The 72,089-nt window shown below is 40.8% G+C and overlaps 1 protein-coding gene and 2 pseudogenes across 2 annotated transcripts; 2 read left to right on the forward strand and 1 right to left on the reverse strand.

Annotated features, from left to right (window-relative positions):
* Positions 1-251: 251 nt before the first annotated feature.
* SPPL2A (signal peptide peptidase like 2A) lies at positions 252-47,722 on the reverse strand. 2 transcript variants are annotated; one of them, XM_075532120.1, is made up of 16 exons: positions 47,436-47,722; positions 35,897-36,007; positions 35,463-35,645; positions 34,739-34,828; positions 34,119-34,252; positions 29,600-29,751; positions 27,121-27,217; positions 25,655-25,756; positions 23,388-23,469; positions 22,582-22,656; positions 19,311-19,367; positions 19,064-19,117; positions 18,598-18,700; positions 16,390-16,464; positions 15,076-15,236; positions 252-4,202 (listed from the first exon to the last, which is right to left on the reverse strand). In XM_075532120.1, exons 1-16 carry the CDS (start codon positions 47,499-47,501, stop codon positions 4,128-4,130), a joined length of 1,617 nt encoding a protein of 538 aa, XP_075388235.1. In that variant the 5' UTR covers positions 47,502-47,722; the 3' UTR covers positions 252-4,127. The 2 variants fall into 2 exon arrangements, with proteins under 2 accessions (XP_075388235.1, XP_075388234.1); XM_075532119.1 differs by lacking the exon at positions 19,064-19,117 and having other exon boundaries at positions 47,436-47,626.
* On the forward strand, positions 32,565-33,705 carry LOC142426008 (hsc70-interacting protein pseudogene; annotated as a pseudogene).
* On the forward strand, positions 43,884-44,334 carry LOC142425763 (U6 snRNA-associated Sm-like protein LSm8 pseudogene; annotated as a pseudogene).
* Positions 47,723-72,089: the final 24,367 nt, after the last annotated feature.

Raw genomic sequence — 72,089 nt, forward strand, 5'->3', positions numbered from 1 at the left:
GCGGCTGCCCAAGGTTTTCATGACAAAAGGAAGGATATTTGCTTATATACAAAGAGTCTAGTACTTAATTTAATTAAACAAATATTAAGTGTTTTTATGTCAGTATGAATTTATTGTTATTGACATAGAATCTAAGTTTACATTTGTCAGATTGAACTACATTGCCATTTTTGCCTCGTGTGAACACAATCAGTACACTTTTTGTTCATTTTCAATTTTTTCCCACCATTCAAAATAAAGCAATTTACAACTTTATTTTAAAATAGAATTTATTGAGTACCAAAATGAATTCAATACATTAAAAAATTATTTTTCTTGTCAGTATTGGCACATAAGACAGTTTAAAGTACTGCTAAATTAACACTTCAAAATGTAAAAATTTTAAATCACACTCCATAGAAAAATAAACCCTATCAGTGTTATAAAAGTATTTAATTTATACTAACTTACTTATCAAAGTGTTAAGAAAAGAATTGCACACTCAAGTCAATCACCTAAGAAGTAAAAATTCACTCATACGTGTTAAAAATGCTTGCAGTTGAACAGAAATCAATAGAAAGCATGAAATATACAAAAACTCTCTCATTTCCATTGAGTTATCTGATTGGGAAGTGCTGCAGGTTAGCCAGGGAAACTCTAGATTAAAAAAACAACACACAAAAAAAACCACATCCAAAGAAATAGAAAAGCTGTTCAGTTTTTCTCTAATCAAAGAACTACGTGACATTACATTTTTAACATTTCCCCCATTAGTGGACCCATCCCTGTCACTAACGAGGGAATGCACTAAACATTTCATGTTAAAAATCATTCTTCCCTCAGCGTACATGCGTCTCAAACCAAGCCTGCGGAAGCGGGGAAATCCTAAGGACACGCACCACTCACGGGCTCCTGGCAGAGCAACGTCTGCATGCACTCTATGAGCCAAGTGGTTTCCTTCGCCAGTTCAGTACTCCACCCAGAACATAGGGCTACGAAACTAGAGGATCCAATTCTAAAAGGTGGATTCTAGACCTCTAGTTTCATAAACTATCTTTTTCTCGGAAGCATAAAATACATTTTCATTACCCTGTCCCAGACCCCTTTAGAAATGGCTCTCTGAAGTTAATGAAAACCCAACCCAACACTACACAAGCCCCAAGCCTGTTGCCATAGAGTAGGCCCCTCCCACAGGGTTTCCAGGGCAAAGGCAGGCTGCCACGCGGCTCTCCCTGACAACGGCTGGAGGGTTTGAACTGCTGATTGTTAGTTAGCAGCGGAATACTTAACCATTAAACCGGCAGGGCTCTTTTCTGAGGTCACAAGGCATTAAAAAAAAATTTTTTTAAACAAAAAATTGTTTAATTGGCATTATCTTGAATAAATCTAAGCAGTTTCTTTGATAATGGGAACACAGAAAGCCTTTAAAGCAGTATATGCCACTGGATTTAGATGTAATTCTGTGTTTTTGAAATCTCAATGGCTGCAATCAGTATGGATTTTGAGGGACCAAGTTTAAATAAACTAGTGCAAGTATTTTTTAGTCAAGTATTAAAATACTTTTTGCAAACATCTGATGCAGAAAGCTCATTTGTATTTACTATAAATCTATGGTTTCATAAGCATTTTTAGGGACATGGAGTCAAAAACTTTCAATTTCAACAGCAGATGGATAGGAAGTTTCTTCCTTCAAACGATAAATCAATGATAGATTTACTAAAAAGGAACAGAATTTGGAGTCTCTGGGAAATGCCCTGGTTACTGTGCTTGGCTGCGAACCGAAGGTGGGACATTTTAGTCTCCCTGGCAATGCCTCAGAAGGCTTGCTGACCATGTCACTGACAGCCCAGTGGTCCTACTCGGAAACACAGAGGGTCACCTGAGTCAGAACTGACTTGAAGGTTATTAAGGAGAAAATATATATTAAAAAAGAAAATACATTAAAATGTCAAGGTCTTTGCCTCCCAGAACTTTACTACTGACCTTTGTTCAATTATGGAGAAGCGAAGATAATAATCAGTGGCTTTCATTTGATAAACTATAGAAATATAGCTAATTTCTAACTAAAGAAAATAAATTTTTCTTGCTGTATTCCATCTAGCTTACTTATTTTTACGCTATGTTTAGAGAAAACAGAACTTCTCTTCCTCTGAAAATTATTGTAGGGGATGGAGAGGAAGAGAAAATTCTGAAGACATATTTCCGTCTTCTTACCCATTCTTCACTTTTGTTCCCCAAATGAAATACTTCTGCAGTTAGTTCTAATTTCTGTACAGAATTATTTTCAGCAATGTTGAAAATTCTTTAAGGACAATATAAAGTCAAAGTTAACATTGAAGAAAAAGAAATTTAGGAATTCCATTTTATTTCTATTTATTCAATTATTTTAGAACACGATTTTAACTCCTTGATACTTAATGGTTGGCTACAAGAGAATTTTATCAGAGAACTTACATTTTCAGATTTCTAGGTATATAATTTTACCAAACAAGCTTTATTTTGGCAAATACTTTATTGATACTATAAATGAAAACATACCTGAAGCTTTAAGATGGCATTTAATCTCTTCTTCCTTCTATCAGAGTCTGCCAAACAAATTAGATTCTTTGGAAAAACTTTAAGCTTGTTAATACGAAGGCAAGATGAACTTTTGTCAGTGAAGTAATAAACTTGTCCTAAACTTACTAGGAATTAGGTAGAAAGAGGTCCTGTCAGAGGGGCAAGTCCATCTGCAATGCAAATAGCAACCGCTAACATGAGACCAAAGCTTCTAACTCTCTCAAAGGCCGAATTTAGTTCCAACATGGAAGATCTGATCCATTTTAAAAGACTAACTTCTAATAAGCCGAACTGGCCTTAGAACGAAAGATCATAAATTTACTTCTCACATTTTGTAGATTATTTAGAGAAATGTAAAATTCATTTGGGAATTTTTAAAGGAAAATGTAAAGATAATTGGGCTTTAACTCCCAAGGTAAGTTAAGGACCACATCTAAGACTTAGCAAACAATGAGATTTTTGAGTTGGAAGATACTGGAAGGAACTTGTCCAACCTATTTACAAATGAGAAAACTTGTCCAACCTATTTACAAATGAGAAAACTGAAATGTGTTGAGAATTGCTCAAACTCTACCACGTTATGATTAAAGTGAAAATAACACCCAGTCTCATTACATCTTTCTGTAATTTTTACTCTGAACACCTTACAATACTTAAAAGTAAGTCATCTGCCATTGAAAAAGTGAAATGTTAAGTGATGATGAGTGAAAATGAGAATAAAAAAATTTAAAACAAGAAGTTGGAGGGATAAACTGTTATGGCACAAACAATGAGTCACATTTATTAATACTTAAATTGATAAGAAAAGTAATTTTAAAATACCAAGCCTTGACAACAGCAAGGTCAAATTTCAAAGTGCAAGAACAATCATAGTAAAATTGAACATTAGTACAGAAATTTAGGATAGTATCTTTAGGGAATTGACATACCCTTGAAAACAGTGGGTCTAAATTTTTCTGTCATCTTATGATTATCCTATGTAGTATATTTCTCTATACCTGAAAAAATATTTTTTAATATAGTACAAGACAATCCAAAGTAATCTAGACCCTCAATTTTAAAAAGAATCAGGGCTTTTATTTAAGCTACAAATATTTATAGTTTCAAATAATTTATTTCTAATCTTTGCAGTGATACAGAGGTCCAAATGTTCAGAATACTGCTGAACTGCCCTCTTGGATGTTCTTAACAGCTATTTTTACAGAGCAGATACACTGGCATAATTCTTTAACAGTTAAATGTGTTTAAAAAAACGTGCTTTAACAGAAATGCTTCCATCTAACATCAGAGCTAAATGCAACAAATTTCATCAGAAAAGTAGAAGGGTGGACCCCCAATATTTTTTAGAAAAATATACTGCATATAATATGCTCATATGTTGAAAATTACTCAGAACATATGCTTTTATTTAATGTGAAGGCACAAGGGTAATGTAGTTAAAAGCAAATGCATTTTAATTATTTATGCTGTAATCTTCCAGGACCAGTTCATAAAAATACATATCTGCAAACATATCACTGAAGATTCTTATAGATTGTCAGTTCAGCGGTGTAGAAGATGAGTGGCACGCACTGCACGTCCTTTCGACATTACTGCTGGATCGTCTGCTCACCAGCAACCACTTGGCTTTCTTCGTTGGTTGCGTAGTCCAGATGGTCCATCACCTAAACATAAATAAAAGATGTTAGGAGATGTACATGTTTAATTTGCCGTCAGTTTCCACTAATTTTCCCAAAGGATTCCTACTTAAAAAAGGTAAAGCAAGCTCTGGGAGATGTCAGAGGAATGTGGAACCCTTCAGGAGACCTAACCATGTGGCCGAGGCCAGCAGATCCCTGCTTGCTCTGGATCTCTCTCTCTGGTTCTCAACACCAATATTGCCCTTGTGGCAGCGGAAGCTCCACCACTAAAGAAGGTACTTCTGATCAACATTCTAGGCATTAAATGCCTAGCTACGAACGCCTACTTACAAAATTGGGAAAACCCTAAAAATTGCTCAACAAGTCACTGTGAGAATAGTCACTCACTCTCTGACCTTAAGGTTATTGATTTAGGAATGATACATGCAATCTTAGAAACATTAAACGAGAAACAATTTTACAAAAACCAACTCAAAACGTGAAGATATTTCTAAGTGTTACTGCAGGTTAAAAAGTATCTGAAAAAAACAAAACCAAGAATTAATTTGTTGAAGGCTTATTTTAGAGGAGAAATGACCAGTTAAACTTTTCTACAAATGGCCACTTTCTGCTTTGACCATATTCCCCACAAAAATTCTTTTCATATATTGGAATAAGGAAGATGGGATTGCTCAACCACTTTTACTGTTTTTACCTGTTTCTCAGATAAAATTATTTTAGAAAATTAACAGCACAGTGTTTATAAATTGTCCAAAATTTTTGGATTAGTGATTGAATTTGAGCCTTGTGATACCATTCTCCCTCACTTTTCTTGGAAATTGGAAGAAAGGGAGACCGGCAAGATTCAATTTCCTACTTTTGTAAACTGGCTCTACAAGTTTGGGGGGGGGGGGTTATTTTAGAGGAAGAGGCATGGTCATTTCCAAAAAGGGATCTCTGGACTGGCCAGATAAAAACATATCATGAGTGGAGGTTCTCAGCTGACAACTATCTCAAGTAATGGGGATAGCTTACAAACCCAAATATTAAATACCTTATGAATCATCCCAAAGCCCCAATCAACCAGTTGTGATGTCATTTAAAAAATTTATTCTTGCCAAGGATGCTCCTAGATTGAGGCAGTGACATGCTGATAGCACTTCGGGGATGGGGGGATTCAAGACGGGTGTCATCATATTTAAATACCTCACTACATGAAGAATAAGATAAAGCTGGTTGAACAGTTAGACATTTGGGTTCCTTTTGCCGAGCAGTTGAGAAGCTCTAGATGAAAGGGGGTAGGCAGGAGAGGGAGAAAATTCAAGCAACCTCACAGAAGGAGTGGGGAGGGGAAACCCTTTTCCTTCCCTGAGACCCACTGACACTGGCAACTGTAACCTATAGAAATAATAGTCTAGGTAACCTTAGATACAACAGCCCTCCTCTTTCCTGATCTCCACCTACCTCACTGACATCATAATCTTTAAAAAAAATTTTTCTCAAATAATATCTTTATTGACATCTTACTCATTCCAATATATCCCTTCCCTTCCCTTATAGTTCTGTTGTTCAATTCCATCGGGTGGGGCTATACAACCACCAGTGCGATCAACTCTCCCCACCCCCACCCATCCAGCTCGCGCGCTCTCTCTCTCTCTCTCTCTCTCTCTCTCAGACAGCCAATGCACAGAGAGGATCAAATATGGCCAGCCCCACTACAAGACATGACATCCCTCACTGACCCAGAGTTCCACAGGGGCAACACTGGAGACACAGTGTGGGAATTGCACCCAATCTGACCCCCCCACACCGAGGCAAAACACTAAGGGTGTGCAACAGAACAATGCCACATTATTAGAGCAAGCTGTTTTTATACCGAGGTAAGATTTAAGTAGAGGCCGAAAGTCCATCTGTTTCCACGTTGCATTTGCCTATATATACACACATATAAATGATTATACACATATTCATATATGTATATATATCTTGGGTTTTGTTTTTCCTCCTACTCCACTATTATGCTGCCTGTTTTTCACCTCTCAGTAATTCTTCACAGATACAAGATACAATTCAATTGATCAAACATTCCCAGAAGTTACACTCTTCTCAGGGACTGACACTCTACTCTTATCCCTCAAAATAAAATAATGAACAAGAGCAAACCGCCCCCCCCCACAAACTTTCAAAGCCAATTTTTTAAGAACATCTCTATAAAACATTTTTCTTTTTCTTTACTCACCTAACAATAGAAACATAGAAAGTGGCCTCAGAATAAGCTTTCTATAATATATGAAAAAACTCAAATGAATAAGGATAATAACATTATTTGGTATAAACTGTTTTTGCATTCCTATATCAGCAAGCTCAATTTGGAGAAGGGTCCCCTGAAATTGAGTTGACCAACCTGGGATTTACTTGTAGGTTTGCTTTTTTGGGAAGTGAACCAATCTCCAGAAACTAATCTAATGGAACACACATTAAGGGCGAGTAACTAGAGTTGTTGATTACTAAAGCAGACAAAGCCATTCTAAGAATCTGTGTATTTTGACTCATCAGTTACAGCTTGTGACTTCTAAAAATAATTAGAAGCACCTAGTGACATTTAACAGAGACAAACCTACTATTTATGGATATCAACAAACTGTGACTTACTTTCCACCTAGAGTAAAACAGCGCTGTGGATTATCACTGCAAAAATCTGATTAACCCCACTGATTTCACGTGAGAAAAGAAATGCCCTCTAGAATTAAGGCTTTTGTTTTAATTATTCTATATGTCAAGGTCATAAGGTCACTGGCTGATTTTTCTCTCTAAAAAAATATACCTTTATTTACTCAACACTAACTAGAACTTGGGTGTTGAGTAAAAGCAAATAAATGGAAACGAGTCCTGTAGGTCTTACAGCATCCCCAAAAAAGTGTCCATAAAGATGCAGTATATTTTAAAAAGATAAAAGTATAACTAGCTATGTAAGGGTTTGGGGGAAAGACACACAAGTGAGATTTCTAAATTAGGGTTATTATAGGAAAATCCTTACTACAGAAACGATAATTTTTTAATTCAAAGAACTTCACAGAAGAGTTAGAAGGTTCCAAATAAAGAAATGGTAAGAGTTAATTCTATGAAATTTCCACATGACAGCAACTGACAAACTATGAGGGGTGCCTCCCCCAAACAAGAATTTTTCAAAGCTATATATTTAAATGGTTTTTTTTTTTCTAAAACAGGCTTATCATCTTCAAAGTACTCTCCATTATACTTAATTTATTTGTCAAATCTGTGATTTCATTCTTGGAAACATTTTTCAAATTCAGCTGTTTGGATGCCTGAGAGTGCCTCCCTCGTTTTTTTCTTCACCTCTTCTACATTGTCAAAGGCTGTCCTTTCATGTCCCTCTTCATTCAGGGGAATAAGAAGAAGCCACACAGAGTGAGGTCCAGTGAGTCAGAGGCATGGGGCAAGAGAACCATGGTTTTTCTTTGGTCAAAAAGTGGTGCACTGAGATGGCTGCCTGAGCAGGTGCATGGTAGTGGTGGCAAAACCAGGCCCCTGTCTGCCACAAATTAGGTCTTTTTGTAGCACACTGTGATGCTATCTTTTCAGAACCTCCAACTGTAAACTTTGATGAACAGTCTGACCTGTTGGAATGAACTCCAAACGCACAAGTCAACATTTTTGTCAGTTTGGGAAGTTGATGGGCGTCCAGAATGAGGTTTGTCATCAATCAACATTTCACCTTTTTGAAATGAGAAAATTACTCATACACTTGAGTTTTTCCCATAGCGCTACCCTTGTAAGCTGTGTTCAACATCACAAGTTTACGCGGCATTTTTTAAAGCAGCAAACAAAATTTCATAGCTGCATGCTGTTCTCTGAAATCAGCATTGTGAAATTATGAAATTGAGGTTTAAATTATGAAAAATGAGGTGTGAGTGAAACTTTTTTCATGAAAAAACTCACTGTGACCAGAGAGAACCTTCCCAGGAGATGCCACTGGGTGCACTAATTCAGAGCAAGTTGATGAATGCTTGCCCAGTGGGAAAAACTCGTGATACAAAAGCTCCACTCTGACCAGTGCAATTCTGGGTTTTTGTGGGTACCCCCTCGTATGTCATTTCTCACTTGTAAACAGCATAAGAGGGCTGTCAGGACTTTAAAACATTTCCAGTGAAAAATCCTGTGTTTTACCCCAGCTATACTTCTTATTCAACTCTCCTATCAGGACCTAGAATCAAATCAAATGATTAACAGCATAAATAAATGTGCCACTACCTCAGTTTTTGAATTTACTTATTTTTGTATTTAATTACTTTTTAAGACCAGCAGAAAAAACGTTTAGTACTTACAAAACAATCATTGCGTATAAGTTTAAAGTTGTAAAAGTGTCTTGCTTTTATAATAGCATATAGGTCCAAACAATTTGGGGGTAATTTCATAAGGTCTTAAATACACACACAAAAGTGACTAAAGATCAGTGGATTAAGGACTGAACACTGGAGTTGCTCTGCATGAAGAATGTTAACAATATTAGCTGAGAATTTATGGTGTGTATAGCATTGCTGTTTAAGAACTGTGGTTGCTTGATGCGTAGGAGTTAATAACTCAGGGAGGCATACTTAAATACCTACACTACCAGGCCGATGTTAATAATTACTTAAAGTACAAAGTGCTACAGAAATAGGGGGAGAGGTGAAGCTGACTTCAATGGGAGGATTGGAGATGCTTAGAGAAGGCAGATTTTGAGTTTAGAACAGATCGGGGAAATGATGGAAAGACAGACTAGCAACGCTATGGTGAAGATGAGGAAGATGAAGAGAAGGGAAAAAATACAGTCAGTCTAAGTGGTGAACCAGAAACTGCCTTCAGGGTGTCCTATGAGTCCATCCCAGGTCTGTCATACCTGGTTTGTTGAGGCTTTGCAGGCTACTCTCCATGTCTGTTACCTGACTGTAACACCCACCTCCTGAGCAAGCCCTGGGTTGACTAACTACTTGGGATTACTTGCCCTCCTACCAGCCCTGAGATCTAACCTGATTTTATGGATGAGGAGAAAGAATATTAAGAGAAATTAATTGGTCACAGTAATCCCAACATCTAAAATATATTGATTCCTCAAATGACAATATTCAAGATAAAGTAATTTTAACTTTGAAAACACATGAGATTGAACTACTGAATTGTTGCTTTGTAAATTATATGCCAATAAAACTGTCTAAAATTATATGAGAAAGTTAAAGACAATAATAAAGTACCGTTTATACTTGAGTATAAGCCGACCCGAATATCAGCCAGGACACCTAATTGTATCACAAAAATTGCATAAAAATGTGCTGAAAAACTCAGCATATACATAAGTATATACAGTAAATACTATTACACACCTAATCATACCATAATAGTAACAGCACCAACCTATGAGTGGATAGGGCTGAATATTGGCAAGAAATTGGGACTATCCTCACGAATACATATAGGCTTGATTGTGAATATTTCTACTTATGTGTTTCTAATATATCCATGGATACCGTGCAGCATAAACCAACCCAAATCAAATCCAGTGCCAGTGGGTCTTAGCAACACTATAGGATAGAGGAAAACTGACCCTCGGGGTTTCTGAGGCTGTAAATCTTTACCAAAGACAATAGTCTCATTTTTATCCCACAGAGAGGCTGGTGGATTTGAATTGCCGACCTTGAGGTTAGCAGGCCAACACATAACCTATATTATGCAGCCAGGTCTCCTTATAGGAGAGAATACAAGGGCAAAGTTATGAAAACATATGACTATAGCAAACACCTTGAGAGAATGAAGCTCTCAGCCTGGGGGAGCTGCTCAAGACCATTGTTCAAGATTAAGTCGAATAACATAGCCCACAAAGGCAATGTTCTCCTTCCTACTTTGGTGAGTAGTGACTGGGGTCTTAAAGGCTTTATACGTGGGCGTGTAAGGAGGTATCTTCCTGTCTGGAGCAAAATAAAGATGTATGAAAACAAATAATCCAAAGGGCTAATGGACTGTGAACCTCAGCCTCCAGGGCATGGCAACTAGAGGAAACAGATGGTGCCCGACTACCACTGCGGACTGACCTGAACAGGTTCAGCATCAGGGGTCCTGGGCAGAGTGGGAGAAAAACAGAGCAAAACACAAAGCAATTTAAAAATCCAGGTTTACTGGTCTGATAGAGTGGTAGAACTCAAGACCTGGGCCTTTGGACACTCAAAACCTGAAACTGAGCTTACTACAAGGCTCAGCTTTAAGTCAAACCATAACTAACTAAACTAACACGGGCAATGAATGAACAAATGTGCTTTACACAATTGATGTATGAATGGATTGTGATAAGAGCTGTATGAGCCCCTAATAAAACGATTAAAAATAAAAGAGAAATAAACTAACACCTTGCCATTGAGTCAGTTCTGACTCATGGAGACCCTGTGGGACAGGTCAGAACAACTGCCCCTGTGGATTCTCCAGGTCATAACTCTTTGTATCGCCCTCCCATAGACAGGCCTAAGCATGATCGATAGCACCTGGGAGCTATGCACGCTCCAGGAGGAGATCAAAAGGATGGTGTTTTCCCAGAAGGCAGAAAGGGCTTGGAAAGGAGGACAGTGGAAATGTCAAGCACAGGGAGGGAATTTTGCTCCGTGCAAGCAATCCCACAAAACAAAATGCTTATGAGTTGTTGAATGGAAACCCAGTTTTCTCTGTAAACTTTCATCCAAATTACAAAAAGTTAAAAAAAAGCTAAGAGAAATTTTTTCCCACGTAAAATTGGAAGAGTTTTGTAAAGGCTGTGTATTCAGTAACGTTCAAAACTGCTAATTTTGGGGTGGGTTGGGTTAAATAGGCTCTCTTCTGGTAGTAATTTAATTTTTAATATTATGCAACTAGCCAGCCTAAACTGTCAGGATATGTCCCCTCTTTGTAGTTTAAATTCAGTGTAAATGGCGTGGGAGAGTCTAACAGAATTTGTTATCTGAGGCTTGTGATGGCTAGCACATTTTTTTACAAGTAAGCTAGAGAATCAGATTTAACAAACACCTGAGGTTTTAAGAGCCAAACCAGGAAAATGAAAACCTAGTTAATAAATTCAAAAATAACATCCAAACTAACCAACAGGCCAAAGCAAACAAACAAACAACTCAGACTCCTACAAAGAGGAATAATAGCAAATGCATGCATAGTGTTTGCGCTCGGCTGCCTACTACCATCCTTTCACTGTCAACACACAGGAATGGGCTTCAACATGTCGGTTAAAAAATTTCAATTCTAGCTTTCCATACACGTTTGGAAGTCCCTCTTAGAATGCACAAAACAATTCTCAGAAGTAGGATGACTACGACATCATTTTATAATTAGGGAACCCCGCTCACGCACTCTCACGGCCATCAAGTCAATGATGGCTTTCCGAAACCACTGTTAACTGTCTGTGCGTGTAGAAAACCCCGTCTTTCTCCCACAGAGCTGCTGGTGGTTTCGAATTGCTGACCTTGTGGATCGCAGGCCACAGCGTAACCACTATACCACCAGGGCTCCTATTTAGGAAAACTACGTGCCAAACAGCTAAGTGGTTGGGCCAGTGTCACTCACTGCCATCAAGTCGGTCCCAGCTCATAGTGACCCTACCGGGCAGTGTAGACCTGCCCTTGTGGGTTTCTGAGCCTGAAACTGTGGAAGCAGAGGTGGAGCTGCTGGTGGTTTTAAACCACTACTGCACCACTGTCGCATGGCTAGCAGTAATGGACCCAAACTGAAGCTTCCTGGGACTAGGTTCCATGGCCCTGATCACTGTTATTTTATAATCCATATGTCCTTCTCTAATAAAATTACAATTATCACGTTGCAAGAGTTAGCAAAGTTGTCCTGTAGCTGAGCACCGTCTGACTTCCCCAACATGCTTTACTACAGCACCTCTATCTTTCAGATCCTTTTTCATGGAGGTTCTTACAGTCAGTTATCATACTTAGGCCTGCATCATGTGGTGAAACTCCTGGACTCTGCTTTCATGGACTGTTACTGGTTTGTGTCCAGTTACAATGACCTTCTCCATTATAGGTAGTTCATATGAAGCAGAATTATATATATATTTTCAAAATCACAATATGTAAAAAAAAGAGAAAAATCACAATATTTAAGAAAAAACATGGACTGTCCAAACCATAGAATTGGCCATAACAATATGAGTATAAATGGATACCTTGGTTGAATTCCTTCCTTACCTACCACCTCCTTTTCTCCCCACTGAACATCATAGACTAAGAAGGGAGGAATTAGACTAACTCAGAGAATATTTTCTAAGAAACCTTGAATTATTCTATTCAAACATATAACACCTCTAATTATTCAACTACTTCAAGCCTAAAGATTGGTGTGAAGCTAGAAAGGCTAGGAAGGTTCTTCCCATTTTTCTTCAGATACTTTTCTATTACTTTAAAAAATGCAAACATGTATTACTTTGTAACTGAAACACAACTAAGAAGAATAATTAAAGTGGAAATAAATGTTAGGGCCTATCTATGAAAAAATGTATTAGCTTCCAATAAGGATATGAGTGCACACATCATTCAAAATAGAGAAAGGAAAACTAGAAATACTTCAATGGACATCTTTTCCATTACACCCAGATTTTCACTAATTTTTGGACAATTCCTTGAAGGAAAAAAATTACTGTGTCAAAAAGAAATGGCAAATACAGTATGGTATAAGAATACGGGCGCATAATGTACAGCAGTTAAAGCTGCTAACTGTGTGGAATTTCAAGTGAAAAACAACCAAAAGAAGCAGAACACAGAACTATTTGAACATGGTGCTCATCTACCTATCTAATTACTTGCCGACAAAAGGCTCCGAGGACATGTCTACAAAAGAATGATGGCAGCATATGCACAAGTGTGCTTGACACAACTGATGTACCGATTGTTATAAGAGCCCCCAATAAAGTGATCTTCTAATTAAACAAAGAAGAAGGCGGCAGAGAGGAGAGCCCTGCACCTTGACAGTGATTATCTCTAGGTGGTGAGAATAATGGACACCCTTTGCTCACAGCTCTGAGTTTACCCCTTTATACCAGTGTCTCCTAAACCTCTGGGGGGGGGGGGCGAGGGTGCTACAAAAGTAGATCTACGTTTTATCCTGGATTGCGAGCTATCGCATTCAAAAAGATTTTTTTAAAAAGATCACTTTATTGGGGGCTCTTACAGCACTCGTAACAATCGATACGTCAATTGTATCAAGCACATTTGTACATATGCTGCCATCCTTATTTTCTAAGCAAGTATAAAAATTTTAATTGCAAACAAATTTTTAATTGCAAGGGGTCCTGAGTTTTTTAAATGAAAAGGGGGTGGTAGGCCAAATAAGTTTGGGCACCTGTATTCTGTTCTCTCACTCATTCATTCACTGAGTTTGCTGGCACTAGCAAGTTTCCATCGCTTTCTTATTTATCAGACGTACTTATTTAATGGCTTATTACTACTCTTTTCCCAGAGGTACTTTGATATATCCAATAGGATTCAATGATGAGCATTTCCTGCCCAAACCAACTGTCCTTTATCTCAAGCTACCTACTCCATCAAAAAAATGCTGGTCACTGCTTCCTCCTCCTATCCCCACACTAAATCTACAGCCTCCCAGTGATGCTTCTAATGACTTGGACCATTTCTCTTCATCTTTCACAAGGCCACAAGAGCACCTCTGTTTGTAATTTGTTCACCTTGTGTTACCAGCACCTTAAATAGCACCCGGCTCATAGAACTGCTAGACAAACATTTGCTACATGAACTATAAAACCATAAAATAAAAACACAGTGATGTGGATCACTTTTGAGGATATGACTTTTAAAGGCTAGTCATAGAGTGTCTGTTGTAGGATACTTTTATTTTTAACAAATCTATATAAAATAAAAAAGAAAACCTTTGTGTAAGACTAACCTTCATAAAAAAGTTAAAAGCTATCACCTTAGTTTAGCCAAGGATGTTGAGGTCAAAAGGAAATCCCATGTATACGGATGTGTAAGTTGAGGCACTAGGATTGTGATAGACAAGGCAGGTATTGTTTTATTTACACCTCAAAGAAATGATGTAATTCTAGATCCATGCTTTTTCCAATTAAAGAAGTATGTTGAACTTTATGTGTTCGGCACCTCTTATAAATAAAAGATAATACCATGGACAAACCACCAGCCAGATATGAACTTTGAGCTGTTTATCTGGGAACGGAATTGCAGTCATCATCTAACGCTGTCTCCCTTTTTGCTCATGTGACCATGGATGCACTCGCCATGAGCGCAGGTGGAGGAGGGTAAGGCCTCACAAAGTCAATACCAAGGCTACGCTCAACAGGCTAGCTTCCCCCAGCCCCTACCAAGCTCATGCAAACAAGCTGTACCAGGAAAAGAAGAGGTTTAACTTCAATGAAAACAACTCAAACGTAACAGACTATAATAACTAGATTGTCTCTGTTCTAGAATTTTAAACAAAGGTTAAGCTTGTCAGATTTAAGTCTACAATGAACACCCGGGATAATTTAGTTAGGCCATTTAGATATTGAAGAGAGTATACTTTTTAAAACTGTATAAACTCTCAGACTCTTATTAAAATTCAGTACTTATTTTATATCTCTCTCATCAAATGCACGTTTGTGTGCATTTTGAAAATTCAAGATGAAATGTCATTTTCCCTGATGCTCTCTCACTTCTTTGTGGTAGCTGTCTCGAGGCGCCAGGTTTGGGCATCAGCTTTCAGTGGGGTGACAACAGATGATGCAGCAGGTGAACAGTGGGGGTAAGGAAAGTGTGGGGGAAACCAGTGATCCGCTGACAGATTTAAAGTAACTCAAACATTCAGTGGCCAACCAGAGTTAAGAAACTTAAGTTAACAACAACGACAAAGTGGTAACTGAAGCATAAGCATTTACCTGGTAGCTGCTACCTTTCCAGAATTTCTTCATTTCCTTACGTCTCCATGCAACAACTGAGGCAGTAATAAGAGTGCAAGGTACCAAGTAGAGGAGAGCAGGTTGCCCACTTTTCATCAGCACCAGGACAACAAATGTCAGTATCATGCCCACCGCATAGGCTGCAAGAATAATACCAAGCAGCGGTCATTTGTACATGTTACTGACTGGATAGCCCTTCTTACTGAAGTATGGGTTTAAAAATATTTCTGAGGACATTTTTGCCTTGATTTCGCTTCATAATTTCATTATTTTCATAGATAGAAATTGAGAGCTTTAAAATAATTAAAAATGTTAATATTAAGGGAGTCATGTATCACTGAAAAAGATTATAGTGATTTAAGAAAGCCTCTCGTGTTAAAATCTTAAGATAGTTAAAATTTGTAACTAGAGGAACTACAGGTTATTTTGAGAAATCTTCCTAAGATTGATTACACATTTCTTAGGCTTTTTACATAAGTGCATACCAAATGAGATCGGTTATTTTCTTAAGAGACTCAGCTTCTCATTACTTAGAATATTAGAGCTGGAAAGCCCTTTGTGGACAATTTAGTCCTTCATTTTATAAATGAGGCGATGGAGACTGAGACCTAAGTAACTTGCTCATTTACAAAGCAGAATTGATGGATTCCCCATTGTCTGCCTATTTACTAAGTGTTCTTTTATTCTGGCACGCTGACTGCTGTTGGACTCTTAACAGGTTAATGAACTTAGGGCATACAATAGCAATAGTTCACACTGCTTTTCCTGTCTTTATAGTTAACCAATTAAACTAACTTCCACCTGTCCCTTCACATACCTGTTCTTTCTTGCTGTGAGGACACCTATTTCTCCCATTCTCCCTCCCTATTATTAATACATGCTTTCAGTTTACTGGACTCAATTCCACTGTGAACCTGGCTAGCTGAGGGAGGCTATTTACCTGACAGGAGAGCTTTGGGAAGTAAACTTAGGGGCAGCTCCTTAATATACTCAGGACTGGTAAAAGTACTTTTATTTCTTATATTTTTCCTTTTTAAAAAACAAACACTACTATTAATACTAGAAAGAGAGTAACAGCTACTTCTGCTGCCCCAGGTGAGATGTTATTACACCATGAATTTATATATATATAGGCTCCAACACCTTGTGATACAAATATTTTTCCCTTTGATTGAAAATTTTGTCTTATGCTTAAAAGCAAAGAATTAGAATGCACAGAATTCCTTATTTTCAGACCGCTACTTTTTCTTCCAGGCAACTGAACATAATGTAAGTAAGAAACAAGGAACTTACCAATTACTGACGAGACATAGTACACAGAAGAACCAATCTGAACATCAAATCTTCTACAGTATGCAATCAAGAGACCTAAAAAAAATCCATATCATTTTCTTAAAACAGCTACAAGACAAACTCAACTCTTAACTGTGGCAACAGTGCACAGGTAACTTTTTGAGTTTAACTTCCAGTTCTGTATCATGGTATTATTAAAGCACCTTGAGTTCGAGAAAAAGTTTTACATGCAGACTCTTAGAATTTACAACCACAGTGAGTTTCCAAGACTCTGTAACTGTTTACAGGAATAGAAAGCCCCGTATTTCTCCTGTGGCTTGTGGTTTCAAACTGCTGACATTTTGGATCACAGTCTAACGCATAACCCACTATGCCGCGAAGGCTCTTTACCTAGTACAATAAAATGATCTGGCACTTAAATACAAAAAAGGTCAATTAAAATTAAAATACAGGCTCTGGTTTGTGGACACATAGGTAGGCGGAAACAACCCATTTCCTACCTACCATATATACTCAAGTATAAGCTGACCCGAATATCAGCTGAGGCACCTAGTTTTACTACAAGAACCGCATTAAAAATGTGCTGAAAAAACTAGGCTTATATATGAGTATATACGGTATTTCTTTGAAGAACTTTGTTGAATCACCTCAAAGAAGCAATCTTAGAACTGTACTTACTAAATCAATCCTATTATAGAACACCAAGAATGATATTTAACCCTTTAAAATGTCTTTAAAATGGTTACCTTATTTGTTATCTTTATTAATTTTGAATTAATTAGTTTCGGGCCCTGCATAATCAATAACTTCCATAATAGTATTCCTTGTTATCTTTACCACATTTGCCATTTAATCATGCTTGCACATTAAAAAAAAAAGTTTTTTTTTAAACCCAAATTAGTATTCAGTTTTTAGATTAAGTCATGTATTATCAAAAACTCTGCTCTTTGCAGAAATGTTCTGTTTGACACCTCTGACATTTACTATGGGAAGTCGATTCCAAGTCAGAGTGATATTACATAAGATTTTATATAGCATTTGAGTAACCCTAGTAAATTTAGGGATAAATGTAAACATATGGCCATTCAAGGAACCTAAGGTTTACACAAGAGAGCAGCTTTTGTTTGTTTGTTTACAATATAATCTTTTAAAAAATAACGTTTTGTTGAATTTTAGGTGAAAGCTCACACAGTTTAGGTTCCCTTTTCGCAATTTCCACACAAATTGTTCAATGACATTAGTTACATCGATCACAATGTGTCAATGGTCTCTTTAACCACGTTCAGCTTCTTCCCTTTCTCCTACTGGATTTTCCCAGCCCCTCATCCTCTCCTCTCTTCTTCACAAAATGCACTTTCTTAGGGGACAAGCTTACATCGATCCCACTTGCTTCTTCTAAGCCAATTTTCGAGCCATGGGCAATCTGAGGGGGCCTCAAGAACGTCACGACAACATTCCATGATCTTCATTCCATTTTCATGAACTTTATGAAATCGCCTTGTATATTTTGTCCAGCACACGTCGGGCTTATTTTCTCACCCTCAAAATTATTTTTTAAGCATTTTCTCTCACTGTCATTGTTCTAATACCAGCCAGAGCTCCTAGACAGTGATTGTTGTTAATGTTGGTGCCTCGATTCTGACGGTGGTGACCCACTGTGTGATGAAACAGAACTGGCCGTACGGTTTTCGTGGCCAACATCCCTGCAGCAGTCCATCACCAGGCCATTCTCCAGCAGAGCGGTTGTGTGGGCACAAACCATCAGCCTTCTGATTAGCAGCCCCGCAAGTGCTCATCCCTTGCGTCACCAAGGGCACCTTATTACAGATCAAGTAAAATTAATTTTTTAAAAACTTTTTATTGTGATTTGCATAAATGTTTACGAAGAAAATGGTTTGCTATCTAATAATTCCTACCTGTCTTATTTTGTAACATTGCTTGCCATCCGCACAAGGCAACAGCACTCTTCCCACTTCCTTCCTGTTTCCCATTTCCATTCATCCTTCTTTCCTACCCTTCCTGCCTCTATGTTTTATCCCTGGGCAAGGGCCACCCTTTTGATCTCCTGTGGTTGGAACAGTGCATTCTCTTGTGTTACTGTTTACCTAACAGGACTGCCTACTGTTTGACTGACACTTAAGTCATTCTAAGATACATTTTCACATAGCAATTTTTAATCAGCAGGTTTTGGCTGAAATTCCCACATACCTGGTACAATAATGTCGCCAAAACCCAATACTGACACTGGCATGAGGCATACGCTCATGACTGAGAAACAGATCAGCTTTGGGACCCTGATGACAACCGGTAGCTGTAAGAAAGAAGCACAACGCAAGCGGTCACCATGCCGTTCAGGGTTCTTGACCCGTCTCGTCCACACAGAGGACGACTGGCAGAATCATTTCTGAACAGTGCTAGAGCGCTTCAAATCAGAGGACATAAATTATAGATGAGAACTCTGGAAAAATGAAACACACAACACAGGTAGGATGAAGAGTATTAACCCAGTAGTCCCACATCTAATCTTTAACATTTTAAAAATTCAAGAATAGGACTTAGGCTTTGAAACAGAATTTTTGGGGGGGCAGTCTGGATTTCCTCCCCCAAAAGAGAGTGTTATGTCAAGAGGGTGTGATTCAAAGTCCAATGAAGAGAGCTGAAGTACAGTTCTTACTTTCTCATGGGGAGCTGAGGGCTGAGCAGAGGCTTCCACAGAGTTTCCATCATTCTAGGATGAAACCCGAGTCAATAGGTATTTAATAATCTAGAATAGCTAAGAAAAGGGCTGTAGTTTGTGAAAAATAAAGTTTTACAATACCTTAGCATGCACTACACACCCAAGGACTACATGGGAAGACAGACGATTCGTTAGACCCACAAACATACACTGAGCAGCCAATTCTATTGCTCACCACCCCTACCTTTTCATTGTTTCCAAAAGGTCCCGCTGCAAGTTCAACCATGATACTCTCGCCATTCTAAAATCAAGAAGAAGTTGTCCCATCATTTACAGGCAACAGACTGCACTATTCAGTAGCATGACTTACGTCATACTGTACATAAACTGAGAATGGGCCATAAGCCATTGCTGCTGAGTCATTCCCAATTCATAGAGACCCTGTAAGACAGGGCAAAACTGCTCTCCAGGGTGCTCAACGCTGTAAGCTCTTTGGGAGGAGACTGCCACCCACATCTATTTCCTGGTAGGTTTGAACCATAGATTTTTCAGTCAGCAGCAAAGCACTTTGAACACGAAATCACCAGAGCTCCTTACAATGGGTTACAGCCTGCTTTTCTCACAAAAGAGTCTCTGAAGATAACAGGAATTGAAATCATCTAGAACAAAGCCCTTTATGGTGTAATGGATATTCACTGGGTTGCTAACCACAAGGTCAGCAGTTCAAAACTGCCAGCTATGTAGCAGGAGAAAGGTGAGGCTCTCCCAGAATGAGTTACAGTCTTGGAAACCTACGAGGGCATATCTGCCCTGTCCTATAAGTGTTGATGTGAGTCACTAGCTTGATGGCAGTGAGTTTTATAACAACGTTCACTTACCATACTGCTTACTCCATCAGAAGTCAACCATCATTAGAAACGGACAATAAACCATGCATAGATTACAGAAATGAACTTTTGAGCACTGCTTCATTCTGACATATTAAGATCAAACATTCACAGCCGTCCACAAGTATTTTTAGTGATAATATGTCCTAAGTGGTTCTACGTCATTTTCAGGAATGACCCTGAATGCTGCTGCTACTGTTGCTAGGTGCCAGCCAGTCGGCTCAACTCATATTAGCCCTCTGCCCTCTGTACACCAGAACCAAACGCTGCCTGGGCCTGAGCCGCCCTCCCAAGTGTTTGAGCCCAGGGTGCAGCCACATTGAACAGGGCTATAAAAGATACTAAAATGTCCAACTTCAAAATAAGTACTGGTAACTTTAGTTGGATAGATGTATAACATCTATTCTAGCTGTTCGCCAAAGCAATAAAACAATAAAGATGAACTTGAAGAGACTGAACCTTAAAGAAAAAGAGAAGCTTCTTTCGCCGACTCCTTCCAATTTTAGCCCTGCCTGCTTTCCACGAGCCAATCAAAATATTGCTCTTAACTGAATCTCCCTCCCTGTGCCAGACTAAAGGTTATTTTGGTTTTTATGGGGCTGTGTGAGGAGTCCGTGAAAAAGTTCCTTCCTGACTGTTGTGGGAGGGGAAGCAAGTTGAGGAAGCAAGCGGAAGTTACACAAGGCACCCATTTTACACTTCACTTTACTGACACATATCAGAAAACAGGCTGTAGGAAAACGTACGCAATTTAGGTAAATACCATGGACTAATTATAATAATATATGGGTGGGGCACATTAGAGAAATTATTTGAGTGTTTTTAAAAGAATCTTGCTGCTAACCTGAGCCAAGTAGAAGGGATAAAATTCCCAAGCCCTCAAAACCTTTTCCTCATGTTAAGCCTTTGGGCTACAAAGGGTTAAGTCAAAGAGTTTAAGAAAATAAACTGGTCCTGAATATAGTTTCTTAAAACAAATTCCTAGGTTGTGATCAAATTTCTAGATTAAGACCACACTCTGGTTCATTGTCTAACTGCTATATAAAACATTCCACTGAAAAGCATCATTGTCATCCTCTCATACATTAACAAACGTGAATAACTTATTATTTGTAAGATATTATAGCAAGTAAAATGGTGGGTGAAAAGATGAGAAAGGCAGGTTTTTAACTGTCCATACTCACTGCCCACCTGCCTGACCAACTGACTACAAGACCACTAACAGTTGGGTCAAGGACATATTTAGAATGTCCAATATTCAATACTTTAAAACCATAACATCAGAAATTAAATACCTGGGCTTTATGTTGTTACTTATTACAGTGAGATCTATAATCAATAGAAACAAACAAGAAGGTGCTAAAGTCGGTAACAGTAAACTACAGAGAGCACGTTAGTCTTTCCCACCAGGTCAAACTGCTAAAAATTATATTCCTCATCAATAGAAGCTAAGATGGGAAAAGATGAAACATTTCCTAATCACAGAAGAAGGAAGGTCCAAAGGCACCTGTATTACCTCCCTGTGCCTTTTAAGTTCTTGAGTATTTTTAGGGGAAGATAGTAAAAATTCTGCGTGTAGGCATGTTTGACATTCATGAAGCGTATAACGTGGTAAAATGGTCAGTCACGTTGTTGAGTGGTTCACCGCGTCGGTGGGGGGACGACTCTCTTTCAGCTAATATGAAATTGCTCAGTGAAGCAAATAGCTCATCATTAGGGCACAGGCATGTGCTAGTAGCAGAGTTCTCTGTAGTTAGGGTCCCCGCAGCTGCTCCAAACACATGGTGACCCTAGGCAGCAGGCCGAGAAATGCTGCCGAGCCTGTGCTATCACCATGATGGGTTCCAGCTGAGACCACGTGACCCACACGACTCTCATGTTCCTGAACTGAAACATGTTCAGCAACAGAGCAACACTCAAACTTCCACTCACATCTGAGGCAGATGGACTAGGAGTTGAGCCCTAGTCTCTTACATGAAAAAATAATTGGTTGAACAAAACATGGAAGGTAAGTACACAAATCAAACCCACTGCTGCTGAGTCGATTCTGATTCATTATGACCCTATCAAACTACGGTAAATACTCATCGCCATGGAGTCGATTCCTGTAAGACAAGGTGGAACTGCCCCTGTGGGTTTCAGAAACTGTAACTGTGCGGGAGTAGAAAGCCTCATCTCTCTCCAGTGGAGGGACTTGGGGCTTCTAACAGCCAACCTGCGGCTTGTGGTTAGCAGCCCAGTGCATAAGCGCCCTACCACCAGGGCTCCTTAGTAACCCTACAAGGCAGAGTGAAACCACTTCATAGCATCTCCAAGTCTGTACATCTTTACAGGAGCACATCACCACAACTTTCTCCACCAGAGGGGCTAGTGGATTTGAACTGCCAACCTTTCAGTTAGTAGTCCTATGCTTAACCTACTGTGCCACCAAGGCGTATGTTAGCTATAATTTGGGGTAATTAAATATAATAAAACCTGCAAAAGCTAGAACCTGTGTAAGCGAGAAACCTGTCAGAGAAGAAAACACAAATATTTCCTACTAAATAAAGCAGTACGCCCCTGACAAAGTTTAAGATTCTCATCTCCTAGCATATTTCCTCATGAATTTCAAAATTCCAAAGGTCATACCTTTGTGATGAACGGTGTTATGAATACAAAAAAAACATCATAGAGGAGGAGAAGGCCTAGGAGTATCACACATGACTGTCAAGGGAAGAAAAAAATTAAAGGTCAAATCTCTTACACCGAAATTTAAGAGATTACACTATTTTGCAAGTACAAATAACTATATGAACATATACTTGAATATTATCTTCTATTAGACCAAAATTGTAATGATTTCTTGTTAATTAAAAGCATAATGAACAATTAATTCATTCAACTATTAATGACTTAAAACTTATGGAGCTCTGAATATTTTATAGATTTCACATTCTAAATTGCTTGTCATGCTAATATTGCTTATTTGAGAAGCAATTTTAAATTTTTGAATACTATTTTAAAAAACATATTTTACAGTTACTATTTGTAATTTTATCTTATATACTACATTGAAACTTCGCTTTAATCAACTGATTATAAAAATTCACTAGAGAGGGTAAAAAAAGCCCTTTCCTTGGTACTTCATTTGGTAAAGATTTAATGAATCTACCATATTACATAAATGACCAAATAAATTATATTAGCAGATTAGTTGGTTGCCTAGGGACTGAAGGCATGGAGTGAAACCGATGGTCCTGGTGTATACCAGAGCTTTTGGAAACAATGAGAAATGGTCGGCAACTTGAATGAGGTAGTGGTGACATAATTATAGTTATAAAATTTCAACTGACTATATACATAAAAGGGTGCATTTTATTGTAACTAAATCATACATTAATAAAGTACCTTTGAAAATAGAATATATTTTAGTTTTTGAAGCAATATACTCATACCTTGAAGTTGGGTAACTTCAGTGTTTTAATTAAATTCAGACAGAAAGCAATCCCCAAGATATCTTGCAAAATCCAAGCCCACCTGAAATCAAAAGATAATTACTCCACTGTTTCATGCAGTTATTTTTAGATGAAACTTCACAAGAAATAGATCATTAAAGTAATACTGTTCTATTGCTATTAGACTGTCCAATTATTAAAGTAGCAACTGTAATGCAAAAAAAAGTCCTATTCTCCATATTTACCACCCCAGTAGAAAAAAGTAATATTATACTAAAATGTTGAAGGTTGTCTCCACAGAACATCTATGTAAGATAAACATAAATTCATATTTATCCTTAATCTTTAATTTATACATGTATCTCTTTTTAGAAAGCTCATAACAATAATGATATTAATATACACCCAGACAGCTAAAACACAAAGGACATAGCTAAGCAACTCACTCTTTAAGAAACTGATATGGGGACAGAGTGGGGGAAGGGGGGAGGAACTGATATGCAAATTATTAGGGGGTTATCATAGCTTCTAAAGTTGCTTAACATTGCATAATCTTCCTCTCTAAGTTTTAGGTCATTGAATTTTTCAGTCCTTAATAATTTCATTTATAAACTATCAAATAAACTTAAGTATATCTATTTTCTGGTTATCCTTTCTGCACATGAGCAGACAAATAGATACCCGCTCATACCCATTTCCTTTCATACATAAAAGGTGGTAGCATCGTCTTCCAGGTAAAATTTTGCACTTTGCTTAACAATATATCCAAGGAAAATCACTGCCTATCAGTTCATAGATTGTCTTAATTTTATTTCTATAGCTACATCAAAGCCAATATGGAGATATACCATAATTAAATATTTTTGAAGTCTATTACTTTCTTTTCTATTTGAGTTTAAACACACTAGCGCAACATCTGCTTTTAAAAGTAGCTTATTTCAAGATGATGACAATATCACATAAAAGCAAAACAAACAAACCACGTATTATAATAATCAGAGCAAGTTTTAACAGCAGATGTCTGGCTACCACTAGTGACAGTTCTGAAACGGACAAAACTGATGGTCCTAGATGTACTGAAAGAAAAAAATGTAAAACATAACTCAAATTCTTGGGGGGAAAAAACGGCCAGATTTATGGACAGACTAAGACTAGAGGAAACCGTGAGACTATCGCTGGGGAAATCCTTTGAGTTTGGAACTCAAACTACTCCTAGTGGCCAGCTATGAACTAAAAGACAGAGTGGCTTATAAAATAATCCTGTGTCCACATCTAAACAGGACCTACAGGTCAACATTTACACTATGCCAAAGATGAGCTGCTAAGGCAGGGCAAAGCAGGTCAAGGGAAACAGAGTAAGCAGACGGCAGTAATGAGAATGTCAACACACCGTAAAAAGGTAGCCAATGTCACCGAATAATATGCAGGTAGATCTAAAAGTACTGCTACGACTAAAGTTCCAACTCAAACATGCACACATTTATCCCGACTCCAACGTGTTTAAAGATGCCTCTGCAATCTTAAAGCAGAAGATAAACATGGACGTTTCTTACCTATTCAGTTTAGCTCTACTTCCAAAGACTCAAATGTCATAATACAGTGTTTTTCTTTGAAAACTTCATTGGGGAGTGAAGCTTTACAGAGGAAAAGCAGCTTTCCATTCAATTCACACACATTTTGCTTCACATCATTAATTTACAGTCCCCGGGTTTCCTGCTATGACACCTCCTCCTTCCCAAGCCCTTTCTGCCTTCTGTACTTTGTCCCTGGACAAATGCTGCCCTTTGGATCTGGAAGGGCTGATTGTTCCAAGAAGTGCTGCCTCCCTGGTGCTACTGTTTGTTCCTTGTCCCTGTCTATTGTTTGGCTATAAATTGAGCCAAGGAGGTGAGTTCAGTTCCTGACCTGGGCCTGCAGCCTGATCTTTTTAAAAATTTTGAGTTTTGTGCTGCCTTTTCCCTCACTCTATACAGGCAGGACCTAGTGGGAGCCCTCTCAGGGTGGCTGGTGGTGGCATCAGGCACCTTCTCGTTCAGCTCGTCTCAGGGACGTGGCAGCGGCTGAGGTACATGTGCTGTCAGTCTTTTGGACTGTTTCTTTATTCTGGACAGGGAGGGGCCAAGAGCTGGAAAGTGGGTTGAGACTAAGGGCTTCTCCAAAATGGGTAATCATCATTTGTTTTCCAATGAAATGTCACAAACAGCAGTAAATAAAGTTTAATTACTCAAAATTAGAATAGAACAGCAAAAATACTAAAATCTTCATACCTATCTTCATTTCGAAACACAGCCCAAACAGCAGCTATTGCTATGCATAATCCAAAGAGAAAAACAAGTCTCACTTCAATGCTTTTGCCACGACACACAAACCTGAAAAACAGATGGTCACAGCTTATTTCACCCTGCAGATAAAATACCCCCCAAACCTGGTACCCCCCCAAACTAGGTTTTCCCCCAAAAGCTATTATTTAAATTATTTTATAAAACAACCATATCACCTTCAATGTACGCTCTCCATGACAATTAATACATTTGTCAAATCTGCAATTCCATTTATGGAAACACTTTTCAAACTCATCTGTTTGGATAGCTGACAGCACTTCCCTTGTTTTTTTTCTTCACCTCTTCTACATTGTCAAAGTACTATCCTTTCATGTACCTCTTCATTCATAGAACAAAATAAGTCCCATGGAACGAGGTCCGGTGAGTCAGGTGCATGGGACAAGAGAGGCATGCTGTTTTTGCTCAAAACTGGCACTCTGAGACGGCTGTGTGAGCCAGTGCACTGTCGTGGTGGCAAAACCAGTTCTCTGTCTGCCACAAATCAGGCCTATTTTGTTTCACGCTGTTATGTAATCGTTTCAGAACCTCTAAATAGAAAGCGTGATTAACCGTCTGACCTGGTGGAACAAACTCCAAAAGCACCAATAGTTGACATTTTCGTCCCCTTGGGAAGTTGACAGACATCCAGGACAAGGTTTGTCATCAACTGACATTTTACCTTTTTTGAAATGAGAAAACCACTTGTACACTTGAGTTTTTCTCATAGTACTGGTCCTTGGAAACTGTATTCAACATCACAATAGTTTCTACAGCACTTTTCCCAGGCAGGGAACAAAATTTCACAGCTGCATGCTATTCTCTTAAATCAGTCATTATAAAAAACGAGGTTCGAGTGAAATTGTTTTTTTCCCTGGGTGAAACTGCTTTCATGAAAAAACTCATCGTGAAAGAACCTTCCTGGGTGAAGCCACTAGGGGCACTAACTCAGAGCAAGTTGCTCAATGCTCACCTAGGGGGGGCGGGGGATGCGAACTACAAAAGCACCACCTAGCAGACGTTTTTTTGGGGGTGAGTGGGTGGGTATCCCCTCATACAATGTTCACTTGGTATAAGGAAAGCAAACACCAACCACAGTCATGAGAAAACTATTGTAATACTAATTCCAAAGTCTTGATTTGAAATAAAATAATGCACACTAAAATGATTGGCAATGTCAATAGTACTTTCTGTGATGATGAAAATGATTTTCAGCTGTGCTGCCCAATACAGTAATTAGATACCAGTCACATGGGTTACTGTGGCTAATGAGACTGATAAATGATATATTAAATTCTACTTAATTTACATATTTGCATGTATGGTAGACCGTGTAGGTATAACACTATTGTTTCCTTACACTGTTTCAAATGACAAATATCAACAGTCTAGGGTTCCCCAGAAGAGATACATACTTGCATTGTCCACATGGAATCTTATGAATTAATGCAGCAAGACAGTTGTACAGACTTGTTACTGATGCTATGCAGAATATTGCTATCATAACATAAACTAGAAAAAAAAACAAGGCACTAAATTATATGAGAATAGAAAGAAATATGATAAGAAAATACTTAAGCAAGCAATATCAATTGGTTAGCCCTTTTAATGAATCAGACATTTTCAATGCAGTGACTCTGCTGTATCTGACATGGTAACGAGGTAGAACTATTTGATACTGAGTTTTTAAGAGTAGGTTTCCCATGGGCTCTTTAGGTCCCTTATACACTGATTGGTAGAATTGTTTTAGGTGCCATCAGTAAGTAATTAAAACCGACACAATCATTAAAGATTTCTATACAGTGAGTTACACACATCTGAAAATACTTCATTGAAAAAATGAAAAAGTAGAAAAAGAATTAATAAATCATTAAGAAACTTTTTTTTAAATGAACCTTAGGGACTGAGAATGGAAAGCATAGACAGGAATTTAACCAGAATATTTCAAATTCCACTAAACTTCTGAACTATAGTTTTACTCTAGAGATGAAAAAGAGATAATGAGCTAGAGGCATAGGTCAAAGAGGGTTACTTTCTAATGAGTGTGGGAATAAATTACTTCTTTAGTTTCTCACATTCTTCATCTGCAACATGTAACATAGAATAATCTATTTTAGGATTATTGTGATGACTGCACACAAAGTTAATATATGAGAGCGCTCAGAATAATACCTGCCACGTACGCAACTTTAGTAAGTGCTATTTGTCGTTGCTTTTATGATTGGATGAATGTATGTGTGTATAGTACCATGAGTAGTAGTAAGCTGCGAAATATTGCCAAGTTAAATTGTGTAAGTCATTCAGCAAAGTTGTCTGGTCCAGGCTTTGAAACTCAGGTGGAAATTATGCTCTTGGGTCCCTCTTAGTTTTAAGTGTCATACCCATACTATACCTAAGAAAATGATTAGATATAGGAAATAATTTGAATATTGTAACTCATCATTAGTTACTTTCCAAAACATGATTTATTTATAAATGGTAAGGGAATTGTTAGCAATCTAGTACAACCTCCTTATTTAGTATATGAAGAAATGGTATCAATTTTGCTATAAGGAACCATTCAAAGGTAAATTAAATATTGCAACATCACACATGTCATTGGCAGTGTCAGAAATCCCATGTCCTGGGATACCAGGAGGCTCAATGATCCTCCTCCCACACCAATAATTACATTTATGAACACTTCTTAATTTTTCAAACAGGGATGATCTAAGGACATTTGTTACCAAAAATGAAGACAGTTTTAGGATAGGGTGAATTATTCTTTTCTCTCAAAGATCACTGGATAATTAGATACAAACAACTGAAGACTGAGTATTAAATTAGAAAAATTAGCTGCTCAAGGCTAACATGATACAAATAACATTCTATCTTCCATTCTCCTAGCAACAAATTGAAATAAGTGATATTTATATAACAAGAATAGTTTTTTTAATTGGATATATATATATATATATAAAATAGGTCCCATTAAAAAAATTTCCTGCCCCGGGAGAAAGCCAACAGTAAGCTGAAATGAACTCCAAAGCTTGTTTTCTATTCCAGACGGGACTTTCAGTTCTCCTTTCTTTCCAGGCTGTCCACTGGCTCTTCCTCACGGCCAGAGGCGGCTCTGACTCACAGCACCCTATGGACAGAGGAGAACTGTCCTCTGGGTTACTCTAAATCTTCACCAGAGCAGGAAGCCTCATCTTTCTCCTATGGAGTAGGGGCTGAGTTTGAACTGCTGTCTTTGTGAGTCACTAGACTACCAGGGTTTCTCTATACACTGAGTAGGGATGGAAAATTTTCATCCTGTGAGATGATTAGACAGATTATCCAGGGGATAAGGAAGTCATTACAGTTCCTACCCCTGACTTCCCAAAGGAGACAAAGTTATGTTGTTCTCTAGCTCACAGGAAAGTACTGTGTGCCTTCACCTACAGGATGGTCCTGACTGATGGAGCAAGTACAGCAAAATTCAAGTATGAAGCACTTTTGATTTGCAAACTAATGAAAGGAGAAACTACACTTTGAGTATAATCAGAGAGAACATATCAAAAATCTGCATAATCTAATTCATTTCATGTAACTAAATATAGCCACCAAGAAGTTTTCAATCCACTGCTCATATTCTGGGCTGTCAATGCTTTATCTGCAGAGGAAACTGAAAGACAACAGCATTTCTTTCCAGTCAAGAAGGGTTCTTATCTCAAGACTGAGCATGCTTTTTATCTGAACATTTTTATCCCAGGGTAACGGAGACTGAACACTTCTGACAATTTCAACAGGGAACACTAATTAATTTATTTAGTCAATGTTTTTTAGTTAGGATGTGGTAAAGGAAATGATAAATATGGCAAAGTAAATGAAAAAATGGTATGCGAAAGTAGCAAAAATAAAATGACTTCTTACCCAACCATTTGTAGAAGAAATAAAGTAAGACCATCATAACACAGCAGATGACCACAAATATTACGACTGTAAGAGGACTAAACGTTAAATATTCTTCCTTCTTCTTTCTCACATCTCTGTCTTCAATGTTTGTCACTGCCTTCAAACTTTCTCTGCAAAAATAAACACATGCGAAAACTTCAGCAAATCCCTGCCAAGTATGGCTATTTCAAAAATTCATCTCTGACACCAATTTAAAGTTATTTTTCAAAATGTAAGTAATGTGTGTTTTTCAAACTGTGTGCAGGAAATGCTTCATTTAGAAACTTAAAATCTCCTATGATTCAATTAATCACTAACTTCTGAAAAACAATTTATTTTTCTAAAGGCTAAAGTGTTGCAACATATGCTATGATAGAAACAAAGTAATGTTTGTGGAGTTCATTTTGTCTAATTTGGAAACTATATTGATGTGACAACTTAAATCATAACCAATTCTTTTCTATACACTTACTCTTATCAATGCAGAGACAAAGACTTTTAAAACGAGCTTCTCTTGCAAGCAGACACCAAACTTCCCTAACAGTCCACTGCGTACGTTCTACAGACTGACTCTGTCCTCATCGTTGTGCTAAGAGGGCGTCAGATGAATTTCTACCTTAAGAACAAACTGTCGCTTCTAATTCGCCCAATGCTTGCTGGGTCTCAAAGGTAATGAAAGGCAGCGAGAGAAGAAAGAGCCAGTGTGTTCTCAGTGGGGCAGCCTCTGTTTGGTCAACCCGACTGTCCCCTCTCAGTTCCTTGGAGCCCACTCTATACTGCTCCGGCTCTTGGCCCGTCAGCGCTGGTCTCCGAAAGTTGGCTTCCTTCTGTGCCAACTATCGCTCCGCTCATCAGGTCTGGGCTCAATATAAACTTCAGGTTTTAAAAATAAAAAAGAAAGCCTCTCATTTCTATCAAATTACACATTTGCCAACTGCTCATTTACCAACCTGCTACTTGCTCGTTAAAAAAGTGTCGACTGGGAAGGCTACCATTTTGAATGTCCACGGCACTGGGTAGGCCGCCTGGTCAAAGCAAGGCTTGTTAGGAAAGCTGTCACCGGAAACTTGAGAGCTGGCTGACAGGACTAACCAAATTCTCAAACCAAAGAGTCAGTGGTTCTTGTGCGGGCAAAATTGTCAACCTTTGGTAACTAGCATTACAAACATTAAAAGCATTTTAGTCACAGTCCACATAGTCTACATTAGAGATTTATGTAATCATCATACTCAGTGGACTAAAAGCAGCAGGTAATTTCCTGAAAGAAACACACATCAGATTTTTATCATAATAAAACATTAGAATCCGTCTTAAGAAAAACAAACGATATTCTTCAGTCAGCTCAAGAACCACGTGCAATGGGAGGCCACACATCTTGCCCATGGCCCTGAGGCCATGACACTCGAAGACCGTTAAAATCAGTGATCTTATTATCATGGAATTTTAACTCTGCTGAAAACTTTTTATGTGGAACCAAAACTCTCTTCCTATTGCATATAGTATACTTTCATCTGTTAGGGTAATTCTGGGTTATAAATTCCTAGTCTGGCTAATTTTCTCTACCTTAAGTCTTATCCTCTTTATTTATAAATATGAAAGCCCTTTATTTTTAGCAACATCCTTAATGGGAATTCTCCCCTTTCCTATCATCACTGACCCACATTCTCTTTCTCTTCTGTCATTACTCCCGGGCCCACCTTACCCCAACAAACACATTAACTTCTTATTGTCTATATTTCTCACAATCAGTCTTCTCAGTTCTAAAATCTATGGTCCTGCAAAGGATCATCTTATTATAGAAAGCAACAAAATTCTCTCTCCTTGATCCATGACCTGTTTTCTGAATGAAAAAGCTGACATAAACTTTTCTCCCATCTTTGATTTTCTCAAGGAAGAGTGTCCTGACCTGCGGATGCAGATGTCTGTCTTGTCAACACAAAGGATGGCCCAGGGGCCAGCATGAATGTAGACTCCTGGCCCCTATCCCACACCTACTGAGCCAGATTTTGCATTTTACCCAGAACTTCAAAAGACTGTATGCAGTTCCAGTTTGAGAAGCATTACTCTAAGAAGAAGCACAATTTATCTACAAGCAGCACTGCAACAAAAATCTACGTTACAGCGAAAGCACTTCCGGTGCATCAATAGGTTTTGGAAAATTATTTACAAGTTTCGCTAGTTAATTTAGAAAATGATGTTTGAGATCTTCTTACACACTATGCCTTTTAAAATTAACAATGAAAAAATAACATTGCTTACTCACATCAAACGAGGACGGCTGATCTACGTGGAAGCATGCTTTTCAAATATGTAAAATGTTAATGCTCAGTACTCCAGGAACATATACTTGTTCAATGCTAAGCTTTCCTTTTTGAGCTAGGTAAATTACATTTTAGTATTTGAGAAATTATAAAAAGGCTTAGCTTCATGTAGTTACAAATAAGCTCTTCTTATCTGAGACTATACATGAAGGCCCCAGGGGAATATATTATCCTGTATGTATGAAATAATCGGTTCTGAGTCAATCAGTTATAACATAACACTGCCTGCTTTAATCTAGAGCCAGCTGCCCAGCTCTGTGAAGAGTGGGTTCAGGGTGCTGTTGAATAAATCTGAATTTTGTGCGCATTGGGAAGTTCTCTGTTTCAGGTAAGAACCCCGGTGGCACAGTGGTTCCGCACTTGGTTGCTCACCGAAGGCCGTTTGAACCTACGCGCTCCCTTGGGGAAGTATGTGGCAGTCTGCTTTCATAAAGATTCACACTGGTGAACCCGATATGGGGCAGTTCAACTGTTCCCTATAGGGTCACTATGAGCTGGCATCGATTCGACAGCAATGGGTTGATAATGAAATTAAAATATAAACGTGTCTAATAGTCTTAAAATTCTTAAACATTGAGGCCACAGCCTCCTGAGCCACACCCTCTGCTCCCCTCCGCCTGCTGACCATGGACCCCCGCAAAGTGAGCGAGCTGCGGGCCTTCGTGAAAATGTGTAAGCAGGACCCAAGCGTTCTGCACACCGAGGAGATGCGCTTCCTGAGGGAGTGGGTGGAGAGCATGGGTGGTAAGATACCACCTGCTACTCATAAATCCAGATAAGAAAACATCAAGGAAGAAAAAACAGATAATACGAAGACAGAGGAAAACATAAAGGCAGACGAACCATCGAGTGAGGAGAGTGACTTAGAAATTGACAATGAAGGTGTGATTGAACCAGATACAGATGCCCCTCAAGAAATGGGAGATGAAGCTGTAGAGATAACTGAAGAGATGATGGATCAGGCAAATGACAAGAAAGCGGCTGCCATTGATGCCCTAGATGATGGTGAACTACAGAAAGCTATTGATCTATTTACTGATGCCATCAAACTGAATCCTCGCCTGGCCATTCTTTATGCCAAGAGAGCCAGTGTCTTCGTCAAATTACAGAAGCCAAATGCTGCCATCCGAGACTGTGACAGAGCCATTGAAATTAATCCCGATTCAGCTCAGCCTTACAAATGGAGAGGGAAGGCACACAGACTTTTGGGCCATTGGGAAGAAGCTGCTCATGACCTTGCCCTTGCTTGCAAACTGGACTATGATGAAGACGCTAGTGGAATGCTGAAAGAAGTTCAGCCGAGGGCCCAGAAAATTGCAGAACATCGGAGAAAGTATGAGCGAAAACGTGAAGAGCGAGAGATCAAAGAAAGAGTAGAAAGAGATAAGAAAGCCCGGGAAGAACATGAACGAGCCCAGAGGGAGGAAGAAGCTAGAGGACAATCAGGAGCTCAACATGGCTCCTTTCCAGGTGGCTTTCCTGGGGGGATGCCTGGTAATTTTCCTGGAGGAATGCCTGGAATGGGAGCGGGTATGGCTGGAATGGCAGGAATGCCTGGGTTCAATGAGATTCTTAGTGATCCAGAGGTTCTTGCTGCCATGCAGGATCCAGAAGTTCTGGTGGCATTCCAGGATGTGGCCAAGAACCCAGCAAATATGTCAAAATACCAGAGTAACCCTAAGATTATGAATATCATCAGTAAATTGTCAGCCAAATTTGGAGGTCAAGCATAATACTATTTGACAAATAAAGCCCTTGCAGAAGGAAAAGCAAAAAAAAAAAAAATTCTTAAACATTAAACCAAGTGACAGGCCACACAGTGATGGCCAAATCCAAGAGGAACAGGAACATTCCCCACTTCTCCTCTTTAGCTGCTTCCAGTGTAAGCAAATAGGCCTATGAGGAGAGTAAGCATCTTGCGCGCTCCTCAGAGAGAGACTGAAAGATTTAATTTTAAGGAGTCTTTGCTCTGATTTCTCACCAGGAGAAGAGTTCGAGAACACGTGAGTGCCTTCTGCTCAGTGGAAAGAGCAATGACCTAGACCAGGCCATGCTTGCAATCGGGGCTCACTGACACTACATCCTAAGGTCAGGTAAAAATTTCAAAGGCTGTTACAGCAAAGAGTGTTTTTTAAACCACAGATTTTAAAACACCACCAGTGTTTAACTAAACTTACAGTTCAATGGCCCCGCTCCAGTAGCCTCCTAATGCAACAGTAAACACAGCAATGGCAAAGATAACGATGAGAGTGTAGTCAAAGTTCGGTAGGGGTGGAGAATACATCTTCACAGTAATATTGCTTCCAAGTACCTGAAAGGCAGAAATAACAGTGAAGCAGGAATTAGCTGTGTCTCTGCTGAAGAGTATGGGATGGCAGCACTTCTCACATCACTTCAGCATGGACGCTGTACTCAAGAACACTAGGACTGCCTCTGACATCAAGGGCACAGTCTTCAGCAAAAGCATAAGGTGATGCTTTAGTTCATGAAATCCTTTTTGCTTACTAAATCTTGAAGGGGCAGTGTCCTATGTAATCACATTTTGTTGAGGAATTTAACATGAAGACAAATGACATGAGACCGGGGATTCTAAAAGATGCCCAAACAAATAAATGTCCTTTGTAATCTAATGGCTCGGGGACAACTTGCATGAGTAGTGGGGAGGACTTCCCCAAAGGAGCTCTGGCAGGCCTTTGCAGTTCCTTGTTGGTAAATATGGGATATATAATTCAAATGATTGAAAGTAACGAGTTGAACTATTCATAAACGTCACTTAATACGTAATTTACTAAGTTACCTGCTTCATATCCTTGACGTCTTTAAGGTTTAGAAATGCAATCAGGATTTTGACATCATGAAATGCAGATTTGTTCCCTTCAGGAGAATACTAAAAAAAAAAAATCACATTATGAAAACTTATGAACAACTAGTACACTTACAGAATAAAGTAGGGTGAATGATTCTATTTAATGCAAATATTACACCTTATGGAAAAAGTACTAAAGGTTCAGATGCTGAAGTGAAAGTTCTCAAAAACTATGGTTTTCTTTGGAGAAAAAAATAAAAATGTAAAATTAGATAGCTGTCTTGATCAAGCAAAAGGACAACTACAATCCCTTTAGCATAAACTGAAACTACTCTGCGCACACCCCCGCCCCCCCCCAACACACACTGACTAAGTGTATGAATAGGAGTACAATGGGCAGGATCTGCCACTATCAACTTCCCTGAGCAATCAGCACCGCAGCCTCGCCAAAGGGGTGCCTCCTAGACATGCTAGGGATTTAAGACTGAATTGGTTTCTCATACAGCTTTGTATTACCTAGGATCAGAACAAACACTACAAGATATCCCAATTAAATGGTCCTCAGATCCAAAACTTTTAGTCACAAAAAAAGAACCGTACCATCAGACTGTTAGAAACTCATCCCCTAAATACACACGCAGAGAGAAGTTAATTCAACTCTCCCGAACTGTGAGGTTGCGAGCGCAGTGGAAGCAGCTCTCGCCCTGTAACTTACGCGGACACTGCTATTGGCGACCACCAGAGCTCGAGCACCTGCGCTCTGGGCGATTCTGGCCTTCTCAAGGTAGTTGCAGTTTCCCCACTGCACCACAACGGCGGTGTCCTTTACCCCACCAGGAGGAAGATCCGAAGGCTTGCACAGTGGTGTGGTAGTCAGATTCATCAAACTCATGGAAGTCTGAAAATAAAACGACAGGTGCCGTCTTAAATGCACTGACTGATAGTACAGGGATGTAACATCCTTTTAAATTAGAAATGCTCTCTGACTCGCAATCAGGTCTAGAAATCCTTCAAAATTCCCCAACTTTCTTTCCCAAGGAAAAAAAATACTTGAGAAAATAATCATTATATATTGTAACTAAAACACAGTCATCACTCAGCCTCACCTTTTCCGCTTTTCAGTTTATGCATTGAAACTGGTGTACTTACTGCATTTTCTAGAGTAGTGGGAAGCGTTGTCCAGTGAGGGTTGTAGAGCATGCAGTAGTCCTTCGAGGAGTCATTTCCAGATGCATGCAGAATGGCTTCCTGAGCAGCTGTCTAGAACAAGAACAAGACTTTTCACATTAGCAGTATTCGGTTTGCCAACAAACGAGGTTAATAAAGCTATTTACAGGTTTAATCAGATTTGCCTAAGAAGAAAGTTCTTCCATGAGTGCATTTCTTCTTGTTTGAGGAGATAAAAAAGAAGTCTTGAATTATGACACTATATACATTTGTCTAGAATAAATTATTTACGGAAGGTAAGTCACTTTCTACGGGACAATGATTATGGACTTTGTTGACAAGGCTCACATCCCGGGGAGCAGGCTTGTTATAATGCAGCGACTTCAATACTCCCTCAAGGCCTGGAACTTCTCTTCCAAATTCCTAAGAGTTATCACTTCTTTTTATCTGTAGAAAAGAAGCGGCTGAAATGTGAAACAGAATATTCTCTCAAGTTCTCAAGATTCTGCAGCTGCCTATCCAAATAGGTCAATCCAGAAGTTAAAATGAAGAAACATAAGAGAAAGAATATGCTTCTTTCATTTTCCATATTTTTTATTTCCCAGAAGGAAAAGACAGGAGTTAATAAGTGGACGTGAACATGTACATGGTGTGTGTGTAAACGAACAAATGTCCTAAAACAAGTAGAACAATATTCCACAATGTAGTGAGCTTCTGCCATTACACCCCATATGAGTCACATTAACGTTCTGATATTGGACCACCTAGAGTTACAAAATTAGTGATTTCATACGGTTCGTTCTACATTTTTACAGTAAAGAGATGTCTCCTAGTTAAAATCTTTAACATTTGGGATTAAAGGGTTTTTTTAGCTTTTAGTTTTTGTCACTAAGTGGAGAGAATTCATAGGACATGTCATCAAACTACATAGAACAATTATGTAGATTAGGAAATTATTTGAGAAAAAGAGAAATGTAGTTTTCATTCCATTATATACTTGCTGGCCATGGCTAATTCTGAGAGCACATTTGAAAAAATACACTAAATTTTTCTAACACATCAACCTATGGACTAGATTTGAAAAAATGTAAGTATATTAATCTGGTCTCAATACACCCTAAATTATTCACTCACTCAGTCACTCCCTCCCTCACTGCCATCAGACAATTCTGACTCATCACAGCACGATAAGAGTAGAGCTTTTACAGGAACAGAGAGTCTAATTTTCCTGGAATGGATGGCACAGATGGTCGGTTTGAAGTGATGACCGTGCAGCTAACAGCTCAATGCACAAGCCAGGGTGTTCTGAGACTCTGACAAGTTACTAACGTAGCTCCCTAAGACCACGTGCAAAAAACCAACAACCCTGCGCGTCTAGTCCATTCTGACTCAAAGCAACCTAAAGGATGGAGCAGAACGGTCCCCTGTGTTTCCAGACTGTAATCTATGCAGAAGCAGCCTGCCACTTTTTTCTCCCAAGGAGCAACTGGGGGGTTCGATGGCTGGTCTTTTAGTTCACAGCGGCACGATTACACACCATGCTACCAAGGTTGCTGAAGGGCAAACAGTTGGATCATCTGTGATTCTAACCACCAAAGATAATTCTGCAGATACACAAGTGGCTTGACTTCAGTTAAGCATATTTAGAAAGAATACTTGGTAAATGATTTGGGGATTTTTACTGCATCCAACAAATTATCACCAAAAATCATGTCTCACCTCTAGTGATGCTGAGTTTGATCATTTGGTTACAGTGTTTTGCAAGATTTTACCAAAAAAGTGCATTTAGCCCTTTGTGATCTGTGAGTAAACTGTGGGGCTACATGAATATACCAATCACCTCTCACCCAAGAGGATCCTGGCCTCAATTCCATGTTACACATTATAGTAGGGGCTACAAAAGTGTGGAACACACATGTTATAGTTTTATTGGCATATAATTCATATATCACACAATTTAATAGTTTAACAATAAAAAGAGTTATGCAAGCATCACCACAATCAATTACAAAACATTTCCTTCTTAGTCATACTCATGTTGTGAGTTCCCCATCTCCCTCCAACCAACCTACCATGCCCCTAGGTAATTCAACCAGGTACTTACTGTGTCTATCTCATTTGAATTTAAGAGACCAATTCAAGTACAGACTCAATGCAAGAAACAGTAATAACCTACGGCAAGATGAGTTCTGAGACAGCATCTAGGATACCATACACGAAGAAACCAACAGGTCACTGAAAGGTCATAGCAAAGAAATGAAAGACCCAACTGGATGTCAGTAGAAACTCTGAAATATGCGCTGCCCGCGGTTCTCAACCTGTGGGGGTCGAACAAGCCCTTCACAGGGGCCGCTCAATTCGTAGCACTAGCAAAATTATACTTTTGAAGTATCAACGAAAATACTTTCATGGTTGGGGGTCACCACAACATGAGGAACTGTATGAAAGGATCACAACATTTGGAAGGTTGAGAACCACTGCTAGACTGTATGTACAGAAGCTAAAGTGAAAGGAAGAAATGAAACAAAAAGGGAACAAAAAATTTCAAAGGGTAGCTCGAGAAGGCAAAATATTACAATGAAATGTGCAAAGACCTGGAGTTGGAAAATCGAAAGGCAAGAATACATTCAGTAATTCTCAAGTTGAATGAACAGAAGAAGAAAAAATTCAAGCCTCTGGTTGCAATATAGAAGGATTCTATGGGTAAATATTGAATAATGCAGGAAACATCAAAAGAAGATGGAAGGAATACAGAGTCACTGTATCAGAAAGAATTGGTCAATGCTGAACAATTTCAGGAGTCAGCATATGATCAATGATCAACTTCTTCAATGTCATCTACATCTTACAGGTGGTTACTCATCCTTCAGTCTAGTTTTCCCATAATTTACTTAGCATACATATTGAATTAGTGTGGAAAAAGGATCCTATCCTGAGGCAAGCAAAGAAAGAAGTCTAAGAACATTGCAGGCTCCAGGGAACGGACAGAATGCCAATGGAAATGTTTCAACATGCCAATGGAAATGCTCACTCACCTGTGCCAAGAGATCCGGGGGGCAGGGGGCAGTTATCTGGCCTACTGAGTAGAAGAGATACATATTTGTAACTATTCCAAAGAAAGGTGATTCAACAGATACAGAAATTCTTAAATCATTATTTGCTGAATAAAATAAAAACATAATTTAAAAAGTTTGCTGAATAAAATTAAAATTTGCTGAATAAAATAAAAACATAATTTAAAAAGTTGCAGTAGTACATCAGCAGGGAACTTCCAGAAATTCAAGCTGGATTCAAATGAGGATATGGAACGAGGGATATCATTGCTGATGTGAGATGGATCTTGGCTGAAAGCAGAGAATACCAGGATGATGCTTACTGGTGCTTTATTGACCATGCAAAGGTTTTTAACTATGTGAATCATAACAAGTTGTGGTGACATTGTACAACAGGCATTCCAGAACACTTCTATTATGCTCATATGGAGCCTGCATATAGACTAAGAAGGAAGCTCTTCACACAAAACAGGGGATATTGTATCCTGAGTAAAAAATCTAAACAACTGGATTGGAGGAAGAAAAACCACCTGCAGTATGCAGACAACACACTCTTGCTTACAGAAAAGAAAGAGGCTCAACGCTCTTACTGGTGAAGATTAAAGGCTTTTCAGCCGTCAGGATGGATTATACCTCAACACAAAGAAAGCAAAAATCCTCATAAATGGATCAATAAACAGAATCCCTACAACAGAGATAAGATTGAAGTTGTCAAGGATTTCATTTACTTTGATTCACAATCAATGCTCATGGAAGCAACAGTCAGGAAATCAGACGTATTGCATTGGGCAGATCTGCTGCATAAGACCTATTTAAAATGTGGGAGAGGAAGGCTGTTCCTTTGAAAACTTAGGTGTGCCTGACCTATGCCATGGTACTCTCAGTCACCTCCAATACATGGGAAAGTTGAACAATGAATAAGGAAGGCCAAATAAGCACTGATGCACTTGAATTCTGGTGTTGAAAGGAATACTGAAAGTGCCATGGGCTGCCAGAAGAATGAGCAAAGAAATAGAGGCAGGATGCTCTAAGAAGAAAGGATGGCGAGACCTCATTTTGAGCCCTTTTGGACGCGTTTCAGGAAGGGACAGTGCCTGAAGAAGGACATCACGCTTGGCTCATTAGAGGGGCAGCGAACAGAAGAAAACCATCAGCAAGATGGATTGGAATCATGGCTGCGACAACGGGCTGAAACATAGGAATGCTTTTAAGGGTGGCCAAGATTCTTTGCTGCAGAATCACCACACGCTGATGGCTCCAACAACAGCGGTGCATGCTATGCTCACACCCCGGCAGATGCGCTGTTTCCCCCTTTCTTTTTGAGATCAGAGCTGCCCACTGGGTTTACAAGGCTGTATATCTTTATGAATAAAAGACGGCTACATCGCTTCCTGTAAAGCAACTGGTGAGTTTGAACTACGGACATTTCAGTTAGCAGCCAAGGGCTTAACAATAGCGCTAATGGGGCTCCTTTTGAGATCAGTCAGATCTTAAACAGAGAAGGCATGCAAGATAAGGAACTTTATTTCACAAGCTTAGTTATCCTAAATCAGTCTTGCACTGACTGTCATGTCCCTGTCTCCTGGAGCCATTTCCATGTTTTTCAATCAGGTCTCTGGGTAGTTTCAACCACCCACATTTGGATCCCCAGACTTAGTTCCAATAAACTGATGCTGGCTCACTAACCCAATATTCATCTACTGGGAAAAGACCTGTCCCATTCCTGTACAAGCAACGGGCACAACTCAAGGATTCTTCACTAAGCTTCTGGTCTTTTACTCCGTCTTCCTCTTCAAAGAGATCATCCAACATTGGACTTATTTTCCAAATTCAAGCCTTCATATCCTCATTTCAAAAATGAACTTGTCTGTTTCTTTACCATACCACTCTTCCACCTGCACCCATGCTGGGTCCATGCCATCATGCCATCCTTTTTATCTGGCAAGCAGTGTGGCTTGATTCTCAGGTGATCAAGATTAAGCTCTGAATAATGCAATGTTAACCTTTACCCATGGGTAGGAGGGGACTTCCAAAAAAATTATGGAAAAATTCCATTATCTTGTAACACATTTTCCTACAAGCTGTTTGGAGCCCACTCATATACTTAATTCCCATTAAAAGCTTTAACATGTCATATATGAAAATCAACTACAAATGGACCAAAGGCCTAAGTTTCAGAACTAAAACCATAGAACACCTGGAACAGGTAGGCGGAATGCTATCTCTAAGCACTGACCTCCCACCATGTGCTGGCACACAGCCTCTTAGGTTAGGCATGTCTTTGGGGTAGACAAAGCTGGGGAAGTCTTTTTATATCCCATACATTATAAATGATAAGAGATTAATATTTAGAATATAGGTAGTTCTCAACTTGCAAGCATTTGAGTTAATAGGAACTGTACTTACAGCCCTCCATTGTCTTTTAATTCCATTTCCCCCCTTCACATAGCTTCATTCACTATTATATAGGACCTACATTTCCAATAACTTACACAATCACAATCAAGACAACTAACTTTGTTTCTACTTCTGCGTCCAGCATGAATCCTGATTCATGGAAATGATGACAGTGGAAGTGATTAGAATTAGATGGAAAGAGTCGTTAGAATTTGTGGCTGAGTGGGAGCCAGGGAATGACAGGCGGTCAGAAGAGACTGTGGGTCAAGGGAAAATAGAACATTCCTTGGAGAAGCTGAGGGCATGTAATACACAGGCTAAGCGGTACTGGGGTGTGGGAAGAAGACAAGAGAAGCCCTTCACTCTTCTGCAGTCTCTGAGGTGCTAGGGGAGATTACAGGTAATCTATCAGCAAAGACCCCCTCCTAGGGATGCATCTTCTACTTGTTACCTACAGCTATACTTTTCCGTTTCCCTAAGTAACCTTGCTAAATAATGATGTACCTTTACTAGCATGCAATTTATGACTTACATTAGACTTCAAACTCTCAAATGCCTACAGGCCAGGCAGGTAATTAAGTATGCAAATAAAAGCAGATCTAAGACCACGCTTGCCACACTCTGACTTAAAGGCAACTAAATTAAAATAACTAAGTTCATTTTGGTAACCGTGGAGTGAGAGTCTCTACCTGGAGACTTGAGGTCTGAAATTCTGTAAAGATATAACTGCAGTCAATTTTTAATGAAAAGTTTGCCAAATATACACTAAACTTGAGTTCTCCTAACTTTAACCCTTTTCTAATAAACAGCTACATGCACAAATGTATCCTATCAGTTTGTGTTCTCTTTTTTATTCAGAAGAACATCACTGCACAGCGCAGTGGAAAACTGATCACGGAATGGCCAGAAGTGCTGGGTCCTAGGTCTCTTTTTCATGACTTTTTACATTATGTGGAACAAATCACTCAGAGTAAGAGGTTTCATAGTGATTTAGAGAGCAGAGAAGAGAATGTAGAAGAAGGCAAAAGACAGTGAACGAATAAGATATACAGCCAAATTGTAAAGACTATGAAAACTAAGGGGGGAAACTGGCAAAATCAGTAGAGCAGCATGTCTCTGATAACCCAGATAGAAGAGTACACCTAACTTCTCCAGGAGGTTGAAAGAGCGAAGCAGAAGAGAGGAATTAACGATTCTTTGAGATGGTGTACGAATCAGTATTTTCACCAAGAGTACTTTCTGCTAGGGATCTTGAGTATCACTCCATTGTAATAAGACAAATAACCTGGACTTTTGTAAAAACAAAGCAAAAAATTCATAATGAGAAGGACTTGGTATACTTCTGAGAACATTGGAATAATTTTAGAAAAGGATTTAGGCTAATCTTGACTCATTCTCTTTAAAATAGAATCCTAAGACTGGATCAAAATAACATTGTGAAATAAAGATCTAAGAGTTGGAATGTGACAGTAACTGCATTGGAGAAGAACCAGGTCAAGGCAGAGTGAACTATCTGCCAACTACTCTTTTTTATTTCTAAATCTAAACATTTAATGGGTTTAAAAACCATTAAAACAGGCATGCTTATCCCTTGAATTCAAAATACACAATTTCCTCTGATATGAAGATGGCAATAATCTTTCTGGGTCTTTCCAATGCTAAACATTGCCTCATTTACAAGGATGTGGTAGTGGTTTCTGGATCTAATGTGCCACTTCTAGATGAGGATGTTGGGTCCTGTTTTTAGGTAAGGAAGGGAAAAGAAACCCAAAGGTACAAGTTTCAAAAGCCCCAAAGAGAGAAATGAAATTACTGTACTGCCATCATAAATTTTTAAAAGTTCCCAGAGGCCACCTGGAATCAACAGATTTTTGACAAGGGTGCTAAGTCCATTCAATGAGAAAAAGTACATGGTGCTGGACAACTGGACTTCCGCATACAACCAAAACAGAAGAAGGATCCATATTTTACACTCTCTACAAAAAACCTATTCAAGGTGGATCGAGGGCTCACTTATGGGAACTAAAACCATAAATGGAGTACAGCTATGGGACAGGGTTTTTAACAATGTGTTGTTAGATAAGACACCGCAAGGACTAGCCACAAAAGATGAAATAGACAAATGGGACCTTCTACAAGTGAAATACTTTCCTTCATCAAAAGACATTATAAACAAAGTGAAAAGACAACTAAAGATGGGGAGAAAATTTTAGGGGACAATGTATCTAGTAAGGGTTTATTATCAAGAGTATATAAAAAAAACCCTATAACTTAACAATACAATCACAGCCAAAAACAATAAGCGAGCAATGAGTTTGAATAGACACTACACCAAAGAAGATATAAAAATGGCCAAGAGGCCATTAACTGTCATTGGCCATTATGGAAATGTAAATTGTTACAATGCAACCCATCTCCATGCCACTAAAATGGCTATACTAACAAAAAGAAAAAGAAAGCATCAAAAAGTGGAAAAGATGGGCTCCCGTTGTTGCTGGCGCTGCCGTGCGCCCTGCGCTCCCGGGTCGAGCATCATGACGTCCGCTTTGGAGAACTACATCAACTGAACTGTTGCTGTCATTACTTCTGATGGTCGAATGATTGTGGGAACTCTGAAAGGTTTTGACCAGCCCATTAATTTGATTTTGGGTGAAAGCCACGAACGAGTATTCAGCTCTCCACAGGGAGTAGAACAAGTGGTTCTAGGACTGTACATTGTTAGAGGTGACAACGTTGCAGTCATTGGCGAAATTGATGAAGAGACAGATTCTGCCCTTGATTTGGGGAATATCAGAGCAGAGCCTCTGAACTCCGTCGTGCATTAAGGAAGAATGACAACTGGACATCTGTAAATCTTTGTACAGAAGCTGAATATTCTGAAGAAGATGTGCAGAATTTTAATGAATGTGTAATTGTGAATTTTGACTCATTGGTTCATTGTAATATGATAATGTAAATTAAAATATTTCTACATTTTGCTGGGAAAAAAAAGTGGAAAAGAGTAGGTAATGGTGATGAGAAGAAATTGAAACGCTCTCATCCACTGCTGGTAGGAATGCAAAATAGTCTAGTCACAGTGGCAAAGTTTGGCAGTTCCTTAAAATGTAAAACATGGGACTACCAGACAAGTAATTCCGTCATCTTACTTGTGAGTATAAACCAAGAAGAAATGAAAGCAGTCACGAAAATCGAACCCATGCACAACAGTGTTCATGGCAGCACTAGCCCAAGAGGCAGAGGCTGGAAACCTAGATGTCCATCAACATGTTATTGTTAGGTTGCCATCCGGCTGGTTCCGACTCATAGCGACCCTCTCTGTAGAACAGGACAAAACACTACCTAGTCCTGCCCCATCCCCACAATTGTACGTATGTGCGAGCCCTTTGTCGCAGTCACTGTATCAATCCACCTTGAGGGCTTTTTTTCCTGTTCTATTTTTGCAAGCATGGTGTCGTTCTCCAAGGATTGGTCTCTCCTAACATGCGCAGAGTATGTCAGATGAAGTGCCTTCATCCTTCCCTATAAAGCGCATACTGGCTGTAATGCTTTCGAGAAAGTTTGTTTGTTCTGGCAGTCCATGGCACTTTCGATGTGCTTTGTCATTACCATAATTCAAATGCACTGATTCTTCTCGTCTTCCTTAATCAATGTCCAGTTTTCACATGCAGATGAGGTGACTGTTAACACCATGGCTGGGGTCAAGTGCACCTTAGTCTTCAGAGTAACATCCTTACTTTTCAACACTTTAAAGAGGTCTTGTGCAGCGGATTTACCCAATGCAATGTGTCATTTGATGTACTGATTGCTACTTCCAAGAGCATTGATTGAGCAAGATGAAATCCTTGACAATTTCAATGTTTTCTCCCTTTACCACGACATTACCTACTGGTCCAGTTGTCAGGATTTTGGTTTTCTTTACATTGAGTTGTAACCCACAATTATGACTGCATTCTTTATCAGCAAGCACGTCACGTGCAGCTCACGTTCAACAAGCCAGGATGAGCCATCTGCAAATGGCAGGCTGTTAATAAGCCTTCCTCCAATGCCGATGCTGCATTCTTCTTCATCTAATCTAGCTTCTTTGATTATATGTTCAGTATACAGATTGAATTAAGTATAGGGAGAGGAGGTAACCATGAAGCATACCTTTGCTGATTTTACTTGTGTTTCTTTGGCTATGCTAAGGCATTTGACTGTGTGGACTATGGATAGCCTTGAGAAGAATGGAAATGTCAAAACACGTCACTGTGCTCATGTGGAACCTGTACATGGAGGATGAGAGGCAGCGGTGCAAACAGAACACACTACAAACAGAACACGGGTATACTGCATGCTTTAAAAATCTATCAACCTAAGAATGCATAAACAAAATGTGGCACAGACATAAAATGGAATATGATGGAGCTGTCAACAGAAATAAGCTCCAATATATGACGAAACATGGGTGAACCCTGAAAACATACTAAATAAGTCAGTTTCAGATAGACAAATACTACACAATCTCACAGAAAAAGGCAAATATAGAGACCAACATTAGTGGTTATCAAGAGTTGGGAGTTCCTGGAGGGTGCAAACAGTTAAGTCCTTGACTACCAACCACAAGGTTGAAGTCTCAAATCTACGCAGAGGCACCTGGGAAGCCAAGCTTGGTGATGTGCTCCCCGAAGGTCACAGCCTTGGCAGCGTGGCAACAGTTCTACTCTGCACACTTGAATCACTATGAGTGGAAATCGGCTTGAAGGCAACTAACCACCACCCAGGGGTCTGGGGGTGGGGTCTGGTAGGAGGTGTCACTGCTTAGGAAACAGTGAGTTGCCGGTGAATGGTGGTGGGCAGTGATGGCAGCATAACGTGATGAATGTAACCTATGCCACTGAATTATTCATGGAAAGATAGTTTTACGGGCCAACGTTTGTTAGATATATTCTACCCCAATCAAAAAGGGGGCCCCCCCGAGAGCTGTAAGAATGGGGACGAGGGATAAACAAAAAGGTTTACCAAGAATATGGTAAAAGACTGTGTGGGGTGGGGGTACAAAGTGTCTGGTAAGAAACCAGAAGGAGAGCGAGCGAGCGAGCACCTGCTCAGGAAACCCACTACCATCGGGAGGCCAAATTTTGTTCAAGCGCTTGACACAAGAAGGGAAAAGAAAGGGTCATCGCAGCAAGGAAAGGACGGGTCAGGAAGAAAAGTGAACAAGAACTAGAAAAAACAGTGATACTAGCTGGCATTAAAGAACCATCCTTCCACTTTAAAAAGATCTTGCCAGGTTATTCACAGCCGTAAGCACAGCGCCTGGCATATAGAATAACCAGCAAAACAAAACCGAAACACGCAACACTGGCGTCCTGAGCACCCACGGAAGCTCCAATTACTCCAGGGTTAACTTTTATAAAACTCCTTACGCCTCTGAGATTAGGAAAATAAATGGCCCTCTCCCCCTTTAAACTAGGCAGAAAAACGGAAGACCACTGCCCTTGAGTGCGTCCTTAAAAAAAAATTGAATACCAAACAATATCAAATTAATCTCCCCAGCTGAATCCGATGTCTTAAAAACCCTCCGGCGCAGCAGGACTACAAAGCGGAAAGAAAGTCCTACTGAAACAATTAAATCACAGCACAGTTCAGGTCCGCTTAACACCCTGGGGCCAGGTGTGCATCTTTATATCCCCATTTCTTTGCTCCCACTCTTTCCCAGGGTGGAGGTTAAGTAGCGGTAAGAAATGACAGGGGATGGAACTCAGCGGTCAGCAAAAGAATGCCTGGAAGGGAAAACGCGAGAGATGCCCCGCAGACGGCTGTCTCCGGGGTAGGGACTTTGGGGGGATCCCAGGGACAGGAATGGGGCGGCGGGTGGGGTTCGGTGAAGGGTGGAGGGGCGCTGGGTGGAGGGAGGAAGGTGACATTAGGGGGCTGGAGGGAAAGACCGGAGGGGAAGGAACGGGCACACCCCGAGCGGGCCGCGCAGCCCAGGGCGGGAGAGGCCGGGCAGGGGGCAGCGAGGCCGGCGCGAGAAGGGGAGGGACCCCGGCCCCGCCCCCGGAGGCCCGCCCGCCCGCCGGCCCCCTCACCTGCGCGAGCAGGAAGCCGCACACCAGGGCGGCCGCGGCGCGGAGCAGGCCCCGCTGCGACCCCATCGGACGGGTGGGCGCCGCTCGGCTCGGCGCGGGGGTGGGGGACGGACGGAGGGCCCTCTGGGCTCCGCCGGGGCAGCGCGGGGGCGGACGGCTGGCTTCTGCCGGGGCCACCGCCGCACGGCCACTTCCTCTTCCGGCCCCGCCCGGAAGTCGCGGAAAGCCCCCCGCGGAGCCCGGGCCGCCGAGTGCGCGGCTGGGCGGGTCGCTGCCCGCCGCTCGCCCCTAACGCTCTCTGGAGCCGAGGGGACTTTTCCAACGCCCTGCGCCCCAGAAGTCGAGGGGCACCTGCTCCGTTTTCCGGTAACTACCCAGAGGCCCCGGCCCCAAATCTGCAGATGGCCCGTAATGCGCCTTCACACCTCTCTGCCAAGTCGGTTCACTCGCTCCCAAAGCTCCCTGGCCACCACACTGACTTCCCTTTCCAAACCTGGCACTTCATTACCCACAGAGCAACCCTAGAATGAGTTTAAATATATATATAAAATATATATATCAAATATATATATTAAATAAGTATATATAGTCTTCTCTGGCCTTATGTATTTTCCCATATGTTTTTAAAAAATATTTTATTGGGGGCTCTTAAAACTTGTATATACATCCATTGTGCCAAGCACATTTGTACATTTGTTGCTACGATCAGTTTCAAAGCATTTTCCTTTCACTTGAGCCCTTGGTATCAGCTCATTTCCCCCTCCCCCACCCTCCTACCCTCACGAACCCTTGATAATTTATAAATTATAATTTTTTCCCCATGTTTTTCACTGACTGATGTCTCCCTTCACCCACTTTTCTGTTGTCCGACCCCCCTGGAAGGGGGTTATATGTCCATCATTGGGATCGGTTCCCCCTTTTTCCTCCCACCTTCCCCTTCCCCTCCTGGTATTGTTATTCTCATTATTTGGGCCCGAGGGGTTTATCTGTCCTGGATTCCCTGTGTTTCCAGTTCTTATCTGTACCGATGTACATGCTCTGGTCTAGCTGGATTTTTAAGGTAGAATTGGGGTCATGATAGTGGTAGGAGGAGGCATTAAAGAACTAGAGGAAAGTTGTATGTTTCACCAGTTTTATACTGCACCCTGACTGGCTCATCTCTTCCTTGTGACCCTTCTGTAAGGGGATGTCCAATTGTCTATAGATGGGCTTTGGGTCTCCACTCTGCATCCCCCCTCATTCACATTGATATGATTTTTGTTCTGGGTCTTTGATGCCTGATATCTGATTCCATCAACACCTCATGCTCATACAGGCTGGTGTGCTTCTTCCATGTGGGCTTTGTTGCTTCTCAGCTAGTTGGCCACTTGTTTATCTTCAAGCCTTTAAGACCCAAGATACTATAACTTTTGATAGCCAGGCACCATCAGTTTTCTTCACCACATTTGCTATGCACCCATTTTGTCTTCATGGGTCTGATGGGGTGCCATGCTCTGGCCCCAAAGTCTTTTTGGTATTCCCCAGGAACTTCATTGCTCCCCTTGCTGCTCTGTTGCACCCCCTGAGTGTTTTGCCCCAGTGTGGTGGGATCAGATCGGGCTCAATTCCCACACTGTGTCTCCAGTGTTGTCCCCTGTAGCGCTATGTTTTCCCATATTTTAAGCCACTCTGGTTTTCTTTTTGACCTCTGTGTGTGTTAGTCCTCTGCTGGAATGTTCTGTCTGAAACTTTAGAACGCTTGGCTTGTTGGCATTCAATTAGCTGCTGAAAACCCAACGCAACAAAACCCTGCTAGTCATCTGGTCACTCTCATAGCACATGATTGTTTTCACTTTCTGGATAGTATTTATGTCTATTGTTTTACGTATTTGTTCCTTTATTTGTTTATTTCTTGTGTCACCTGCTACTTCGGAGTGAGGAATAGCATTGTTTTGTCCATTGCAGTACACCGTAAGCCTAGGACAATGTTTAGCATGTAGCAGGTCCTTGAAGAATATTTGTTAGGTGAGTAGACATTTAATACCAGGCGCTGAATAAGATGCTATCCTTGCCCTCCCACCACTCACAGTGTAGGAAGGGACACCGATTCTAAAGCAAACACAGTTCTGGGTGAAAAGTGCCTCCTGTTTGCACAGGACTCTTTGGGAATATCAAAAGGAGTTATAAAAGGACTGCCAGGAAAAATTCCAGTGTGAGCTGAGCCTAGAAGGGTGAGTTAATTTTAGCCAGGCAAAGGGCAGGGGAAGGGGTAGAGTTCCAGGAAGAGTGAACCACTCGTGTCAAAGTCAAAGGTGACGGTGGAGGCTCTGCAAAGCTTAGGTTTGGCTGACATTCTGAGTGGTGAAAGGTGAGAGATGTGGGCACAAATAGACTGGGAGAGCCTGCTTGTGACTCCATGCTTCATCCTGTCTACCGTGGAGGGCACTCCAATAAGCAGAGCAGTGACGTATCATTTGCGTTTTAGAAAACTCTCTGTGGCAGACGATGGAAGCCAGTCCAGAGTGGAAGCTGGGAGATCTTTCAGACAAGTGACCCAAAGCCCAGGAAACGAAGAGCCTGAACTGAGTGGTCAAACAAATGAGAAGGAGGCTGTGGACCTGGAGGAATTTTGAAAGCCGAATTTGATCATTGAGAGGACATGAAAGATGAAGGAAAACACGGATGCCTAGGTTCCCGGCTGGGGTCCATGTATGCAAATAGACACCTGGTTTTGAAATGCCTGTGGGACATCCAAGTGCAAATGACTGTAGGCTGATGACTACAGTGGGTTGGTCTGAAGCTCAGTGGCATTATGAGGCCAGAGCTCTGTTCACCTGTCCGGCGTGGGCTCTTTTCATACTTTGGTTCTCCTTATGTAAAATGGCTGTGGTAGGTGTGCTGGCTTCATCTCCAAATTTCCCTTCCCCGGCTACTGGCCATTGCCCAGCGGAGCTCCAGGAAACATCCTCAAACGGACTACTCACTGACATCACGGGTCGATCCTGACGTGTAGTGACCCTGCAAGACGGAGGAGGACTGGCCCTGTGGGTTTCTGAGACTGTAAGTCTTTATTGGAGTAGAAAGTCTCATCTCTCTCCCTTGGAGCTACCAGTGGTTTCGAACTGCAGGTCCTGTCGTTAGCAGCCTAACGCATAACCCACTGTGCCATCAAGGATCCCAGAAGTTCTTGAGGATATTAAAGCTCTCTGGAATTCCTGCTTGCATGGAATTTTCCCTTGGGAAAATTTTGGGCTTTCAGCCAAAGAACCTGTGTTACAGGATATTGCTACATATATCCTCAATCTCTTTGTCTGCTTTCATTTTCTTTCTCACCTGAGAAATATGGTCAGTGGTCAGCCATACCTGGCTTGCTTATGATGTGTAAATTTTTAAAATTTTAAAAAATTTTAAAATTGTAGTGTAAAATATACATACAAATATTGCCCCAAACAGCAACTTTCGTATTTGTAATTCACCACCGCCGACTGCGTGTTCATGGGATACTACCATTTTTGCTATTCTTTTCCATAATATTTTTATCACCACGAACGTATACTTTTTCGTGCCTCCCTCTCCAACAAACACTACTCCTTTACCCCTACCTCCTACCTCTTGTAACCATGTTTAAATCACACGACGGAAGTGTAGGTGGACTCTCCCTGAAAACCATAGAAAGGAAGAAAAGAGTTATACAAAATAGAAGGCAGTGGTATTTTTGTGGTCATTGCCATCATTCCTGTGCTAGAATATTTTATCTTTGGTCAAAGTCCTTGTGCAGGATGCAGTGAGGAAAACTGAGGGGGTGAACAGAAGACTAAAGACAAGATTCGGTTGAAGACTTCATTCAGAATAAAACTGTTATACATGCATCACGTAGGATACAGTGTAGTTGGATATTTTTTTCAGTCTATAATCTCTCCAAATAAAAGTATAAAAGCTAATGATAAGAAATAAATTTGATTCAATAACAGTTTAAATTCATCAACAATAGAAATTGTTTCTGGTAAAACACAGAATATTGTTTATTGTTGTCAAAACCACTCTGCATCCTAAGTGGGTAGGAAATATTGACTCTGTTTTACAAGAATGGAGATCCCCCGGAAATCACCAGCTCAACAATGGAGCAGCAGGACGGAAACCCAGACCCCTGGCCCTTTGTATGAGATCCTTTACCCCACCTGTTGTTTGTCAGTACAGCGACACTATTGGAGTGCTGGTAATGAGCCAAAAGACTTTCTGAGGCAATTGGTATAATTACTTTAGCATAGTGTAATGATTCTCAGTCTTGGCTACTAATTAAATCACATGTTAGTTTCCATCAAGTTGATTCTGATGCTTAGTGACCACCCTTGTACAGAATAGAATTCCTCCACAGGGATTTCAGGACTGAATTTGGGGAAGCAGATTGCCAGGCTTATCTTCTGAGGTGCTTCTGGGTTGGTTCAAAGTGTCAGTCTTTCTGTTAGGAGATTGTGCCACCCAGGGCTCTGAAAGTCACTGCTCCGGATAACCAGATGCCATTGAGACGATTCTGACTCATAGCCACCCTATGGGGCAAAGTAGAACTGCTCCTTAGGTTTTCTGAGACTGTGGATCTCTACAGGAGCCAACAGCCTCCTCTGGAGCTATTGGTATATTTGAACCTGGGACTTTGCTGTAAGGAGCCGGAGACCTAACACCAGCAGGGCTCCCAGGCCACAGAGGAGCTTTAAAGGAAGAGTCCTGATGCCTCGAGTCCACTACTCCCGCTCTCCCTTCACAGATCTTACATGTAGTTGCTTTGGACGTGGCCTATGCATCAGGATATTTAAGACTCTTTAGGTAATTCTATGGCCCTGGTGACCGAGTGGGTTATCCCAAGGTTCGTAGTTCAAAACCACCATCCACTCTTCAAGAAAAAGGTGAGGCTTTCTGATTCCTTAAGAGTGTTTTGAGGGGACAGTTTTACTCTGTCCTAAAGGGTCCTTCTAGTTGCAATTGATCTGATGGCAGTGAGGTTCCATGCCACTCCCCCCACCACCAAGTTCGATTCTAACATGAAGCCTGGGTCGAGAATCTTTGCCTGAGTCAGTAGTCTTGATAGTGAAGTCCTAGGACCTTCAGTATGAATAACACCTGGGAGTTGTTAGAAATACCATTTCTCAGCCCTGAATCAGAATTTCTTGTGAGTAGGGAGGGCCCTTAAAAAATGATTGCCATGATGAGGACACAACTCTCCTTAATATGATTGAACTATTAAATGATATGACATGGGATTTATATGCCAATAAAACTTTCTAAAAAGGTGTCATTAGCAGAACAATATCTGGAACATCCAGAAATAATTAGGAACTACACACGTCTCAATAACCCGCAGATTAAAGGAGAAATCGCAGAGGGGAATATATTTCAAACTGGAGGAAAACACACCCTTGGCAAAACAAAAGCTGTAGAACACCGATGACACTTTTTTTACATGCTTAAGAAGAAATTTGCAGCCTTGGAAACTTCTATTTGAAAGGTAGAAATGTTGAAAAGCAAAACTAGATTGGGCTCTTTATAAACAAGAACATGAGGCTTTGTTTCTTGCTGGTACGTTGAACATGCTCTCACGAGAGACCAGCCCCTGGAAAAGGACCTCATGCTTGGTAAAATAGAAAGACAGCAAAACAGAGGAATACCCCTGACTAGACAGTGTCTTCAACGATGAACTCAACATAACAGTTGTGAGGATGGTACAGGGCCACGTTATATTCGACACTGGGTGTCCATGCGTGTAGACTCAGAACGAGTTCCAGGGCATCTAACAACAACAATAACAAGCTTCTACCCTAAGAAATTAGAAAAAATAAGAATAAATTAAACTTGAAGTAAGCAGAAGCAAAGAAATAGAAGCAGAAATCAACAAAATAGAAACCAGACAATAGAGAAATTTAATGAAACAAGACTTTTTGAGAAAATAGATGGAACTGGGAAAACTTAGTCAAATTGATCAGAAAAAAAGTGAGAAGACACAAATTATCAATATAAGGAATGAAAGAAGGGTTTTTACTTAGGTCCTAAAGCTGTTAAAAAGGTAAAATAGTAAGTATTATGAATAAGTCCACACCAATAAATTTTACAACTTAAGTGAAATGAAGAAACTTCTTGAAAGATTCAAACTATTAGGGCAGGAGGAAAGTCAAGGGAGATGGAGGAAAGAGCTAGGAGTCAAAGGGCATTTATAGAGGTCTAGACAAAGACATGTACATTCAAATATATATATAAGGATGGGGAAATAGATCTATGTATCTATATTTATAGGTTTAGTATTAAGTTGGCGGAAGGACCTTCGGCCTCTACTCAAGCACTCCCTCAATGCATGAATACTTTTTTAAAAAAATTATATTGGCACTCTACGATGCTCACCCTCCCGACACAACTGCTGAAGCCAAAGCCAAAACTGCTGAACAAGTAAATGTGGTGAAGAAAGCTGATGGTGCCCGGCTATCAAAAGAGATAGTGTCTGGGGTCTTAAAGGCTTGCAGATAAACAAGCGGCCATCTAGCTCAGAAGCAACAAAGCCCACATGGAAGAACACACCAGCCTGTGTGATCACGTGGTCCCGAAGGGATCAGTTATCGGGCATCAAAGAACAAAAATATCATATCATAGGCTGCACACCTCCATGATACGATCGCCGAAGACAAACGGTGCATAAGTAAATGTGGCAAAGAAAGCTGATGGTGCCCGGCTATCGAAAGAGATAGTGTCTGGGGTCTTAAAAGATTGAAGGTGAACAAGTGGCCATCTAGCTCAGAAGCAAAAAAGCCCACATGGAAGAAGCACACCGGCCAGTGCGATCACGAGGTGCCAAAAGGACCAGGTATAAGGCATCATGCAAAATATATATACCATAGTGAATGAAGGGGGAAGTGCAGAGTGGAGACCCAAAGCCCATTTGTCGGCCACTGGAGATCCCCTCACAGAGGAGTTTAGGAGAGGAGATGGGTCAGTCAGGGTGCGATGTAGTACCGATGAAGAACACAGCTTTCCCCAGATCCTGGATGCTTCCTCCCCCCAACTACCATGATCCGAATTCTACCTTGCACGACTGGATAGGGCAGAGGTTGTACACTGGTGTATATGGGAGCTGGAGGCACAGGGAATCCAGGGTAGATGATACCTTCAAGACCAGGGGTGTGAGGGGCGATGCTTGGAGAGTAGAAGGTGAGTGGGTTGGAAAGGGGGAACAGATTAGAAGGATCCACATATGACCTCCTCCCTGGGAGATGGACGGCAGAGAAGGGGGGGAAGGGAGACTCCGGATAGGACATGACAAAATAACAATCTACAAATTATCAAGGGCTCATGAGGGAGGAGCGAGCGGGGAGGGAGGGGGGAAAAAAGAGGACCTGATGCAGAGGGCTTAAGTGAAGAGCAAATGCTTTGAAAAGGATTAGGACAAAGAATGTACAGATGTGCTTCATACAATTGATGTATGTATATGTATGGATTGTGATAAGAGTTGTACGAGCCCCTAATAAAATGTAAAAATAAATAAATAAATAAAAACGTATATAATCTGAATCTCTTTAACACTGATTTCTTCTTTAATAGTTTGTATCTTTTTTTACATTTTATTAGGGGCTCGTACAATTCTTATCACAATCCATACATATACATACATCAATTGTATGAAGCACATCATAAAATTTATATACATTTATGTATATAAATTTGTATACATTTTAAAATGAATTTTCTGTTAAATACAAAGACAACTTCAGGCCTACATGACTTCAATGGTGAACTTTAAGAAACATGTAAGGAAGAAATACCAAACGCAAACATTTGGCAAAACCTGAAGATGAGGTCATACTTTCCAACACATTTTGCAAATCCCAAACTGACAACATAAGAAAATGAAGTGGCACCAAAGGTTAAGCACGGGACTCCTAGCCAAAAGACTAGTGGTTCGAACTCACCAGAAGTGCTGGGCAGACAGCCCTGAGGATCTACTAACACCTCAAAAGCTCTGTGGAGCAGGTCTACTCTGCACACAGGAGGTTATCATGAGTCAGACTCAATTCACTGGCAACGAACAACAACATCGTTGTATTTACCTTAGAACATAGACGCAAAATTCCTTCACACACTAACACCCGCCACGGTGGTTCTTAAAAAACTCTAGAATTCACTGTGCCATTGAGTCAATTCCAACTCATAACAACGCCATAGGACAGAACAGAACTGCCCCTGTATGTTTCTAATATGATCTCTTTACATCGTAGAAAGCCTCATCTTTGTCCAGTAGAGCATGTGGTGGTTCATAACCACTACATTAAAAAAAGCCCAAAACAAACCGCAGCAACAAACCAGAAAATAATACTTGGTGATGATATGGAGCTATCGGAACCCTCCTGCATGGCTTGTGGGAATACTAAATGACTCAGCAATGCCACTTGCAAACAGATGCTCAAAATAATGGAAAACGTGTTCAATTAAACACATAATGGATGTTCATAGCAGTACTGTTCATAATGGCCAAAAAGTGGATGCAAGTCAGATGTCCATCTATACAATGGAATATTCCAACCAACCAATTGTCATCAAGTTGATTCCAATGTATGGTGGCTCCTTGTATTACAGAGTCGAATTACACTCTCGTCCATGGCTATTCTCATTTGTAATGGAGCTCGTTTGAAACCAGATCACCAGACTTTTCTTCAGAGGCATGTTCTGGGTTCAAACCACCAAATTTTGGTTAGTAGTCATGTAACTATCTGTTTGTGCTACCAGTGGGAAATAAAAAACAATGAAATGTTACTATATGCTACAACATAAAAAACACTCTGAAGGAAAAGGCAAATTCCATTTTTTCATGAACTTTTTGGAGCTGTCTTATATTGTCTGATTTAATTTATATGAAATGTCTATAAGAGGCAAATCTGTAAAGACAGAAAGACTACTTGTTAGCAGGGAGTGGGGGAATCAGGACATGGGGACGTACTGATTAATAGGTAATAGGTATCACTAAGGGTGATGAAAATGTGTCATAACTTGATAGTGATGATAGTTGTGCAACCTTGTGAATTTAATAAATGTAATTCCTAATTATAAATTTTGTTAGGTTCCCCCAGATCCTGGATGCTTCCTCCCCCCAACTACCATGATCCGAATTCTACCTTGCAGGCCTGGATAGGACAGAGGCTGTACACTGGTACATATGAGGGCTGGAGGTACAGGGAATCCAGGGTGGATGATACCTTCAGGACCAGGGGTGTGAGGGGCGATGCTGGGAGAGTGGAGGGTGAGTGGATTGGAAAGGGGGAACTGATTACAAGGATCCACATGTGACCTCTTCCCTGGGAGAGGGACAGCAGAGAAGGGGGGAAGGGAGACTCCGGATAGGGCAAGATATGACAAAATAATGATGTATAAATTACCAAGGGCACATGAGGGAGGGGGGAAAAGGGAGGGAGGGGAAAAAAAAAGAGGACCTGATGCAAAGGGCTTAAGTGGAGAGCAAATGCCTTGAGAATGATTGGGGCAGGGAATGTATGGATGTGCTTTGTACAATTGATGTATGTATATGTATGGATGGTGATAAGAGTTGTATGAGTCCCTAATAATATGTAAAAAAAGAAAAGAGGAGAAAAAAATAATTAGGGCAAAGACTGTACAGATGTGCTTTATACAATTGATGTATGTATATGTATGAACTGTGATAAGAATTGTATGAGCCCCAATAAATTGCTTAAAAATAAATAAATAAATAAATAAATAAATAAGGAAAAAAAATTTTGTTAGGTAGTATTTTACCATAACAAAAAATCTGAACATACAACACATACAACTGAACATACAAGTCACTCAATAGTTCAACAGCAAAATATAAAAATGTGTGTTAGTCTGGGTACATTAGAGAAACAAATTCACAGAAACTCATATGTATAAGAGTTTTATATAGCGAGTAAGTGCACATCAAGAAAACAGCCCAACCCAGTGCTGCCCAAGCCCACAAGTCCAACATTAGCCCATAAGTCTGACACCAATCTACAAAGTCCTCCTCCATCTTACAAAAACGCACGCAATGATGCTGACCAAATCAGTGAATGTGTAAGCATCTCAGCGCTGGTAGGGGTCTCCATACGGGTGCTCCAGCACCCAGGGCTGCATTGGGGTAGGTCCAAATGGCTTCTCCTCAGGGATGTCTTGCAGAAAGTGAGCCTTGCCAGCTGAAGCAGGGAACTGGCTAAGGCAGCTGCACCCTGGTCCAACCATCACAAAGCAAGAGACCCGAGAACTAGAAAGGCGAGGGTCCTCAAGCCATTTATCTCCCCACCCTTCAATTAACCCCACATGTGTTTATAGGCCAGGTTGGCACAATAAACCTTAACTATCTCAAATGATAATTTATTGATTCTATTTGGAGTTCATCCTAAAACTAGGTTGATTTCACATTTTAAAATCAATATAGCATACTAAATTAACAGTTGCAGAGAAAAACCATATCATTTCGATAGTTGCAGAAAGAGCATGTGACACAATATAACATCCATTCACTCTAAAAATTCTTAGCAAACTTGTAAAGAAAGGGCTTGCTTAACCTGAGTGAAGGCATTGGAGAAACACCCATCATCAACACTATTCTTATTAATGAAAGATGGAATGTTTCTTTCTTAGATGGGCGAGCAAGGCAACAATGACTTCATTTGTCATTTCTGCTCTTCATTGTGCTGGTGGTTCTTGCCAGTACAGTAGGTGAGAAATAAATAAAATGTATACAGATTGGAAAGAAAAAAAACCAACTTAAATTTTCAGACACGATTGTCTATATAAAAATCTCAAGGTATCTAACTGCTGGAACCAAAAAGTAAGTTTAGCAAAGGTGAAGGATACTGAGTTAATATATTAAAATAAACTTTTTCTATACATTAACAACACATCATTAGGAATGAAAACAGAATGTGCCATTTACTATAATATCACAAGATAAAATTGACAGAAAATGTGCATGGATGGGACATTGATAATTACAAAATACTGTTGGGAGGGGTTAAAGAGGCCCTCAATGAAAGGAAACGGAACTGTGCTCATAGATTGGGAAACTGCATATTGTAAAGATGTCAGTTCTCTCCAACTTCATTTTTAGAGTTAATGGAAATGCAATAAAAATGTCAGCTGGCTTGATTTTGGTGGAAATTGTCAAGTATGACAATTACAAAATTTATATGGATATACAGTGGGATTGAAACAGCCAAAACAATATTGAGGCCCCCCCCCCAAAAAAAAGAACCAAATTAGAATATTTCAGTGCTCGATTCCTAGCCTTGCATGTGATTGTTCTAAGTTACCATCAATTTTGTTCCAATTCATAGTGACCCTACATACAACAGAATGAAAAACTACCTGATCCTGGGCCATGCCAATCCATCTTGTTCAATGTCCTCTTTTTCATTGACCTTCTACTTTACCAAGAATGATGTCTTTTTCCAAAGATGGGTCCCTTCTGATACCATGTCCAAAAGTCCTACTTCAAGTTATGTTTAAGAAAATGAGATGTTTGCGTAAATATCGACATAAAGATCAGTAGAACAGAAAAAATATTCACTGCCATTAAATTGGTTCTGACTCATAGCGACCCTACATGATAGGATAGAACTGCTCCTGTGAGTTTCTGAGACTAACTCTTCATGATACTAAGAGTCCGTAATTTAGATTTACTTCTATGTAGGGGTTTCAAAAGTTCATGGGAAATTTTAAAAAGAAGGAGGAGGAGAGAAGAAGAAAACATAGGGGAAGAGATAGAAAGGGAGACAGAAGCAAAATTAAAACAAAACAAAGAGCCTTTACAATATCCCAGGCAGACATTAGGAGATGACCCAGTGAGCCGGAACCTTCTCAGCACAGGGAGGCCATGAGCAGGGCCTGGTCCTTCTTCCTGAGCTTGTTCCTGTGGGTCAGGGCGGTCGGGGCGGGGTGTGTGTGTGTGTGTCCAGGGACAGGGAGAAGCTTGGTTAAGAGTTCTCCAAACATTCCCCAACCTGCCCTCTCTTTTCTTTTCAAAGAGGCTTGACTGCACCAGGCCAATCAAAGCAGCTCACCTCCATGCTTCCCCGCTCACCCTCTCCACCCTACCACGTTCCCTCCAGCAAAAGCCACGTCACCCTGCCTCATCCAAACTTGCTAATCAGGAAGCTATGTGGTGCTCTCCCACCCATAACCACCAGTCTCCACCCCAAGAGTGTGTCTGTCCCGTGCCTCCTTTTGTCTGCGCTACTCTCATTAGGGAGTATCCCAGCACATTTCACTTCAGTCAGGCCTATTACTTTCAGCCTGTTTTTTTCTTCTATTTGCTGCCAAAACCTGGAGGTGTGCAGTGCTGGGGCCGTGATGACCTCTCTTGGGTTGGTTAGCCTCTCTGCTCCCCTCCTGGACCTACCAAAGTGGGTGTCTTCCAGGAACCCCCTATACTTGTCTTTACAGACTCTGTATCCACACATGGCTGATTCTGGGTATTTATTTGGGTTTCCATCCTTCAGTCCTCCACTGCTCCTGTTCCAAAATCCTGGACTTTGTTTCAAAGTCCAGGGTCAATGGACTCTCTGCCCTAGGGGTTCAGGCCCCACTCAGGGTAGAAATGCCCTCCTGACTTGCTTCCCTCTCTCTACTCCCTTCTCGGGATCTTCTTTGTTCAAAAGCCTCTTCTATATATATGAAAATACTACCTTCAGACCCTGCCCCCTCAGGAACTGAGGAGTTCCTTAGAGTGCATGTCCCTTTTCTCTTTCTGACCTGTCGGGTCTTGAAAAATGTCTGGGACACTTTGCCTCTGACCCGGACACTTATACTAAAGAGTTCAGATACCTCACTCAGTCTTGCCATCTTACCTGGCATGATAGTTACTTTACTCTTGCAATGACACTATCCCCCAAAGACAGGGAGAGAGCCTGGGTCATGGCCAAGCAGAGGCAGTGAAGCTCATGCTCAGGACCAGAGTAAACCAGTTGGCAATGATCAGTTCCCCAATTATCAGCTTGGTCATGGGAACCACGCTCTGAAAAGAAATGGTTATGCATCTCATGGAAAGCTGACTAAAGACAGTAAATAAAGCAGTGAATTATGGCAAGATTAGAGAAATCCTTAAAGACCCAAAAGAAAATTCTACTGAATTAAAAAAAAATTTATTGGGGGCTCTTACAACTCTTATAACAATCCATACATCAATTGTATCAAGCACATTTGTACAAATGTTGCTATCATCATTTTCAAAACATTTTCTTTCTACTTGAGCCCTTGATATTAGCTCCTCTTTTTTCCCTCCCTCCCCTAACCTCCCACCTTTGTGAACCCTTGATAAATTATAAATTATTGTTTTCATATCTTACACTGTCTTCTGTCTCCCTTCACCCATGTTTCTGTTGTTTTTCCCCCTGGGGGAGAAGGGGGTGTTATATGTCGATCTTTGTGATTGGTTGTCTCTCTCCCCCTTCTCCCCCACCTTCCTGCTACCCTCATGGTATCGCTACTCTCATTACTGTTCCTGGGAGTGGGGTGGGCTTATCTGTCCCAGATTCCGTGTGTCAAGAGCTCTTATCTGTACTAGTGTATATGCGCCGTTCTGGCAGAGTTTGTAAGGTAATGGGGTGGGAGCTTGGAATTAAAGTACTAGAGAAATGTTGTGTGTTTCATCAGTGCTACACTGCACTCTGGCTGACTCATCCCTTCTGTGAGGGAATGTCCAATTATCCACAGATGGGCTTTGGGTCTCCACTCTGACCCCAATTGTTCACATCAGTATGATTGTTTTGGGTCTTCTGATGCTGATACCTGATCCTGTCAACACCTCGTGATCACACAGTCTAGTGTGCTTCTTCCATGTGGCTTTGTTGCTTCCCTGCTAGATGGCCACTTGTTTAACTCCAAGCCTTTAAAGACCCCAGATGCTATATCTCTTATTTATTTATTTATTCATTAAATATTTTATTAGGGACTCATCAAACTCCTATTATAATCCATACATATATCAATTGTGTCAAGCACATTTGTACATTCGTTGCCCTCATCATTCTCAAAACATTTGGTCTCTACCTAAGCCCCTGGCATCAGCTCCTCATTTTTTCCCTTTCCTCCTCACTATTTATAAATTATTATTTTGTTATATCTTGCTCTGTCCCATGTCTCCCTTCCCTCCCTTTTCTGTTGTATGTCCCCCAGGGAGGAGGTCACCTGTAGATCCTTGAAATAGGTTCCCTCTTTCCAACCCACCCTTCCTATGCCCTCCCAGTATCTCCACTCACACCACTGGTCCTGAGGGGATCATCCGCCCTGGCTTCCCTGCGCTTCCAGTTCCCATCTGCACCAGTGTACAACCCCTGGTCTAGTCAGACCTGCAAGGCAGGATTCAGACCATGACAGTGGGGAAGGAGGGGAGGGAAGCACCCAGGAACTAGAAGAAAGTTGTATTTTTCATCGTTGCTACATTGCACCCTGACTGTCTCGTCTCCTCCCCAAGACCCTTCCGTAAGGGGATGTCCAGTGGCCTACAAATGGGCCTTGAGTCTCCACTCCACACTCCCCCGCTCATTCACTATGGTAAGATTTTTTGTTCTGATCATGCCTGATACCTGATCCCTTGACACTTTGTGATTGCACAGGCTGGTGTGCTTCTTCCATATGGGCTTTGTTGCTTCTGAGCTAGATGGCCACTTGTTTACCTTCAAGCCCTTAATAACCCAGACACTATATCTTTTAATAGCTGAGCACCATCAGCTTTTTTCACCACATTTGCTTATGTACCCATTTTGTCTTCAGTAGTCGTGTCGGGAAGGTGAGCATCTCAGAGTCCAGGTTATTAGAACAAAGTGTTCTTGTGTTGAGGTACTTGAGTAGAGGCCCAATGTCCATCTGTTTTCTTAATATTTAACATATAAATATATATATATAGGCCTATATCCCTATCATTTTATATATATATATATATATATATATATATATATATATATATATATACACATGCCTATATTGATACCTCTCTAAATGTCTTTTTCCTCCTAGTTCTTTCTTCTATTTCCTTTTATTTTCCTCCTGTCTCACTATCATGTTTGACCTTCATTCAGCTCTCAGTACTTCCTCTCAGCTATATTGCCCTTGATCAAACCCCACTAGGCAGTCTACACCCCTCTGCCATTGATTTCAGATCACTTGTTGTTCCCTTGTCTCTGGCTTTGTTGGCTCCCCCCTCCCTTTCCCCCATCTCTCCTCCCATGTCCCCCTGGGACCATCCATCCTGTTGATAAACAATTGGGATTGTTTATCTTGCCTATCTTAATACAGATAGACATGAAAAAAACAAGGATAAAAAGGGACGGGGCACTATATGTGGTTCCAGGTCTGTGATGACCCTTATGTATGTTTTCTGGTTGAGTCTTTTGATCAGGAGGTTTATTGTGCCAAACTGGCCAATAGGAGCATGTAGGATTAATCAGGTCACAGTTTGATTGGAGGACAAAGAGATAGCCTGCCCCTCTCTCTCTTGTTCTCTGGTGATTGAACAAGCGTGTGGCTGCTTTAGCTAGCCCTCCGCCTCAACTTATGAGCCATATGACCTGTGGGACGAGCCAACGTGTGGATTGTGTCGCTAGAGCTCGAGGTTTCTTGGAGACTAACTTCGCCATGCATCACTTGAGCTTGAGCCTGGTGGATCCTGTTGGTTTGCATTGCTTGAGTTGGACATCCCATCCAGCCATTGAGGCCTGCTTTGCTAAGCTTCTGAGCTGCTGACTGCTGGTGACCCACCCTGCTGTTTGCTGCCTGTGGGTGGAGTCTGCTGCCTTCTGAGTCTGAAGGCTATTTTCAGAATTGCTCAGGGACTTCGTTGCTTTGCTCCCCTTCCTGCCCTGTTGAGCTCCCTTCATGTTTCGCCCCAGTGTGTTGAGATCAGACTAGGCACAATTGCTGCACTGTGTCTCCAGTGTTGTCCCTTGCAGCCCTGTGGGTCAGTGAGAGGATGTCATGTCTTGTGGTGGGGCCAGCCCTATGGTCCTCTCTATGCTTTGGTTGCTCTGAGCAGGAGTGTCATCCTCTAGCTTGGTGGGCCAGGATACAGTTCTCTCTCTCTCTTTCTCTTTCTCTCTCCCTCTCCCCCTCCCTCTCCCTCTCCCTTTTTCCCTCTCTCTTAGGTTGCTCCTGTGTGGTCTGAGCAGACCCGCCCCTCTCCCCAGACTGTATCTTCAGTGCTGTCATCTGCAGTGCAGTCTTGGGGGAGGGGGGGCTGTCAATGTTGCTGGGATTGGTGCTGGCTCCCAGAAGTCCACTCTGTTGGTTGCTGTCTCATGCTGGTAGCGGGTGTCTGGTGCCTGTCTCCCTTTGCTGTCTAGTGGGTTGGTGCCCTGTTCCCACACTACCCCATCCTCTTTTTCTCTTTTCCCCTCCTTTTCAGTTGCCTGCCCAATTTTTACCCCACCTCTCGGAGGCTTTCTGTGCTTATTGTGTAGCACCAGCTGGTGCCCCTTTATTTCTCTCACACTTTATCTCACAATCAGCTCCTGACAGTGAGAAAAATTATTGAAAAATTGAGGAAGGTCCTCAAACTCCACAACAGGGCTTCTTTAAGGTTTTCAATAATAGGGAGAACAAGAAAAATTAGATAAACTACAAAGGGACAAAACTAAATAGCAGGTGCTGGCTAATGCCCTTGAGGGGAATATGAGTAGGTCCAGATGAATAAACATTGGGCCACATAAGGGTAAGCCACCTGGACCCTGCTTCAAATGTTCCTAGATGGGACCTTGGGCACATGAACGCCCCAATCCTCATGCCCCGCTGAAGCCTGCCCACATGCAAATAAGGAGGACACTGGGGAATCGAGTGCCCTTTCTACTAGAGGGTGGGAAGGACAGTCTCTTCCATAACACCACTGGAACAAACGGCTAAAGATGCCTCTTTGTAAGGGATTCTAGGCTTGGTCATAGAGGGTTCACGGTGCCCAGAGCCAATGGCTCCCATGGTAAGCCTATTTCTTTCTTTTTGGACATGAAGGCTACTTGAATACTAAGGATGGACTTCCCTAGCCCCACCACTACTGTGGGAGTCTCAGGTATAGTCTCACACCCCCTCATTACATGGCCACTCTTATGTAGCCTTTATCATGTACAGTTCTCACACCAGTCTCTAGTCATCGCACAATGCCCCATTCCCCTACTGGGCAGAGACATTCTTACCAAATTCAAAACAGTAGTAACTTTTTATTTATCAGGGGGCCTCCCAGACTCCAAACTTGTTGCTCCAAACAAGCTGCACCAGGCACTCTACTTGCCTCCATATCCCCCCAAAATAACTCTAGTTTCCCAACACCCCCCACTAAATCCCCTCCATAGCCACCTACCCTAGTTAGCAACCCCCCAACTTCTTAATCAAACAATGCTCACCTCTGACAAAGAAAATACCTAGCATCTCCCATCTTCACAGGTAACACCCAACATAACCAAGACAAACAAAGTGCCCCCCATCATCTGACCAGTGGCCAACGAAGTACTTCTCCTTTCCAATCAAGACACCGTCTGCCTCTCAGCCCTTAAATGGTGACAACATATAGGGAACATCTCTACCGACTCTTGTAGTCAGACCCTCCTTTGGCCAAATACCGAGGCTCCATGTGACTCACCTGGAATATTTTTCCTTTGGGACACATTTGTCTACAGGCTAATTGGACAGGACTAGGCATCCCAACCCTTCCTAGGTGAATAAGACATGGCAAACACCATACCAAAATACAAATCTGACTCGCCTCCCCAAATTCCCATAGATGTCAAACAGCAATTGTAGTAGGCCCTATCCTCACTGGAACTGGTGAAGCAGCAGGTCTAGGAACTTGAGTGGGGGGAATTGCAACTGCTACTTATTTTTACTACGGACTATCAAGAAACCTTAGAGGTGATGTGGAAAAAATGCGCGAGACTCTTCTAGCACTACAAACCCCACTGAATCTCTGAGCCGCTGTGGCACTACAGACTGGGTGAGCCCTGGGTTTGCTCACTGCACAAAAATGGAGAACCCGTCTTTTTCTAGGAGAGGAATGTTGTTACTTTGTTAAGACAATCAGACCTAGTTACACAAAAGGTAAAAGAACTAACGGGATGAATTCCAACACCGACTAAAGGAGTTAGGAGACCTAGGACCCACGTGGGAAAAACAGCTTGGGTTCTTGGAAGTTTGGGCCTCATGGCTGCTGCACTCCAGGGACCTCTTGGTTTAAGATGTATAGCTCTGCGCTTCCGGCCTTCTGTGTCGCACTGTTTTCAAAATTTTTTGCTGGAACATATGTGTGCCTTTACCAATCAAACCTACAAGGAGCTGTATACAGCTGGGTTCTAGCAACTCATAAAGCACTCACCCGATCCTGCTGAGACAGCATAAAAGTCTTTTCCTACACCTGTCCACAGAAAGAGTTGCAGAAGATGAGACCTTCTGCCCAATTCCCTATTACCAAAAGGCAGGAATACCAGAAGGTACCCCCCAAAACACCCCAGAAATCCCCCCCCAAAGCTTTGTATTTAATTTTTTAAACAAAATAACCTATCGCCTTCAAAGTACTCTTCATTACACTCAATATATTTGTTAACCTGTGATTCCATTCTTGGAAACATTTTCGAAACTCAGCTATTTGGATGCTTGACAGCACCTCCCTCCTTTTGTCCTTCACCTCTTCTGTGTCTTCAAATCACTGTCCTTTCATGCTGCCTCTGCAGAAACAAAAAGAAGTCACACAGAGCGAGGTAAGGTGAGTATGGTACATGGGACAAGCAAGGCATACTGGTTTGTTTGTTTTTTTTGCCAATAATAGGTATGAGCAGGTGCATTATCGCAGGTGCATTGTGGTGGTGGGAAAACCAGTCCCTCATCTGCCACAAATCTGGCCTTCTTCATTGCACACTGTTACACAATCTTTTCAGAACCTCTAAATAGTAAGCTTGACTAACAGTGTGACCTGGTGGAATGAACTGCAAATGCACTATCCCCCTCTTATCACAGAAACAAATGAGCATCTTTTTTGTCTTTGATTTCATTTAACCAGCTTTTTTGTTTTTTTGAGGTGTGGTGGGGGGCAAGGTGATTGATGATGGCGTCTTCCACTGGCTTGATTGATGTTTGTGTTGGGGGTTGCAAGAACAGCACCAGGTCTTGTCACCGTGGGAAAAAAGTCTGGGTCACTTGAGAGGTGTTCTTTCAAAGCACAGCATGTTCCCACTCCAGGCTCTTTGTCCTAGTGTGTCAGGACCCAGGGCACACATTTCACAGCCTCCCTTCTCTTTCCCAAATCTTCCATTAAAATTCGCTCAACCAAACTCCAAGACAGTCCAAGTAATTTCCCCATCTCTTCAATGGTCCATCATGGGTCTTCGAGCACAAGTGGACAAATTCTGTCAACATTCTCATCCATTCAGGATGATGACAGACATCCAGAAGGAGGTTTGTCATCAATCTACCACCTTTTTTGAAACGAGAAAACCACTTGTATTTTTTTCCCTACAGCGCTGTCCTTGTAAGCATGTTCAACATCACAAGTTTCTTCAGCATTTTTCCCAAGCAGGAATCAAAATTTCACAGCCACACGCTGTTCTCTTAAATCAGCATCACAAAAAATGAGGTTCAAGCAAAACTGCTTGTACAAAAAAAATTCACTGTGACCAGAGAGAACCTTCCCAGGTGACGCTACTGGGTGCACTAACTCAGAGTGAGTTGCTAGATGCTCACCTAGTGGGGAAAAATGTCTACTGAAAAAGCTCCTTTCCGGTTAAAAAAAATTTTTTTTGGGGGGTGGGGGTATGGTATCCCCTTGTAATAGGTCTGACTGAATGTAGATAGCCCCTGGCCAATTCAAACAGCTCATGACATGCTTGTGGCTCATCCTCTCCACCTCCATACCTTCCTTCCAGAATGAAAGCCACCTCCCCCCCCCCCATCCAAACTTGCCAATCAGGAGGCTACGTGGCCCTCCCCCTCCCCTAGCCACCAGTCTTCACCCTGAGAGTGTGTCTCCTTGTTCTGGCGCTACTGGCCATTTTGGAGTAGCCTGCAGACTTCACTTCCCAGTAAAGTGGTACCCCAGTTACCTGGTACCCCAGTTTGGGCCCGTTTTTCTATCAGATTCCAGCCCAGGAGGCTAAGGGCCAGATCTCATCTTTCCTTTTTTTCTTTAAAAATAGAAGGGGAAAAAATATCTCACCAACTCTCCTTTTGCAATCCTATTTTGGGGTTGCTGCGTGTTGATATCCATCACTGTGAAAACAAGGTCTACAAGACGATGTACTTTTCACTCTTTTAATGTGATTCATTAATGCTGCTGCCTCCGTCCCAATAATTATCCTGTCCACAGAATAAAAGGCTGTTCAGAATTGGCTGGTATCCACAGAGACTCCCTGGCTTTGGTTAAATGCCTTCCTTCTTTGATGCCAATTTATGGGACATTCCTCCTGGGGCGAAACATGGGACTCAAATGGTTCCTGGTTCACAAGAGGTGACGAGGAGAAGAGAGGCCAGCTGCCAGCCACGGTTTCATCACTGGATCCTCTGTGTTCTCTTCACATATATTTTCTATTTCTCTGAACGAAGTTGCCTCCCTGAACTGAACAAGAACACAGCGAACAACTCTTACCTTCTTTGCTAACATGCTGTTAAGAATCAGCATGGATTTAGTTTCCAAGGTGTTGAAATAGATCCAGTCTGCAATTCCCACTTCTCCTTCCTTGTCGTTGTTATCAGTTGCTTACACAGCATCTCTGTATCAGCCCTAGCTGCCCTGATCTGGTTCAGGTTTCACAAGTTATATAGACACTCTTTTTTAGTCCTTGGCCACCCAGAACTCAGCCATTAGATGGACTTTTCCTTCTGTCAAATTGGCAGATGCTAGGACCTGCTGACTCCCTGTCATTTCCTAATTCGTTGGAAAAATTGCATAGTGTGTGCCACACTTATGGTGGCAATGTAGTTTCCAACAAAAATTAATGAAACAAAAAGATACACAGAGGGTGAGGTCTGAAATGGCAGCTTGGAGATTCCCAAAGAGGGAATCTCTACACTCAATACACTCTCCTGCGTCAGCCACTTACTAAGATTTAGGGTCACACTCTTAGCAGATGCATCATGTGGTCATCATTCCTCTTGAGGCGTAGTCAGTCCCCAGTGGTCCCTCTTGGTCTGGTCAGCTCCTATTCATTGGCCTCAGGTGTTAATATCTGCCTTGAGAACAAGATCATTAAATATTACAAGAAACGACAATTTTATTGAAGACAATTCAACAACGGTTGCAGCAGTATATTGACGGGGAGCTGCCAGAAATTCAAGTTCTATTCAGAAGCAGACCATGAAACCAGGGATATCCTTGCTGATGTCAGATGGATCTTGGCTAAAAGCAGAGACTATCAGAAAAATATTTACTTGTGTGTCATTGACTATGCAAACGCATTCAACTGTGCAGATGATGACAAACGACGGGTCACTTTGAGAAGAATGGGAATTCCAGAACACTACATTGTGCTTAGGTGGAACCTGTGCATGGGATAAAAAGGGAGTCATGTGAACAGAACAAAGGAACACAATAGAAAAGGTGTGTGTCAGGTTAGATTCTCTCACCGTACTTCTTCGATCCATACGCTGACAAAATAATCTTGAGAAGCAGGACGATAGGACGAACACAGCACCAGCACTGGAGGAAGCCCTATTAACAACTTGTGATATGCAGATGATGCCAGCTTGCTTGCTTGCTTGGCGAAGGATTGGGAGCACTTGCTGATGGAAATCTAAGACTGCGGCCTTCAATATGGATGGCAACTCAGTGTAAAGAAAACAAAAATCCTCACAATCGAACCAGTAGACAACATCATGAAAAATGGAGAAATGATTCTAGTTGTCAAGAATTTAATTTTGCTTGGATCCACAATCAATGTTCATGGAAGTAGCAGTCAAGAAATCAAACAACGTGTTGCATTGGGCATGTCTGCTGCGCAGGACCTCTTTGAAGCGCATGCTTATCACTCTGAGGACTAAGGTGCGCCTGATTTAAGCCATTGTATTTTCAATCACCTCAGTGTATGTGAAAGTTGTACACTCAATAAGGAAGACCAAAGAAGAACATGGTGTTGGCTAAGAATATTGACGATACCAGGACTGCAAGAAGAGTAAACAAAATTGTTTTGGAAGAAGTATAGCCAGAATGCATCCTTAAACCCAAGATAGAAAGATTTTGTCTTAAAATAATAATCTATAAATTATCAAGGGCTCATAAGGGAGGGGAGCGGGGAGGGAGGGGAAAAAAAAGAGGACCTGATGCAAAGGGCTTAAGTGGAGAGCAAATGCTTTGAAAATGACTAGGGCAAAGAATGTACAGATATGTTTTATACAATTGATGTATGTATATATATGGATTGTGATAAGAGTTGTATGAGCCCCTAATAAAATTTTTTTAAAAGAAATATTTCGTCTTACATACTTTCATGTTGGTAAAGTCTGCAAAAGAGAGAAAGATCCTCAAGCTGGACTGACACAGGGACCGTAACAATGGTTTTAGACACAGGACTTGTGAGAATGGCTCAGGACCTGGCAGTGTTTGTTCTTCCAGGCGTGGGGATACTTGTTGAAGGTCATTAAGACTCAGCCTTGAAATGGCTGAGCAGTCTCATGACCTATGTGTGTCAGTGTTTGCTGATTTCTTCTGTGACTTTACGTTTGAACAGACTGTCAAGGACAAGAAAGTATGCAAGGTCAGGGAAAAACAGGTGGTTTCATTTTCTCAAGGATGTCTGGCTTGGCAGAAGACAGAGTTGCTATGTGTATCAAATGTGCTCGCTTAACAATGAGATCATTAACCCCGGGTTGTTTCTGCATGGATAGAAGGAGTGTGTAGAATAAACTTGGGTGCTTCGGTCCATCAGACTGTTGCCCTCCCAAGACTTTCTGTCTCTCTTTTTTTCCTTAATCCTCACTCCCCCTTTCAGGACTGTTTGACATGTGGGCTGGCCCTGACAGATACTATGACTCAGAAGCCACTCCAGGACACCTAATAACTACAATAGAGAACAGAGAACAAAGGGAGGATTCTCTTCTGGGAGGGCAGCCTACATCTTAAACGCAGCTTTAGCTATGCCAATTAGTGAAACACGGTAGGCATTCTGAGAGAATCAATGAACGGTAGGTTTGGACCCCAAGAAATGCAGAATAGAAGTATTATATTCAGTCCGTGCATGTATTAGGGGAAAGGATTTCACACAGTTCACAGTTGTGGGGCAGCATGTGATCCAAGGTGGTGGTGGTGGTTTGATGCTATCGCGTCAATTCCTACTCAGCGATCAGTAGGGTTTTCTTGGTTACAGTCTTTACGGAGGCAGATTGGCATGTCTTTCTCCCACGGAATTGCTGCATGGTTTGAAGTGCCACCCTTTTCAATGAATAGTCAACACCTACTGTTTGCTTTACTGGGACTCTTTGAGGCCCAGCGTGATGAACCAAAATGTAAGCTCTAGTCACCTTCTCTTAAGACATGTACACTTTCTCAGCAAGGAAACGTCTTCAATGCAATAGTCAAATTTGACAATATCATCTTTTTTTAATTAAAACAGTTTTATTGGCACTTCATCCACATAGACAATTCAATAGTCCAGCCATATCAAGAAGAGTTGACCAATCTTTACACAACCAATTTTAGAACATTTTCTATTCCCGCCATACTAATTGTTATTCATGTATTTTTTTCCATTTTGGCAAAAACGTACACAACAAAACATTCACAAATTCAACAGCTTCTACATGTAGAATTCAGGGCCATGGATTATACTCTTCATGCTGTACAACCACTACTGTTATCCCTCTCCATAACAATAACACAACTGCTGTTATCATCATTTAAAAGTTGTTCTCTACTGCTGTGTTAAGTACTTCGTACTAAGTACTAATAGTCATTGTCTAATTTAATTCCTTTGAAGCAATCACTCACATTTCTCAGGAGAAAAAATTTGGAGGAAAATATGCATATAAAGTTTCCTAGCAATAGATGGAGCATAAATTTAAGTCTAATCATGTAGGCTATTGTGTCTAAAGCTTAAGCAAATCTAGGCTTTTGAAGAATAAAATTCATGGTCTTTGGGTCAATTATGACTTACAAACAACCCTATAGGAGAGTTGAACTGCCCCACAGTGTTTCCAAAGGTTGGAAATTTTTAAGAAGGCAAACTGCCCAATCTTTCTCACATGGTGCAACTGGTAATTTAAAACTACTGGCTTTTTGGTTACTAGACAAGCTCTTAACGATCGTGCTACCAGAACTCTTTGCTGAGAAATCCCAACTCTCTGTTATGGAGTGAATTCCAATTCACGACGGCCCTCGCTATTAGGCAGAGTAGAACTATCCTGTTGTAAGGTGTCTAAGGTGGTCATCATTATGGAAGCAGAATGTCACATTTCTCGGAGTCTTTAAAAAAGAAAAGTTCTTTGGATTTTGATTGTCTTGAAAAGCCACGAGACTACCTAACAAGGAGAAATAAACTTTTGCAGATTCAAAATTAACTTGATTCATTTTAGTATATAAAAATTATTACCCTTAAAGAACAATTTTAAAACTTTATTCAACTTTTGGGGACAGTTTAAATTTACTAAGTGAATCACTACCAATAACCTGGATTTTTTTTTAACTTCAGGACATATTTCCACACTGAAAAT

This window comes from Tenrec ecaudatus, chromosome 14 (assembly GCF_050624435.1).
Source record: "Tenrec ecaudatus isolate mTenEca1 chromosome 14, mTenEca1.hap1, whole genome shotgun sequence".
Lineage (NCBI taxonomy): Eukaryota > Metazoa > Chordata > Mammalia > Afrosoricida > Tenrecidae > Tenrec > Tenrec ecaudatus.

Bases quoted from the DNA above. Each gene is read 5' to 3' on its own strand.
- SPPL2A (XM_075532120.1), bottom strand. From the start codon at position 47,501: ATGGGGTCGCAGCGGGGCCTGCTCCGCGCCGCGGCCGCCCTGGTGTGC. The intron at 34,253-34,738 runs GTAACTTAGTAA...TCTGCCTTTCAG, and splicing joins ACGTCAAGGATATGAAGCAG to GTACTTGGAAGCAATATTAC. The intron at 16,465-18,597 runs GTATGTGGGAAT...GATTTTTTTTAG, and splicing joins TGGCGACATTATTGTACCAG to GTCTCTTGATTGCATACTGT.